At 37.5% G+C, this 71,870-nt stretch overlaps 5 protein-coding genes and 1 long non-coding RNA gene across 8 annotated transcripts; 3 read left to right on the plus strand and 3 right to left on the minus strand.

Moving 5' to 3' along the window:
- Nucleotides 1-1,086: 1,086 nt before the first annotated feature.
- On the plus strand, nucleotides 1,087-2,415 carry LOC138900400 (zinc finger BED domain-containing protein RICESLEEPER 2-like). Its single transcript, XM_070187139.1, has 2 exons — nucleotides 1,087-1,599; nucleotides 1,723-2,415. The coding sequence occupies exons 1-2, from the start codon at nucleotides 1,087-1,089 to the stop codon at nucleotides 2,413-2,415; spliced, it is 1,206 nt and encodes a 401-aa protein (XP_070043240.1).
- Nucleotides 2,416-12,596: 10,181 nt separating this feature from the next.
- Nucleotides 12,597-16,497, plus strand: LOC138900401 (uncharacterized). The gene is made up of 3 exons (XM_070187140.1): nucleotides 12,597-13,716; nucleotides 13,975-14,367; nucleotides 15,797-16,497. The coding sequence occupies exons 1-3, from the start codon at nucleotides 12,597-12,599 to the stop codon at nucleotides 16,495-16,497; spliced, it is 2,214 nt and encodes a 737-aa protein (XP_070043241.1).
- Nucleotides 16,498-36,037: 19,540 nt separating this feature from the next.
- On the minus strand, nucleotides 36,038-37,662 carry LOC104115253 (uncharacterized). Of its 2 annotated transcripts, none has more exons than XR_004511815.2 (2): nucleotides 36,904-37,662; nucleotides 36,038-36,448 (listed from the first exon to the last, which is right to left on the minus strand). It is a non-coding gene; the product is annotated as an uncharacterized lncRNA (long non-coding RNA). The 2 variants fall into 2 exon arrangements; XR_011411719.1 differs by having other exon boundaries at nucleotides 36,038-36,683.
- A 5,742-nt stretch (nucleotides 37,663-43,404) lies between these two features.
- On the plus strand, nucleotides 43,405-46,303 carry LOC104114240 (endonuclease 2-like). Of its 2 annotated transcripts, none has more exons than XM_070187319.1 (9): nucleotides 43,405-43,544; nucleotides 44,067-44,241; nucleotides 44,905-45,015; nucleotides 45,115-45,170; nucleotides 45,259-45,342; nucleotides 45,442-45,534; nucleotides 45,782-45,849; nucleotides 45,940-46,013; nucleotides 46,114-46,303. In XM_070187319.1, the coding sequence occupies exons 1-9, from the start codon at nucleotides 43,530-43,532 to the stop codon at nucleotides 46,206-46,208; spliced, it is 771 nt and encodes a 256-aa protein (XP_070043420.1). In that variant the 5' UTR covers nucleotides 43,405-43,529; the 3' UTR covers nucleotides 46,209-46,303. The 2 variants fall into 2 exon arrangements, with proteins under 2 accessions (XP_070043420.1, XP_009622928.2); XM_009624633.4 differs by lacking the exon at nucleotides 43,405-43,544 and adding an exon at nucleotides 43,629-43,820 and having other exon boundaries at nucleotides 46,114-46,302.
- A 743-nt stretch (nucleotides 46,304-47,046) lies between these two features.
- LOC104114232 (heavy metal-associated isoprenylated plant protein 8-like) lies at nucleotides 47,047-49,102 on the minus strand. The gene is made up of 5 exons (XM_070187141.1): nucleotides 49,094-49,102; nucleotides 48,812-48,998; nucleotides 48,262-48,452; nucleotides 48,011-48,098; nucleotides 47,047-47,342 (listed from the first exon to the last, which is right to left on the minus strand). Exons 1-5 carry the CDS (start codon nucleotides 49,100-49,102, stop codon nucleotides 47,047-47,049), a joined length of 771 nt encoding a protein of 256 aa, XP_070043242.1.
- Nucleotides 49,103-50,069: 967 nt separating this feature from the next.
- Nucleotides 50,070-52,114, minus strand: LOC104117592 (universal stress protein A-like protein). The gene is made up of 4 exons (XM_070187675.1): nucleotides 51,825-52,114; nucleotides 51,626-51,717; nucleotides 50,558-50,676; nucleotides 50,070-50,412 (listed from the first exon to the last, which is right to left on the minus strand). The coding sequence occupies exons 1-4, from the start codon at nucleotides 52,027-52,029 to the stop codon at nucleotides 50,334-50,336; spliced, it is 495 nt and encodes a 164-aa protein (XP_070043776.1). The 5' UTR covers nucleotides 52,030-52,114; the 3' UTR covers nucleotides 50,070-50,333.
- Nucleotides 52,115-71,870: the final 19,756 nt, after the last annotated feature.

Here is a 71,870-nt window from a genome sequence, read left to right on the forward strand (position 1 = left end):
TGTCCAATACCCTTCTTTATCAATACTCTATTAGGCATTCAGATTTGAGACATTAGAAAAAGAAACCCTAATATCTAAAAGTGCTAAATTCAGTATTACACCCAGGCCCCAGCAGCCAGAGCAGCATACTTACTGTCTCCCTCTCACTAACTCGACTCTCTATCTCGCCAACTCGTCGTCTCGCCTCTCCCTGTCGCCATAGCTAGAGCCCAGAGCAGCAGATGGTAAGTTTCTTTTCTTGTTGAAATTCCAGCAGTTGCCTTCTCTGCCTTGTGTTGTTTTGAGATCGATTTTGACAATTTCTGTTTAAATTTCTGTTAAGGAAATATTTATTTTCATTCATTTTCTTTTCTTGTTGTAGTGACTCATAGCATGGCTGAAAATATACAAAGTGATAAGATGATGGGTGAAAGTGGGGCTTCTAATTCAAATGCAATAAGCCAATCTGAAACAACAGACTCAAATATAACCAAAAAAAGGAAAAAAAGGTCTATTGTGTGGGATCATTTTACAGAAATTATTACTTCTGAAGGGAGTACAAAAGCAAAATGTGACTATTGCTTTATTGAGTATTGTTTTAAGACCAAAGACGGTACGTCGACACTTCTTTCTCATATGTTTAAATGTCCTAAACGCCCTGCTATTGTTGATAAAAAACAATCAAATTTAGGTTTTCAATCTGTTCCGGGAGGTAGTTAGGGTGACATAGTTGTTGTTACTTGGAAATTTGATCAAGAAGAGTGTAGGAAGGCGTTATGTCGTATGGTAATAGTTGATGAGCTTCCTTTCAGCTTTGTTGAGAAAGAAGGTTTTAGAGACTTTATGAAAGTTGCGCAACCTTATTTTCGGATCCCTTCCCGTAGTACTGTAACTAGGGATTGTTTTGATATTTTTAATGAAGAAAAGCAAAAGTTGAAGAGGTCTTTTATAGAAACGAAACAAAGAGTATGTATTACCACAGATACCTGGACTTCTATACAAAGAATTAATTATATGTGTATCACTGCCCATTGGATTGATAGTGAATGGAATATGCATAAAAGAATAATTAATTTTTGTCCTATTGTTAGTCATAAAGGAGAAGATATGGCAAATGGTATTGGTAGGTGCTTACGGGAGTGGGGGATAAATAAGATCTTCACTGTCACAGTTGATAATGCAAGCTCCAATGATGTGACAATAAAAGAATTGTCTAAGCAATTAACAAAAATGGGAACTAATTTGATGAACGGTAATCACCTTCACATAAGATGTATGGCTCACATCATGAATCTTGTGGTCCAGGATGGTTTAAAAGAATCTTCAGTGTCTATTGAACGTGTTAGGCATGCAGTGAGATATGTTAGGCAGTCTCCTGCGAGGTTGAAGAGGTTTCAAGAATGTTTTGATGATGAACAACTCAATTGTAAAAAAACTTTGTGCTTGGATGTTCCAACTAGGTGGAATTCCACCTACTTGATGTTGCATAGGGCTGTTGAATTTGAAAGTGCATTTTCACACTATGCATCCTATGAAATTGGCCTAAGACATTATCTTGAGCATTCTTATATTGAAGTTGGAATTCCTACAGGTGAATTTTTGAGTAGTGATTGGGAGAATGTAAAAAGAATTACAAAGTTTCTTGAAATCTTCTATCTTCTTACTTTGAAAATATCTTGATCACGTTATGTTACATCGAATATTTATTTTCTTGAAATTTGTGTGGTTGCTGTTTATTTGAAGCAATTGATAGCAAATGAAGATACAATTTTAAGTGAAATGGCAAAGAAGATGAAGGAAAAGTTTAATAAGTATTGGGGTGATCCAGGGAAAATGAACAAGATAATTTTCATCTCATGTATTTTGGATCCACGTTACAAGCTCGAATCAGTTGGTTATGCACTTGTAAAGATGTTTGGTGAAGATCCGGGGACAACTATACAAGCAGAAGTGAAGAAGTACATGACTTTATTATTTTGTGAGTATGTAAAGTCCAGCTCAAAAGGTGTCGTGCTTGCTTCATCTTCAGATTGTTCTTCATTGGACACTTCTACTTCCGGGCTTTCTGGCAATCAAGTAAGCACCCAAAATATAGGACTTTTAGAATCACTAATGCAAGATATAAAAAAATATAAAAGTGGGAGTGGAGGTGTGGATACTAAAACAGAGTTAGATAAATATTTTGGTGAAGAAACTGAGGATGACTCTAAAGAATTTGATGTTCTTCTCTGGTGGAAATTGAACTCAGCTAGATTTCATGTTCTTGCGGAGATGGCTCGTGATGTATTAGCGGTTCCGGTTTCAAGCGTGGCATCTGAATGTGCGTTTAGTATGGGAGGACGTCTTCTTGATTCATTTAGGAGTTCATTAACTCCTAAATTGGTGCAAACTCTAGTGTGTCTTCAAGATTGGCTTCGAAATGAAAAATTAAAATAACATGTTAGTGTTGAGGAAGATATTGATAAAATCGAGCACCTTGAACAAGGTAATAATATTGTTACTATATTTGTTGTATATAAGTGTTGTGGATATGCTTATATTTATCACATGACTCATTATTTTAATTTGTTTTCTTCAGATTTAGCTAACGATGGAAAAGACCCTTCCATAATTGACGTGTAGTATTAATATATCTGGTAAGAATTCAAATTGTAATGCAATGTTAATTAATATGTTAATATATTAACAACAAACATGAATTTTTAGATCAATAATTTATATAATTCTACTAATTAGCTCAAATTTTAAGGTGTATCTGCAAACTCATTGATCTCATTTTGTAAAGTCTTGTGCCCTCAAGTTGTCATATTTCAAGCCTGCTACTATTTGAGTTATATAGTGCTAGGTTGTTGGATGTTAGCAGTTTGTTATTTCTTGAATGCTATTAATAATGTAAATGGTTCTACCATTGCAGAGTGATTCCAAAGACTCTTAGGTTGTTGTTTGAACTTTGAAGCTGTAGAAATTGAAGCAATGTAAGGTGTTAGTTGCAGCAGTTGTATTTTGTGGATGTCTCCAATTGTTATAGATTTTATGTCTAAATTTTTATTTTATCTTTAGTTGTATTCTGGAATCATTTTGGCAGGTGGCTAATTGCCATGTTAGGAAGTGTTAAGTGTTAATAGAATCTTCATTCATCATTATTATAAAATAGTTAAGATTTCAAGTGGTTACTATTTATGGATAGTAAATTAGTGATTAATAAGCATGTGTAAATATGTGTATAAAGTTTTGTAGTCTTTGTTATTTCTGTATATGGATTAATCACGTACTAGCAAATAGTGATTTAAGCATGTGTAAATTAAATATTTTTACAACTTTGTCTTTAGATATTTTTTTATCTAGATCTTTACATATTAAATTAGTATTGATGTGATCTTTATGAAAATGGTATGTGCGTCATGTGCAATTGCATCAATTGCTCCAAATCCAATATTTGTAGTGACTGAAAGCAGCATCAGTGGGCACTAGCAGATTTCTCTATTGTTTAGAGGTGTCAATTTTGGTGTAACAACTAATAGGTTGTAACATGAAGGACCAAAATAGTCCTCTGTAATACAGATTGAATTAATCCGATAAACTTCCCGATAGCCGCCCGATAATAGCTAAACCGATACCAATCCGCCTGATATCTTATCGGGTGGCTAGCGGATTAATACATTTAAAACCGATAACCGATAAGCCGAACCGTTAAAAGTAAATAACCGCCTGATCCGCCCGATAAGCAGCCCTAATGCAAATACCCTTTGATCGAAACATTATCGTCACGACCAGTCCGTACGACTGACTCAATCGATTTTGACCGTATACAGATAGTCCTCTCGTTTCACGAAAAAGGATGTGGCGAGAAACGATATGATTTCCCAACAGCTCGATCAGATATATGTTGACGTTTACATCGATCCCGACCATGACATATGTGATAGTTATCCCATCGGTTTGGTTTCACCAAGGCATTTAATGTGTGTCAGACAGTGGTCGGCCATCGCTGATATTGAACCGTCATTATTTTAATCTATAAATAGCCTTTCCTTCCACCATTCATCACTTGTACGTCTTCAATCTTCCAAATTTTTTAAGTTCATTTTCGTCTTTTCTGAGTTTTCTGTCTCCAAATATGTGAGTTTTACGACAAACTCTTTCTTAAAACACTAAATACTCCCATCCTTTGTTAATGGAATTTTAAATGGTAAAAACGTCTAAAACTGTTCCGCAAAAAGAGACCGCTTATTCATCTCGACCTGCTGGTGGCGAGGATTTGGAAAAGCCCCGCCCTGAGGAATTCATTCTGGTAGGATGTTCGACTGTAGGTGATTTTAAAATTGAAAATCCTTCTCCGATACCGGGTCGGTGTGAGCCGATGTGGAGGTACCAATGTTCAATTACCGAAAAAGTTCTCGATAAAGTCATACAAGAATGCAACTAGGATAATAAACTTGTAGTAATCCCTTCGCCTAATGAATTAATTACTACCCACGTCGAAGGGTTCTTAAGTGTTTACACTTATCCTTTCACGTTGGGACCTCTAGACCCTATCATCCTTGCCTTTTGTAAGAGGTACGATGTGACCCTCGGCCAAATCCACCCTTCCTTTTGGAGGATAGTGATTCTTCTTCGATTTTTCTCGAGCAAGGTCGAGGGGCATATATTCACCCTCGATCATCATATGCGCCTTTACAGTCCCTGACTTTATCGATGAGGGTTGATCAAGCTTGCTTGCCGAGCAACCCAAGCACCATTCTCGAGCATAGACGAGACTCGGGATCGGGGTTGGATGGGCCGTTTTGTTCGAATCAAAACCTCGGACCTGATCCCTGCCGATGACTTGCCATTTCTCGAGAAATGGAATATGAGCCGTGAGTAAACATTTCTCTTTGCCCGTTTTGATTTTGTGATTGCCTTTTATTTTGTTGATCCATTTTTTTTTCTTATCACAGTCGTAGCTCGAATGCCGGAACCGATACCGGATCTTAAATAATGGGTCGAAAGTCTAGTGTTGCAGAGATTGTACTCCGAGCGTGCTTGGGTTGAATTATAAAAGGGTCGATGGGAGGCCCGCAATCATGGTAAATCTTTTTGTCGATCTGTCTCTTCTTCGGTTTGTATGGTAAATCTCTCTTTTCCCTTTCGTAGGACTCGGGAAAGATGTAGTCATGAGGCCCCCATCTGGTGGCGAAGAAGTTTATGCCCTGAAGCAGGTAAAAGAAAGTAAGAGAAAAAATGTATCGGGCTCCCCGATCTCGGAAAAGAAAAAACCGGCTAAGAGATCTCGAAAGCCGAAGGGGGGCTCTGGAGTTATGTCTTCGGAAGTGGCCCGCCATTTAAGGGACGAGCCAGAAGAAGGAGAGGAGAATTTAGCCTGCGTGTGAGACCCAGGTGTTTCTCTCTTCTCTTACGTAATATACGTAACGTGGCGTGATTATATTAGGTATATATGATTGGGTATAGCACATTGGAAGAATAAGAATGAAAATATGTGGTAATATCAAGGAACTAAACTAAAGCTTTAAGTCAAAGGAATCCCTTAAACAAAGGTTCATGGTTAAAGAAATGGCTCGGGTAGCACCCCGCGCGTTCGGAAGGTTTAAGTTAACTTGCACCTGTGGGATAAGACTAAGAGTGTATAATATGCTAAGAATAATGTGTTATGAGGTATTATAATATCACACTAGTCACATATTAAGTTTTGGAGTCAAGCAAGTTGCGAAATAAAGGTCGGCAAAAGTTATCGTAAATTTCTCTAATAAATTTTCTAAACTTTGGGTCAAATGTATCAGATCCTTTCTCCAAATATATAAAGAGTTATGGGATCCATAACCTACCAAATCGAAGGTCTATGAGTCTTGTTGGCAACCAAAGAAATCTCACATCAAACTGACATTGGAGTAAAATGTTATGACTGTTTTACCACGGGCTGTTACAATCGGGTCGCGAACCGGGTCGGGTCAAACAAGTGGTATAAGTCGGAAAATCCGATTTTAAGACCCCAAAACATTTCATCTTCGTCCCAAAATAGTGAAAAAGCTTAAGAGAGGGTTTCATGGTGTTCTTAAGTGATTAAGGTGCGTTTTAACGATTTTTATCGTTAAAGTTTACCCCCGTGCCTAGAAGCGCAATCTCTACGCTTTGCAATCGTTTCCCCCTTCTATTAGTTGTGTTTGGAGCTATTTTTGGAAGATAGAAAATTGTTGTTCTTGCTGGTTCTTCAGGATTTATACTTGGTTTGCCAAGGTAATCATCTTGGGACTCTTTTATGATCGTTTTTACAAAGTTCTACGGGCGTTTCGTCAAGTTAGGGTCATATGGCAAATCTGCCGATTTAAACTCATTTATGAACTATTTATAGGTGCGTATAAGCTGCATATATATAGTGGTTTCGAAGCTTAGGACGTAAGGAACAACTTTCGTGAAGGAACTACAGGCATTCAGACGTTCGTTGGAGAGGTATGTTAAGGCTAAGCTTCGTCTTTCCTTTTAGCACGAATTTTGGGAAAATCCTAAGACGCCAAATGTGATATTTTGCTATTCTGTTGCTAGAAAGACCTTCTGTGAAAGGCATTGGTATCGTAGCTGAAGTATTTTCATGATGCTATTAGGTTGATATTCCACTCGTTCAGTTAAAAAGGGTATTCGACATCTATATATGTCATTTTGTCGGCTTTCTTAAATATATGTCCATATATATGAATTCTTATTCGTCTTTGGGTTGTGTGACTTAAAAATAAAGGCATTTAGTATTTGTGATCAGTCCTTCTTCCTTGTTAAAGTATATTTTAAAATCTCTAAAGTGACACGTCGATTTCAAAATTCTCAAATATATTTTTTATGTTTAAACTACTAAAACATTTGATTTTTTTGAAATACTTTCTTTTACTAATTATCAAGAAATCAGGTATAAGGACTAAGTGAAGCACCTTAAGCTTTTTATGAACATATTCAGAGTTAAGTTATCTTTCTAAAAGTCGAGTTAAGTTTTCAAACTTATTAAAAAAGATATGAGGTTCCACGAGACATTTGTATGCGATACGAAGGTGATTATGAGATTATGAGAATAAGAGTACCAATGAGCCAAGGTTGGCTAAGTTCTTGTTATGGCCTATTATGTGCATTCAAAGTTCATATCATACATGACATATTATGCATGGACTTCGAGCTATAATCTGAGGTAAGGGGCCTATTTGCCCGAAAGACTATATATATTGTACAGATGGCCACAAGTTGGCAATATGATACCGGTTAGCTACCGGGAGAGACCGCCATTGCTAGCATTTGGTTGGGTATGTCATGAATTTACATCAATATATATGTATTCATGACATACGATTATGTCACGCCCCAAACCTGGGGAGGCGTGGCTGGCACCCGGTGCCGTGCTGGCCCGAGCAAACCAATCTGTAACTCATGATCGTTCGACCAAAACTAGAACATACATAGGTCGAGTTGGCTGAACGCATTCCTTTTTGTAACTATCACGGGCCAACATGGCCACAACTCATAATGTACAAGCGTAAGTGGGAAAACACTGTATCACAGAAATATTTTTTTCTTAAAACATAAATACATATGGGCCGTCAAGGCCTCTGACATACTGTACAAAATGAACCTCTGTCTACAAAGCCTCTAAGATTATTTGACATCAAATGAGATAGGGTACCGGCGTACCCATAAGTTTGTAGAAAAACTCTGACACGGTGACTCATAGACTCGGCTGCACTCCGAATGAGGTGGAGTCTTACTGATCCTTCGCTGAATGCCAATTTCGTCTACTATGAGGGCTCGTCAAACTGATTCTACCCGTCTATCAGGACGTGCAGCACGACATGCAGCGTCCACAAATAAAACGGACGTCAGTACGAATAATGTACCGAGTATGTAAGGCAGGAAAGCATAAGTAAGAACAGTAATGTAAACAGGGATAGCGAATATACAACCTGTGACATCTGGGTACCTCTAAGGGCTACTGACATGAAATACATGATACATACATATATATACATAAACTTTCAAAAATATGCCTTTGTGGGCATCACCATCACCATATCGTACCCGGCCGTAATAGGCTCGGTAAAATGTACCCGACCATCATAGGGCTCGGTAGAATCGTACTCGGCCACGTGGAGCTCGATAAAACCCAACTGATCAGTGGTTGCACAATAGGTGCCATACCCGGTCGACTATAGCGCGGCTCGGTAGAGTAAAATAGATACATATATATGATGCATGCTGGACTCATTGGAATCACATTTTGAACCTTTCGGAGTGACATAAGGTCGGTATCCTTCGTACACGTTATTAGGATTAACTATTCATCAAGAATCTTATAATAATCAGGAAGTACCAACAACATTGATAACATAAGAATAAGAGAAGTAACATCAACATCAATCGTTCCATAAGAAGGGCAGCAATGTAAGTACTGCTATCTTCTAAGAGTAGAGTATCTTTGGGAGCTCGTTCATTATATTATGTATAATCGGAGTCGTGCAAAAGAATGAAGGGGATAGCCTCACATACCTGAGCCGATTCTCTTGAAAGAGATTATACCAAGTCCTGAGGCAAACTTCCTTATATTAACGAGCTCTGTGTTCAATAAGCAGTTTAAACATGCGATGAACTCATGATACTCCTAGCTTCACCGCCCTTTTACCCAGATTAAGTAGATTTGCAAGAATAAACATCAATATCAACTTCCCCAACAGATTATGACAACTTCGTTAAAAACATAACGAAGATTCCGGACCATAAAACTACCCGTTCCCAGCATAGCTTAGTTCAACTTTCATTAAAAAAAGGTAAATACCAAGTAGCCAAGCACAAGCTTCCCAAAGAATGCAAAATGAGTTATGCAGCTTTAGTATTAGACATTGTAGGCTTCTAGAATATAGGATGAGTTGGAATTTGGAAAATGAAGCAACGACTTAAGCTCAAGACGGAACAGAAGAGAAAGTCCGACACATGGAAAAAAACTATTAGAAGAAGAAATGGGAGTGTGTGTATATTTTGTTGTATTCTCTAACAATGTTACACCTTGCTTCCTAGTGTATGAGTCACTTAATGGATCATATGGGGCTGCCACATTAAGGCATTCTTTTTTTGGCTTTATCCAAGACCCTAATTAATCATCCACTAATTATTAATTAACTAGTTAATTTCCCATTAATCAATTACCCATATAATTAAAAATTATCCCAAGCTACTTAAAAATATTACTCACTTTTAATATACATTATACATCTTACTATCATGGTCATGTGGTATAAAATAAATACATACACTATTATTTAATTAAAATATCCATATAAAAATACACATATTTTCTTAACTTTATAATTTTCCTAATCTCATATAAAGTGTAAAAATTCTCGTACTCTTAATTTTTAAATTGGTAAAAAGATAACTTTCTTTTCTTGTGAGAAAAGAATTTCTATATTTACAATAAAGAAAATCTCATAAACTTTCTCATATTATGTGTATAATTTAAAACATATTCGAAAGTAGTAAGACTAATAACTATATACAATCATATATTTTTTTAAAACTATTTTACAAAAAATATTCCACTCAAAATACCATATCAAATGTATATATATCGGTATCAAGGATGTTAAACTTACGGGGTGTAACATCTTTTGTCAAGCCCCGAACCTGGAGGGACGAGACTGTCACCCGGTGCCTCACCTAACCTTACGTACCAACTTGCGACTAAGGAACTCTGATCATGTGATGTCATACTTTGGCCATGGGCCACATTGCAAAACAAATGTGAATGCTAACTAAATATCAATATAAAGCTGGGTCGACAAGGCTGTCATAACTACTACAGCTGGCAAACCAACAAAATATACATAGAAAGCCTACTAGTCCAACATACTGCACTAACTGAGAGGATATTTCTACAAGCCTCTACTGGTGGATATACTGTGATCAGAACAGCTTCCCGACCTACTCATAACATATATACATTTATACACAATATGTACATAAAGCTCTAGACCCGGCAACTCCGAAAGGCATGGTGCTTACCGATCAAGCTGAACTCGGGAAACACTTAATGAGGAGGTATACCCATCTGTCTGTCTGAACCTGCATGCATGAAATGCAGCGCCCCCAGGAAAAGGGACGTCAGTACGAAATAATGTACCGAGTATGTAGGGCACTATACTGAAAGCTGAACTGATAATATAATAACTGAAAGCAACTGGAAGTCAAAGATAATCTGAAGATATGCTTACATGCTGATACTGACTCAACTCTCTCAATATAGTAAGTAAAATAGTTATCCGGCCTTATAAGACTCGGTATATATATAACTGCTCTGCCGTAGTAGGCTCGCTCATAGGCGCTTGGCCATACTAGGCTCTGTATCTCGGCCAACTAGGCTCGCTTAACTCATAAGCGCTCGGCCATAGTTGGCTCGGTATATAACTTACCATCTGATCAGAGATTGCCCAATAGGGGCCTGCCCATCGATTATAGCTCGATGGTAATGAAAATATTGTAATAATGTATATATAGATTCTCTCCTCTCATGACTGAAAAAAAAAAGAAAATACTCAATTGAATATGAAGTCCCGATAAGAAGAATATTGTAACTTACAAGATTAGGAAAATATACGTAATTTTCGGGATATGAATTTTTCTTTATGCCTCGTTATCAAACTCATATAATTACGAGATCATGCCAAAATGAAGAAAGGGCTTAGCCTTAACATACCTGGAGTTCGAAAAAATCCGTATAATATTCTTGGAAAAGATTGCACCGTACTCCTTTAGAACCGTAAAATTTTACGTTGTTACGGTTCTAACAATTCTCGTTGGAATTGTTTGGTTGCAAGAATTTCGTTGAAACCTTGTAGGAGAATTTGGTTGCAAGAATTTCGTTGGAAGCTTTGTTTTGGATGGAGTTTAGCGCCTGTTAGTGTCTTGAATTGTAACTGGAATTATTTGGTTTCATGTAGGAACTTGAATTGTAGGAAGTGCTAGCGTTCTTGTTATGAAGTGTTGTAAGAAGGTTTGTTGAATTCTTTCTTAAGATTCTAGGGAATGATTTTGATCTTTGTTGTAAGAAGGCTTGCTGAGTTCTTTCTTAAGATTGTAGGGAATGATTTTGATTTTCTTGAGATGTTATTCTTAACTTTAGGTGGCCCCACATAGCAAGCTTAGTGTCATTTAAGGTATGTCACCTTTCCATCTTCATGAATAGTCATTAGAGATTTTAGGAGGGCTTGCCACGTTGGGAGGGGGGTTAAGTCTTATCCTAAGCTTGTTTTATTAAGAATTATTTTTTACTTACTTAAAATACTACTCACTTTTCACATACCTTATACACCTTACTATCATGGCCATGTAGTACCTTGTGTGGTACTAGTCCATAAATACCGGGTATTATAGCTCGAGCCGTATTTTATCCCAAAATGTCAAATTTTGACGAAATTCATTTTCTTCGATTTGCTTACCCTCTCACCCTCACGAATTTACTCATCACTTATTTGAAATAGCATAATACTTATAATCTCACAATAATCTCATTCCCGAACTTACCTCGATTACCTTATGACAAAACTTTAATATACGAAAATACGGAATGTAACATCTCATTTTCGAGCTTATATCAATTTACTTATGGCGTATATCCACGTACGAAAATATGGGATGTAACAGATTACACGAGCATACCATGCATATTTTATTACTATGAGGTCGGATGTCAGCCATGAAGGCTATCAGAGTTTCAGTGTCAGGTGGTATCTTTATTACCTTTTTACATCAGCTATGTATGATTCTAATTTCTGCCTTACATACTAGTACATTTTTATTTGTACTGATGTCCCGTTGCCTGGGGACACTGCATTTTTGTTTCGTGCATGCAGGTCCAAGTAGGGACTTTGATCGACCCCTTCGCTAGGATTTCGGGGTTCAGCTGTGAGTTAGTAAGCTCCACCTCTTCCTGGAGCTTTCAAAGGATGGTTACTTTTGTTGTATAGTTTGGGTATAGTTGGGGCCTTATCCCGACAGTGCTTATGACACTCTTAGAGGCTATTGTGGACACAATATTCTAGGTTTCATTTTTTGCTGCTTTCAGTCTCCAGCCCATAGGCTTGGCATGTATATATATGTGTGTAGGCATGTATGTCTTCAGTCACGGCCTCGTCGACCAACTAGTATTTTATTATTTTGGCTTGTCTACCTATGTTTATATGGCTTATTGTTATTCATGTCATAACCTTACAGTCCAGGGTATTTCAGATGTTGTGCTGCCCGATCTATTGGGCTCCCAGTCTAGTTAGCTAGTATGTTTAGTGGCTAACTCGATCGAATACAGTATCGAGTGCCAGTCGTGCCTCCCCTAGTTTAGGGCGTGACAAACTTGGTATCAGAGCAGGTCGTATCCCAGGGAGTCCACAAGCCGTGTCTAGTAGAGTCTTGCTTATGGGTGTGTTGTGCACCGCACTTATAATCAGGAGGCTATGAGGCATTTATGAATTGTTACATTTCTTTCAATTAATAGATCGTGCTATAGATCGAAGTTATAAGAACATATGAAATCTAAATCGTGCTTTGTGTTTCCTATCTAACAGGCTACCTACGCTCAGGATATGGCAAAGTGAGAGATAGGTATGGATCCGGGAGAAGGTACTAGTCGTTCCCCACCGGGTCAGAGGGATAGATTTCCCTTAGAGGCTCACAGTGAGTCTCCAGTACCCCTAGTTTCAGCTTCCCCATCACTTGTTGGAGCCCAGGGAGATGCAGTACCCCCAGCCTCATCAGTTCCATTGGTACCTGAGGCAGTTAGAGACACAAGACCTCCAACACCTATTGTTCCCCCATCAGAGACTGGGGAGCAGGGGATGAGTGAGGCTGTTCAGTTGCTAACTAGGATGGTTTCTATTCATGAGCGACAACTAGAGTCAGGAGCAGATGCCAGGAGAGATCGGATAGAAAGCTCGACGTTACGAGAGTTTCTTCACTTGGCCCCTCCATTATTTACAGGATCCAGTTCCACTGAGGATCCCCAAGACTTTATAGACCATATGTATAGAGTATTGAGGGTGATGCATGCCTCCATCACCGAGGCTGTGGAGTTGGCTTCTTTTCGACTACGTGATGTCGTCGTCCTATGGTATGAGACATGGGAGAGATCTAGAGGACCTGATGCTCCGCCAGCAGAGTGGGAGGACTTCTCTGAGGCTTTTTTAGCCCATTATTTGCCACGGGAGGTTCGGGAGGCCCGTCTTGACCAGTTTCTTAGCCTAAAGCAGGGGGATATGAGTGTGGGGGGTTATAGCCATAAGTTTAATTCTTTGGCAAGGTATGCACCAGATATAGTACGTACCATGAAGGCTAGAGTTCATCATTATGTGGATGGTTTGGGGGATCATCTGATTAGAGATTGTAGGGTTGCATCCCTATCGGATGATGTAGATATTTCCCGTATACAGGCTTTCGCTCAGACTACAGAGGACCTTTCCCATCGGATTCTTGATACTCACAGGGATAGGGAGCAGAGTAAGAGGGCTCGTACTATAGGGTCTTATAGGGAGCCACGAGTTGATTTTAGGCCCCCACTCCATCGATATCCACCTCGGTCAGCAGGTAGTTTCCCACCACAGATGCAGGGCCAGCGGTTTGATCGTTATATTCAGTTAGGACCGGGGCAGAGCTCAGGCCAGCCTGAGGGCCGTCGACAGGAGCGTTCTGCACATATGAGACAATTTACTCCTCCATGTACTCAGTGCGGTAAGCTGCACACCGGGCAATGTAGACAGGGTTCGAGTGCATATTTTCATTATGGGCAGACATGACATTATATTAGCCGGTGCCCGGGGTTAGGCAAAGGTACACCAGCTCAGCCTTCAGGATTCATAGCAGCCTCTTCGCCCTCAGTCCGTGCTCCCCGACCAGGTCCACAGTCTACTCAGGGTCGTGGTTGGGGGAGAGGTGGAGGACACACCTCAGGTTCTAGTGGTGGCCAGAACCCCTTTTATGTACTCACAGGACGACAGGATTCAGAGGCATCCCCAGATATTATCACAGGTATATTGACAATACATTCTCATGCCATTTATGCATTGATGGATCCTGGCTCTACATTTTCATATATTACTCCATTTATTGCTGGTAAGCTTGACATGAGATCTGAGTTGTTGCCACAGCCAGTTGAGGTGTCTACACCAGTTGGCGACTCTATTGTAGCTAATCATGTCTATCGAGATTGTACAGTGTTAATTAATGACCGTCCAACCTCTGTTGATTTAGTTGAATTGGTTATGCTAGACTTTGATGTCATTATGGGTATGGATTGGTTGGCAGCTTGTTATGCTAATATTGATTGTCGTGCAAAGTTGGTCCGATTTCATTTTCCTGGTGAGCCTGTCCTTGAATGGAAAGGTAATGCAGCCACGCCCAAGGGTAAGTTTATTTCATACCTTAGGGCTCGAAAGTTTATTGCTAAAGGTTGTATATACCATCTGGTTCATGTTAGGGATATAGATAAGGAGCTAGCGACTCTTCAGTCGGTTCCTATTATGAATGAATTCCCGACGGTATTCCCTGACGAGCTTCCAGGAATTCCCCCCGAAAGGGAAATCGATTTTGCTATAGATTTGCTTCCTGATGCGCAGCCTATATCCATTCCTCCCTACAGAATGGCTCCTGCAGAGCTAAGGGAATTGAAGGAACAACTGAAGGACTTGCTCGATAAAGGCTTTATTAGGCCAAGTACATCCCCATGGGGTGCTCCGGTGCTCTTTGTTCGAAAGAAAGATGGGTCCTTGCGGATGTGCATTGACTACAGGCAACTAAATAAAGTCACTATCAAGAATAAGTATCCTCTTCCATGGATTGATGACTTGTTCGACCAGTTACAAGGTGCCAAATGCTTTTCGAAGATCGACTTGCGATCCGGTTATCATCAGTTACGAGTCAGGGATATTGATATCCCAAAAACAACATTTAGGACGAGGTATGGCCATTTTGAAATCCTTGTCATGTCTTTCGGGCTTACAAATGTCCCAGCATCCTTTATGGATCTTATGAACTGGGTATTCAAACCATTTTTGGATGAATTTATGATTGTGTTTATTGACGACATCCTGATATATTCACGATCAGAAGCCGAGCATGCGGACCACTGTATTGCAGACTCTCCAGAACTATAGGTTATATGCTAAATTCTCTAAATGTAAATTTTGGCTAACTTCTGTAGCTTTTCTTGGTCATGTTATTACCGGCGATGGTATCAAGGTTGATGGCCAAAAGATTGAAGTTGTGATGACTTGGCCGAGGCCCTTGAATCCGATAGAGGTTCGTAGCTTTTTAGGCTTGGCAGGGTATTACCGAAGGTTTGTGGAGGGATTTTCCTCTATCTCTGCACCATTGACGAAACTGACACATACGAGAGCTAAGTTTCAGTGGACTGAGGCATGTGAACAAAGTTTTCAGGAACTAAAGAAACAGCTTACTACGGCACCTGTCTTGACTCTTCCGGATGGCACCGAGGGTTATGTTGTATATTGTGATGCCTCGAGAATTGGCCTAGGTTGTGTTCTTATGCAGCATGGTAAGGTTATCGTGTACGCCTCTAGACAGTTGCGAAAACATGAACAGAACTATCCTACGCACGATCTTGAGTTAGCCGCAGTTGTATTTTCCCTAAAGATTTGGCAGCATTATCTATATGGGGTTCATATTGATGTTTTTACCGACCACCAGAGCCTTCAGTATTTATTTAAATAGAGGGAGCTGAACCTACGACAAAGAAGATGGCTAGAATTACTAAAGGACTACGATGTTGATATTTTATATCATCCCGGCAAAGCTAATATTGTTGCTGATGCCCTTAGCCGGAAGTCCATGGGCAGTCTAAGCCATGTTGAAGCTGATAAGGTCACGATGACCAAATATCTATGCCAGCTAGCTAGTTTGCAGGTGCGTTTGGTAGATGCAGAGGGTGGACGCATTCTCGTTCAGAATACGGCAAAATCTTCTTTTGTTACTGAAGTGAAAGAGCAACAACAGGAGGATCCTGAGCATATAAAACTGAGGGAAAGTATTCTACAGCAGCGACAACCTTTATTTGAGCTAACTGGAGATGGAGTCCTTAGATACCAGGGCCGCTTATGTGTACCGTCAGTAGGAGAGCTCCATGCCAAGATTCTTTCGGAGGCCCATTATTCTAGATATGCAGTTCATCCCGAAGCGACAAAGATGTATCGGGACCTTCGACAGATCTATTGGTGGAATGTAATGAAAAAAGATATCGCGGAGATGGTAGCCCAATCTCCCAACTGCCAGCAAGTTAAAGCCGAACATCAGAGGCCTGGAGGCCTAACTCAGTGTATTGAGCTTCCATTATGGAAATGGGACATGATAAATATGGACTTTATCACTGGTTTGCCTCGCACTCCACGGAGGTATGATTCTATTTGGGTAATTATTGATAGGCTTACAAAATCTGCTCATTTTCTTCCAGTCAGGACGACATATTCAGCCGAGGATTATGCCAAGCTTTACATTTAAGAGATTGTTCGCCTTCACGGAGTGCCATTATCTATTATCTCTGATCGAGGGGCTCAATTTACAGCATATTTTTGGAAATCTTTTCAGAAGGGTCTAGGCACGTAGGTAAATCTTAGCATCGCTTTTCATCCGCAAACTGATGGACAGGCAGAGCGTACTATTCAGACAGTTGAGGATATGTTACGTGCCTGCGTGCTAGATTTTAAAGGAAGTTGGGATGATCATCTACCTCTTATTGAGTTTGCTTATAATAACAACTTCCAAGCTAGTATTCAGATGGCTCCTTACGAAGCACTATACGGGCGGAAGTGTAGGTCGCCGATCGGTTTGTTCGAGGTCGGGGAAGCAGAGTTGCTAGGTCCTAACTTAGTCCAACAAGCAATGGAAAAGGTAAAACTTATTAGAGACCGGCTGCGTACAGCACAAAGTCGGCAAAAGTCTTATATAGATGTTCGACGACGAGACTTAGAGTTTGATGTAGAAGATTGGGTTTTTCTGAAAGTATCGCCTATGAAGGGCGTCATGTGATTTGGAAAGAAGGGGAAGCTCAGCCCCAGGTATGTTGGACCGTATAAGATTATTCGGAGGATTGGTAGGGTGGCGTACGAGCTTGATTTGCCTTTAGAATTGGAAGCAGTCCATCATGTGTTTCATGTATCTATGTTGCGGAAGTGCATTGGAGATCCTTCACGTATTACGCCCTTTGAGGATATTCACATTGCTTAAGACTTATCTTATGCAGAGGTACCAGTAGTTATTTTAGATCGGCAGGTAAGGAAGCTTCGAACTAAAGAAGTGGCTTCCGTGAAAGTGTTATGGCGAAATAACAACATCTAGGAAATGACCTGGGCAGCTGAGGAGGAAATGAGGAAGAAGTACCCCCACCTATTTACGACTTAAGGTGAGTCGCATTTAAATAATTGCCAATTATTTCTTTACAGCAACTTAATTGGATTTTAAATGACTTGAAAGTGCAAATTAAATTTCTTATTGCGGGATAGCTATACGAAGCCTAGTAGTTGGAATCTTCAGAATTTGATTTATGCTTTACAAATGTAACAAATATAGCCTCGCAAATAACGTATTAGCGGGCAAGAAATGAAACCAAATAATTGACTTGACCCATTCGCGGACGAATGTTCTTAAGGGGGGGAGACTGTGAGACCCCAGGTGTTTCTCTCTTCTCTTACGTAATATACGTAACGTGGCGTGATTATATTAGGTATATATGATTGGGTATAGAACATTGGGAGAATAAGACTGAAAATGTGTGGTAATATCAATGAACTAAACTAAAGCTTTAAGTCAAAGGAATCCCTTAAAACAAAGGTTCATGGTTAAAGAAATGGCTCGGGTAGCATCCCGCGCGTTCGGAAGGTTTAAGTTAACTTGCTCCTGTGGGATAAGACTAAGAGTGTATAATATGCTAAGAATAATGTGTTATGAGGTATTATAATATCACACTGGTCACATTTTAAGTTTTGGAGTCAAGCAAGTTGCGAAATAAAGGTCGGCAAAAGTTATCGTAAATTTCTCTAATAAATTTGCTAAACTTTGGGTCAAATATATCAGATCCTTTCTCCCAATATATAAAGGGTTATGGGACCCACAACCTACCAAATCGAAGGTCTACGAGTTTAGTTTGTAACCAAAGAAATCTCACATCAAACGGACATTGGAATAAAACGTTATGACTGTTTTACCGCGGACTGTCCGGGCTATAATCGGGTCGCGAACCGGGTCGGGTCAAACAAGTGGTATAAGTCGGAAAATCCGACTTTTAAGACCCCAAAACATTTCATCTTCGTCCCAAAATAGTGAGAAAGCTTAAGAGAGGGTTTCATGGTGTTCTTGAGTGATTAAGGTGCGTTTTTAACGATTTCTATCGTTAAAGTTTACCCCCGTGCCTAGAAGCGCAATCTCTACGCTTTGCAATCATTTTCCCCTTCTATTAGCTGTGTTTGGAGCTATTTTTGGAAGATAGGAAATTGCTGTTCTTGCTGGTTCTTCAGGATTTATACTTGGTTTTCCAAGGTAATCATCTTGGGACTGTTTTATGATCGTTTTTACAAAGTTCTACGGGCGTTTCGTCAAGTTAGGGTGATATGGAAAATCTGCCGATTTAAACTCATTTATGAACTATTTATAGGTACGTATAAACTGCATATATGTAGTGGTTTCGAAGCTAAGGATGTAAGGAACAACTTTTGTGAAGGAACTACAGGCATTCAGACGTTCGTTGGAGAGGTATGTTAAGGCTAAGCTTCGTCCTTCCTTTTAGCACGAATTTTGGGAAATTCCTAAGACGCCAAATGTGATATTTTACTATTCTGTTGCTAGAAAGACTTCCTGTGAAAGGCATTGGTATCGTATCTGAAGTATTTTCATGATGCTATTAGGTTGATATTCCACTCATTCGGTTAAAAAGGGTATTCGAAATCTATATATGTCATTTTGTCGGTTTTCTTAAATATATGTCCATATATATGAATTCTTATTCGTCTTCGGATTGTGTGACTTAAAAATAAAGGCATTTAGTATTTGCGATAAGTCTTTCTTCCTTGTTAAAGTGTGTTTTAAAATCTCTAAAGTGACACGTCAATTTCAAAATTCTCAAATATAATTTTTATGTTTAAACTACTAAAATATTTGTTTTTTTTTTTGAAATACTTTCTTTTACTAATTATCAAGAAATCAGGTATAAGGACTAAGTGAAGTACCTTAAGCTTTTTATGAACATATTCAGAGTTAAGTTATCTTTCTAAAAGTCGAGTTAAGTTTTCAAACTTGTTAAAAAGATATGAGGTTCCACGAGACATTTGTATGCGATACGAAGGTGATTATGAGAATAATAGTACCAATGAGCCAAGGTTGGCTAAGTTCTTGTTATGGCCTATTATGTGCATTCAAAGTTCATATCATACATGACATATTATGCATGGACTTCGAGCTATAATCGGAGGTAAGGGGCCTATTTTCCCGAAAGACTATATATATTGTACAGATGGCCATAGGTTGGCAATATGATACCGGTTAGCTATCGGGAGAGACCGCCATTGCTAGCATTTGGTTGGGTATGTCATGCATTTATATCAATATATATGTATTCACGACATACGATTACACGAGCATACCATGCATATTTTATTACTATGAGGTCGGATGTCGGTCATGGAGGCTAATAGAGTTTCAGTGTCACGTGGTATCTTTATTACCTTTTTACATCAGTTATGTATGATTCTACTTTCTGCCTTACATACCAGTACATTTTTATTCGTACTGATGTCCCGTTTCCTGGGGACACTGCATTTTTATTTCGTGCGTGCAGGTCCAGGTAGGGACTCTGATCGACCCCTCCGCTAGGATTTCGGGGTTCAGTTGTGAGTTGGTAAGCTCTACCTCTTCCTAGAGCTTTCAAAGGATGGTTACTTTTGTTGTACAGTTTGGGTATAGTTGGGGCCTTATCCCGACCGTACTTATGACACTCTTAGAGGCTATTATGGACACAATATTCTGGGTTTCCTTTTTTTGCTGCTATCAGTCTCCAGCCCATAGGCTTCGCATGTATATATAGGTGTGTAGGCATGTATGTATTCAGTCGCGGCCTTGTCGGCCAGCTAGTATTTTATTATATTTGCTTGTCTACCTATGTTTATATGGATTATTGTTATTCATGTCATAACCTTACGGTCCAGGCTTAGTATTTCAGATGTTGAGCTGCCCGATCTGTTAAGCCCCCAGTCTAGTTACCTAGTATGTTTAGTGGCTAACTCGATTGAATACAGTATTGAGTGCCAGTCGTGCCTCCCCTAGTTTGGGGCATGACACTGCGTACGGGCTAATGTTGTGATTCAACAATCTTCCAATTTGGTGGAAGCAAATCAGGGAACCTTGGCCATAATCCCAGAACAAGATGAAGCCGAGATTATCCCTTCTCGAGCTAAGATGACTGAAAGGGATACCGAGGGTGGATTTTCTCGGGCAGTAGAAGATATTTCAAGGCATGAGTTCGGGATAGTTGACATTGGCGGATCCCCTCAGATTTTAGATGCCATGATTCGAGAGGCCATCATGTTGGAGGATCGGTCCTATGAGGGTATTCAGGAGTCGGCCGATATCCATGGTTTTTTGGAGGGGCTCGAGTCAGGTGCCTCAGAGGTGGTTACCGATTTTGGTGGAATGTCGGTACCCAAAAAAGCGTCGTGGTCGGGTTCTACCGAGCCTTCATCAATTCATAGATTGGTGGACCGATTTCCGGCCCCGAGTATCGATCCCGACCGAAGGCGGAAGATAGTGCACTCCGTACCTGCGGATACCCGAATTGTTTCTTCCCCTGTGGGGATTTCCATGTACCTTCGGTCCTTGGTGACCGAAGAGGACCAATCAGTGATGAATGCGATGGGCCCCACCTATCTCTTCAACGAGGCCCAACATGCTTTGAATCAGGTAACTCTGATGGCGTTTTTGCCGCTTCTTTTACATAGAGTTGTAGGTAATTCTAATATTTCTCCTTTTGTTTGCAGGCTTCGGTGTTGCATCACGAGGCCTTTCTTCGAATACGGGAGTAGCATGATGCCGAGGTTCGGAGCCTAACTGAGAAGAGTGACTTGTACAATCTCTTTAGTGAAAAACTTCGAGCAGATTTAACAGCGGCTCGAGAAAAGCATGAGGAGATGGCTGAGCAGGTATTCCAAATGTTCCATGATAGTGAAGATGAAAAAGAGATAAACGCTAACGATCCGATTCTGCAGGTTCGGCAGAGGATCGAGTAGATTGGACGACTTAACTCACAGGTAGATGTGCCACTGGCCGAGGCAGAAGAATTTAAAAAGTGTATGGATATCCTTACCTCGAAAAAGGAAGCCGTCCAAGCTCAGTTTGAGCTGTCTGATGCACAACTTTGATCTACGAAAGAAAATGCTTTGGGGATGATCGAAAAGATGAAAGAGTTTCAACATCGATTGGATTTAGCCACTTTAGATAAAGCAGATTTAGCTAAAGAACTTGAATTGGCCAGATCTGAGGTGATCGAGGCCAATAAAAGAGATGATGCCAAAGTGGCTCAGTTTAGGATCGATGTCGAGGTTAACCAAGCCAAAGCTGAGAGCATGGTCAAACATGCAAAATGGAAAGCTCGGAGAGAAACTCTCGAGGAGGTCAGAGCTCAGGGCTTCGATATTGGGGCCGAGATTGAAGTCGCCAGGGCGGAGGAGAACAAAGCTCGAAGGTTGGCCTTTCCTGAGGAGGACTCCGATGACTCGGGGGAGTCTGAAGATGAGGACGATGCCGATAATATGGCCTCCGGTGAAGATTAAGTCATTTAGTGCCTTAGGTCGTTTGCTGCGTTCTTTTGATACCGCTTTAGGTTTTTGTATAAAGAAATTCCTTTTGGCAGAGTAGCCGCCTCTGTACAAAAAAATTGTAAATATAAATCTTTCTTCCTTTTGAAGCAAAATAGCCTTTTAAGCTAAATAGATAGTTTGAATTTTAATCTTTGTTGCCTTCGGGCCTTGTGGGTAGTCCCCTTTGCTTTATCGGGCTCGAACATTCTTCAGCCTTAAATAGTCAAGTGTTTGTTTGAATTCGAAGAAATGAGTAATTTTACTCAAAGTAATGTAGCCCGTAGGCATAATGGTCGAGTGAGTGCTTGCTCGAACTCAAAATAAAAGTAGCCCGTAGGCTTAGTAGTCGAGTGAATAATTTAAACTCGATGTAATGTAGCCCGTAGGCGAAATAGTCGAGTGAGTGCTTGCTCAAACTTGAAATAAAAGTAGCCCGTAGGCTTAGTAGTCGAGTGAATGATTCGAACTCGATGTAATGTAGCCCGTAGGCGAAATAGTCGAGTGAGTGCTTGCTCGAACTCGAAATAAAAGTAGCCCATAAGCTTAGTAGTCGAGTGAATGATTCGAACTCGATGTAATGTAGCCCGTATACATAATGATCGAGTGAGTGCTTGCTCGAACTCGAAATAAAAGTAGCCCGTAGGCTTAGTAGTCGAGTGAATGATTCGAACTCGATGCAATGTAGCACGTAGGCGTATGGTCGAGTGAGTGCTTGCTCGAACTCGAAATAAAAGTAGCCCGTAGGCTTAGTAGTCGAGTGAATGATTGTGGCCCGTATGCGTAATGGTCGAGTGAGTGCTTGCTTGAACTCGATCCTGTTTGCATAATAAATCTTGAACGTAGAATATCGGTAAAGAAAAGGGCTTTCTTTGCAAGTCTTTATACATGTGTTCATGTTTTGCGTCAGGGCTCGGGCCAACTACATAAGCATGGTTCGTTTTGACCATTTGGCTCTTACAACGTTTTCTGTCGAGACACTGTTTGTCATGAAATAATGAAGTAACTTCCTTTGCACCGAACTTGATAATCATCACAGACACGTTCAATGATAAAGCCCCCCAGTATACGAGGTTGATTTTAAAGAGGCCTCAGATACTCAGCAGTAGTATCGTTTTAGGCGTTACACATTCTAATTTCTTGGTAGTTGATTGCCATTTTATCAGATCGGGTTTGGAGGATTTCCGCTATATGGTCGGTATCGATCTCTGGTCGACCTTTGTTTGGTAGTTCTTTTAGTAACGGACCTAGAAATCAACTGGTCATCTTCGACTTTTATTTTGGATTGATATCAATTGTGCACATCGGTCCAAGTAATAGCTGGGTACTCGGTCAGATTTTACTTCAGCCGCCATGAAACCATCGAGCTCCGCTCGTTTAGACCTTGAGTGAAAGCTTGAACATCCCAATTGTCTATAACTGGTGGCAGATCCATTTGTTCCATATGAAAATGAGATACGAACGCCCTTAGCATCTCGTTATCCTTTTGTATTACCTTGAACATGTCTGACTTTCTAGTTTCGACCTTTGTGGCTCCAGTATGTGCTTTTACGAAACAATTTGCAAGCATAGAAAAAGAATGAATAGAGTTAGATGGTAAATTATGATACCATACCATTTCCCTCTTTGACACGGATTTACTAAATTTTTTCAATAATACAGATTCGAACTCATCATCTTCCAAATCATTGCCCCTGATGGAACACGTGTAAGAAGTGATGTGCTCGTTGGGGTCGGTCGTTCCGTTATATTTGGGTATTTCGGGCATACGAAATTTTTTGGGGATTGGTTTTGGGGCCGCGCTCGAGGGAAAAGGTTTTTGCACGAATATTTTGGAATCCAACCCTTTTATCATTGGTAGAGCTCCCGGGATCTGATCGACCCTAGAGTTATAAGTTTTTACTTTTTTATCATTGGCTTCGACCCGCTTTGTGAGTTCCTCGATCAATTTAGCAATTTCAGGAGTAGTCCCCGATTCTTGCTCATTTGACTTCACTATGGCTGGCTCCGTTATGTGGTTGATTTTTCGAGGTGGACTGAGCTCCGGCCTACTTTGTAGCTGGGTTTGGCTCTGCAACTGAGCTATTGTTGCATGTTGGGCTTGCAACATTTTGAAAATCATACGCAAGTTAACGTCGTTTTCCTCGACGTTATGGGTATCTCGAGCTGCAGACCGAGTGCGACCATGGATGCTATTCTCGGGTTCAACATGGAGGTTCGCCTCAATGGCTACATGCAAATTGATATCTATTGGCGCTCCGATTCGAGCTCCAACAACGTTTACAAGTGGCCTTTCGGTACTGGATGTCAAGTTATTGTTCTCATCTTGAATACCGGCTTCGTTATCGATTGGTGAAGCCATTTGATTGGTAGTTAGTCAATGCTAATCCGAAATCCAAGATATTTTCGAAACCGAGCGTAAAACACAACAGTGTGTTTCTTCAGATTCGTATCAAATAACCACTATTATCCTTAGTCCCACGGTGGGCGCCAAACTGTTTACCCAAAAAATCGGATAAAGTTAAATTTGTGTATGATTTTAAGGACACGTGATATAACTTGATACAAATTGTAGAGTGAAATGTAAAAATCTCTATATTTGGCAAATGGAATGAAATATAAGGCAAATAAAAAGGAAATGTTGATTAACAAGGCAACGTAATGCCCCTTAAATGTGTTAACATCCCCTTCTTATATTAGGGGGATCCTACTTTATCTATAATAATAAAAAAATATAGTGGAAGACCCACGATGAATTGTCTTTTTCTCGATTTCCGCCAAGATTTTCTCCCCTAGTGCGGTTGCAACGACTCTTGTGTGCGAGCTCGATACTGGCTCGAGCTCGGTATTGGATCGACCCCTCGGCCTTGGTTCGAGCTCGATTCTGACTTGGGGTGTCGATATTCGGGGTGAGTGTTGGTCGGTCTATGCATCTTCAATAATCTCCGCTTTGCCTCGTAGTTCTATTTGGATATGAGCTCGATAATGATCCCGAACTTGTCATTGATCGGTCTTAGAGTTCGAAGTTCGACGCCCTTACTTCTGACCTCGACCAAGCTTGTCATGCAGACACCCTTTGATCGAAACATTATCGTCTCGACCAGTACATACGACTGACTCAATCAGTTTTGACCGTACACAGATATATCAACAACTTGTCAACAAGATTTATATAGAATACTTTCTTGAAAGTGTCACATCTCCCTAAATCATCCCTCTAATCTCATAGTATTTCAATTCATTCTAAAAGAGTACGAAGAGTCATGCCATAGGTTCCACAAAGACTATCTTATCTCTTTGGAAAAATATATCTTTGTGGAGTAGGATAGTATTTGTGTGTTGCTTTTGCCGGCCACTCCTATCGAACTAATAATTACGTAATAGATTTTTTAAGTTTCTTATTCAGTGTTCGACATCTAAATTAGAGCTCCAAGCTAATTTAAATTTACGTTGCATAAGATTAGTAACCCATTAAAAAAGCGCTCCGTACCAAATGACTAATCAAATGGGTCACGTTTATTTATTACTTTCTAATTCCCTTTATTTTGTTTGGTACTTTTCACTTATTGATAGTTAGTTTGATTAATTAGTAGTAATTTTACCTTATATTGCAGTAAAAATCGGTAAATTTTCAGTTTCAACATTTTGTTTAAAATTGTTGTACAGGATATGAGGATAATTACGCTTTAATTTGAATAAATGGAAAACGATAGACACTCCCTTATCCAAGCACGGAACAAAATAGAGAAAGCACTGAAGCATGTAAAGTTACGAAACTTGTAACATGTGAAATATTTTTTCTGCCTAAAAAAGAATGAACTTATTTTCTTTTTAAATAGTTTAAAAAAGAATTTTTTTTTTAAATTTAAAAATAATTTAACTTTAAAATTCTTCTTTTGCACTTAATAAGATGATTTAAAGTCACTCAATATCTTTAGATTGTTTTAAATAGTAAATTTTAAAAGTTCTTTCTTTTTTTCTTTAACTCAGTATTCAGTCAAATATGTTAAAACAAATTGAAATGATGTAAATTGGAAGGAATTAGGTATACGTCAATGAGTATGACGGCACGTGAATAATGTTTAATGTCAAACCATTAATTTAACAAGTATTATAGTAGTCAATGCCCATTATTTCTTTGGTCCTGGCCGGTGACGTGAAATATTTTCGAACGTTAACAATGTACTAGTCCTTCTACCACATGTTTGGCACCTTTTATTTTATCAAACATGAGTTTTTCCAATTTGAGAAACTAAAAGTTGAATTACATTAGTTCGTATTTTGAATGAAATAAGGGTAGATTTTCAAAAACTAGTGATATAAAATGTACAATATGTCCTGTACCAACAGTATTAATATTATTTTTCATATTTTCTATTCTTATATTTTTATTGCTACATATTATTTTTTTCGGTTGGGTAATCGTATCATCTTATTTTTCTTCATTTTTTGAGCCAAGGATTGCTATTGAAAACAAGCTCTCTCTATTCACAAGGTAAGAGTAAGATCTGCATGCATGCGATATTTTCTAGACCTCATCTATGAGATTATTTTGGATTTTTTGATATTGTTGTTGTTAATATGTTTGAAAATTTTTACTATCAAAACAATGAAGAATATACTTATCATTGTCAGTCAAAATTTTACTTATTATATCCTCTGGTTCTTAATTATTGAAAAAGAGCTCAAGCAAAATTTTAAACCTCAATCCAACTAAAGGCGAAGTGAAGGACGGTGAGTGGTGGTGTAAAAGGACGGTGAGTGCCTGAGTGGTCCACTATGATCATGAAACCAACAAAATTAGCCGCACCATAATTTAAAAAAACAAGAGAAAAAAAGAAAACAAAAAAGGTCAATAAAGAAAAAGAAGAGAATGAAAAGATAGTGTTTTCTTATTGTTTGTCCGGAAAAAAGTACAGTTGAATTTGATCATAATTTCTAGATAGATGAATTAATTTGATCCCAAAAGATAATGAATTAATCAATTTTCGTACAAGATACTTAGCTCAAATGCAGATAAAACGATAGATTTGAAGAGCCCATGAATAGAGTTTTCGGCCACGATGATGATAAGAACAACAAACTAGAGAGAAATAGTATCGAGATCTATATTAGAATATGTTCTTTGATGCTCAAAGAATCATGCTTTACAATAATAGTTGAGCCTATTATTTATAGTTCAGTGGGCGTAATGGTTGGGCTCGCCTCTAATAACAATTATTAAAATATGATAATGAAAACCTAAAGGAAAACATAAATGCTTAAATTTCTTTAATGAGCCGTTACTTTTTAATACTGTGGAATATTCTTCATTAAATACCATCAGATACAGCATGTTTAATGCCCTTGCGAACTTGACTTTGTCGGTGACACACGAGATAGTTGTGCCCGATTTTCCATCCTCCCGATTTTTGATTCTACGTGAGCCCTTCTTATGTGGCCACGTACCGTGACATATTTTACATCATAGTAACCCTTCGTGTCTAAGGCTAAGTTCATCAGTTGAACTATTTCCCCCATTTCTGGTCCCTGAATTTCTGTTGATGAGCCCAGGTATGCTAACGCATCTGCTTCCACGTTTTCTTCCCTCGGGATGTGGGTTATGGACCACTCCCGGAATCGTGACAATAAGGCTTGAATCTTTACCACGTACTGTTGCATTCGCTCATCTTTGGTATCAAATATTTTGTAGACCTGATTTACCTCCAGTTGCGAGTCACATTTAATGTTGATTGCTACGGAGTAGAGCCCCCGGGCCAATTCGAGCCCTACAATCAAAGCTTTGTATTCCACTTCATTGTTAGTTAAAGTAACCGTCCCGATGGCTTGCCTTAAGGTTTCCCCGAAGACGTGACCAGGACTATTTCGAGCCCGGACCCTTTCACATTAGAAGCTTCGTCCGTAAATAAGGTCCAAACTCCCGATGTCGGCTCTGACACCATTATTGCCTCTTTGGAGGCCAGAGGCATCAACCCTGGGCTGAAATCGCAGTCCGACGCTTATACTCTATATCAAACTCGCTCAATTGGACGGACAATTTGGCCAATCTACCCGAGATCTCAGTTTTATGGAGGATATTCCTCAAAGGAAAAGTAGTCAACACCGCTATCGGGTGGCACTGGAAGTAGGACCTTAGCTTCTAGGCGGCTACCACGAGAGCTAAGGCCAGCTTTTCCAGATGTGGGTAGCATGTTTCCGCTCTCGACAAAATTTTGTTAACATAATACGTAAGGGATTGCGTACCTTTTTCCTACCGGACTAAAACTGCGCTTACCGCAACTTCCAAAACCACCAGGTAGACCAGCAATGTTTCCCCTTCTTTAGGTTTCGAGAGAAGAGGAGGACTTGACAAGTATTTCTTCATTTCCTTCAAGGCTTGTCGACACTCCGGCGTCTACTCGAAGTTATTCTTCTTTTTGAGCAGTGCGAAGAAGCGGTGACGCTTTTTCGATGATCGGGAAATGAATATTCTCAAAGCCGTCAATCTGCCTGTGAGTCTATGTACTTCTTTTACGTTGAGTAGTTGATCCGGGATATCCTCTATGGCCTTGATTTTGTCGGGATTCACCTCGATTCTTCTTTGTGGGTGTAGGAATCCTAAGAGTTTACCTGAACCAACCCTGAACGCGCACTTTTCGGGGTTAAAGCTTCATATTATGCTCCCTCAGTGTGCCAAACGTTTCTTGCAGGTGTCTACCTGCATCCACAGATTTAACGAGCATATCGTCTATATATACTTCTATAGTTTTCCCTATTTATTTTTCGAACATCTTATTTACGAGCTGTTGATAAGTGACTCCGACGTTTTTTAGTCCAAAGGGAATTACGTTGTAACAGTAAGTACCAAAATTTGTTATAAACGAAGTCTTTTCCTGGTCTTCCGGGTTCATCTTGATCTGATTGTACCCGAAATAGGCATCAAGGAAACTCATTAACTCGTGCCCAGTTGTAGCGTCGATCATTTAATCGATATTTGGCAATAGGAACGAGTCCTTGAGACATGCCTTATTAAGATCTTTATAATCTACGCACATGCGAAATTTATTATTCTTCTTAGGAACTACTACCATATTAACTAGCCAGTCCGGATATCATACCTCTTGGATTGGACCGATTTTAAGTAGAAGGGTTACCTCTTCTCTGACGAATTTATTCCTTGCTTCGGCAATATGGCGCTTTTTTTGCCTTACTGGAGGTATGCTTGGGTCCAAGATTAACTTGTGCACAACTATTTCTGTTGGTATCCCTCTCAAATCCTCGTGCGACCATGCAAAACAATCAACGTTAATTTTAAGGAACTTAATAAAATCTGACCTGAGCTTTGGGTGTAGTCCCGTTCCCAAATGGAATTTCCTTTATGGGAATTTTTCAAACAGTGCAACTGGCTCTAGTTCTTCTGCTGTGGATTTTGTTGCGTCTGTTTCTTCTGGTATTTGAAAATACCTTGGCATATGATACTACTCCGACTTTCCTTCCCCCGTGGAAACTTCCTCTGATTCGTGGTCGGAAGCCGGTTCCGATAACTGCTATGCCGCATGTTCCTTTCTCTTGCTATGAGAGACTGAGATCGCATTCATTTCTCTCGCAGCCGGCCGATCACCTCTTATCCGCTTGATCCCCTCGGGTGTCGGGAATTTCAGCAATTGGTGGTACGTTGAAGGCACAACTTTCATTTCGTGTAGCCATGGCCTTCCCAGGATGATATTATAGCCCATGTCCCCATATACTACTTCGAAGAGAGATGTCTTTGTTACGCCCTCGGCATCTGTGAGCAGTAAAATTTCCCCTCGGGTGGTCACGCTTGCTAGCTTAAATCCGGCAAGGAGATTTGTTGCAGGGATAATGTTCCCAGTGAGTTTAGCTAGATCTATAACTCTCCATTGTATGATATTGGCAGAACTTTCTGGATCCACTAAAACACATTTAATTTTAAAATTTAACACATTTAAAGAAATTACTAGTGCGTAGGTTCGCGGTAGTAGTAATCTGTCCACGTCTTCATCAGTGAACGTGATATCATCCTCCTAGAATCTCTTAATATAGGTTGTCGATACTTTATTCTTCTTTGCGGCCGAGAAAGTGACCCCATTAATCTCGTCCCCTCCGAAGATAATGTTGATCGTTTGACGTGGTTCTTCTCCTGCCTTTGAGGTTTGAGCGTCGCTCATGTCCCGACCATAATTATTTTTCGCTTAGTCATTCAATAGTTCTCTGAGGTGACTATTCTTCAACAGCGTTGCCACTTCTTCCTAGAGGTGCCGGCAGTCCCCAGTCCGATGGCCATTAGTGCCGTGATATTCACACCGTAGATTTGGGTCCCTCTGACTGGGATCGGACCTCATAGGTCTTGGGAATCATGTATCTTTGATATCTCTCATGGCTGACACTAACTCCACCACGTTGACGTTGAAATTATACTCTGATAACTTTGGATAAGAAGAACCTCATGGTCCCGAGATTTCTCTACCCTGCATCGATTTGTTGTTTCGCCTACGATCAGTCCTCCTGTCAACGGTAACCTGTCTGATGTCCGGAAGCTCCTGTCACGAACTTCCGTCCGCTCGTGGGGCAGAAATCGGCCCCTTAAAACTTGTCTATGTGAGCCGACATCGTCCTTTATTTTTTCTTTGTTCTTCTCCCATTCCTTTGCTGATGACGAGAAGCCAACCTGATCATCTTCGATCCTTATCTTTAACTCGTACCGGTTGTGGACACCCACCCAAGTTGTTGCTTGAAACTCGAGCAGAATTTCCTTCAACTTCCGGGAAGCATCTGAACTCTTCGGGTTTAAACCCTTAGTGCTTCAGTTGCCCATTCATCTGGGACGACCGGTAACAATATCCTTTCTTTTTGGAACCGACTAACGAACCTTCGTAATAGCTCAGATTCTCCCTATGCGATCCTGAATATATCGGCCTTTCAGGCTTGTACCTTTCCGGCGCCGGCATAGGCCTTGATGAATGAATCCACGAGCATTTACGAAAGAATCTATGGAATGCTCGGGCAATGATGAGTAGGTGGTGATGTGTTCCTATGGATATGAGGTCCCATCGTATTTTGGCACTTCAAGCTTTCTGAATCGCTTTGGGATAAATTCTGGGGCCGCACTCAGTTTGTACGGTAATTGAATGTACTTCTTCGAGCTTGGGCCTTTCAATACCGGGGGTGCTCCCGGGATCTGGTCCATACGGGTATTTACTTCCTTCATGAACCGGAAGAGTTCCTCCTTGAACGGATCACTATCGCTGTTGAGTCTAGATCTGCTCCCCCCAGCCCCGTCAGAGCCAACTTCGCCCCTATGAGTGTCTTTGTCGACTCTCTGCGTTGTTTGGTTTGTAGGAACAATGGGAGGAACTGGATCTCGTTTATTTGCATTATTTAAAACGCTCGATAGCGCATGTTTTAGATCCGTCATAACCGGATCCTGCCGCGTGAGGTGGCCTAAGATGATTGTTTGTTGCTCTTGCAGGACCCTCACCGCGTCTGCTACGTGCCCCTGGTCAGCATCTTCTGGAGGCATTTCACGTACTCGTCTGGGGTACCGCCCGTCGTACACCGACATGGCATTTTCCCCCTTATTGCGAGTGTCGCTGATTGAGTCCTCAAAACGGGGGTGTTCCTCTTGAACCTCAGGATTGTGGGTGTCGTTAATGGTATTTATTGCCATTCTTTGTGATTTTGCTATGACAAGAACGATCGCAGCTTGTGAGTGAAGGAGGTAAGGATCAACTTAACCACACGACTGTCTAGGTCCCATGGTGGGCGTCAAACTGTTTGCCCGGAAAAAAGGTACAGTTAAATTTATTCGTGGTTTCTAGACAGATGAATCAATTTAATCCCAAAAGATAATGAATTAATCAATTTTCGTGCAAGATACTTAGCTCAAATGCAGATAAAACGATAGATTTGAAGAGCCAGGAATAGGGTCTTCGGGCACGATGATGATAAGAACAACAAACTAGAGAGAAATAGTATCGAGATCTGTATTTGAATATGTTCTTTGATGCCTAGAGAATCGTGCTTTACAATGATAATTGAGCCTATTATTTATAGCTCAGTGGGCGTAATGGTTGGACCCACCATTAATAAAAATTATTAAAGTATGATAATGAAAACCTAACGGTAAACATAAATGCTCAAATTTCTATAATGAGCCGTTACTCTTTAATGTTGTGGAATATTCTTCATTAAATGCCATCAGACGCAGCATGCTTAATGCCCTTACAAACTTGCCTTTCTCGATGATACACGAGATAGTTGTGCCCGATTTTCTATCCTCCCGGTTTTTGATTCCACGTGTCCCCTTCTTAGGTGGCCATGTACCATGACATTTTACCCAATACGCCTATATGTGTTTACAGTAGCCCAATTGACAATCACCTTGGTTTCTAATTTATTTGCTAGTAATCTTTTCACTTGATAAGTTTGAATATTAACATTTTTAGTTTTGAATTCACGTTAAAATTAATGTTCAAATATGATATTCTTTAAAATGTTAGTGAATTAATTATTACATATAAATTTATATTCTATCTCAATCCGATGCATAAGGTTATTTTGCTTGTATAAGGGTGACCTAGACTTGAGCGGCTGTTTTTTTTCTTTTCCTTTGAATAATACTATGATCAACATTGTTTTGATAATACATATACCTTGCTGTGGAGTGTGGAGGGAATTCATACCAATCTTTTTCTTTTTCTTTGGTGTGTTCCAATCCTGTTGCAGTGGCCAAGGTTGAAAATCCAAGCTTGGTACGATAGGGGAGAATTTTCTTCGTGTTTCTTCGGGTTCGTTTGGTATGCGGGATAAGGTGAGATAATGTGTGAGATAAAATTTATACTATATTTTGTTGACGGTATAAAATTATTCCAGGATAAATTTATATCGTCAACCAAACATGGTATAAATGTAATCTCATTCTTAATACAGGATATCCCACCTTATCCCGTCAAACTTGGGATTATATTATCCCACCTCCCAATCGAAATAAATTAGTCCACGAAATATAATTTCAGGATAATTTAATCCGCGTATCAAAAGCAATTAATTGGTCTTCCAATCAAAATTTGAAAAGTCGTCTAATTATGCAGCCTAAGAAATTGTCCGGTCCATGTATATAGTAGAATATTAACAAGGGAAGAGGAATCCAATTGACCATAGGTTATGTCATTAATAGTAGCTACTTTGAAGAAAGAAAACAAAATTTGGAACAAATTAATTAATAATGCCTTTGAAATCAAAATTTGACAAGTTGTCTAGCATGTCACGACATTAACATCTTTGAAGAAAGGAAAAACAAATTCTGAAGACCTAATACATAAACTACCTAAACTTGTCAAAAGTTTCATCTAAACACTGAGGCTCATTTGATTTTTTATATGACAATTTTAGGTTTATATATAGTCCTAGTTGCTTGCAATCATTTTGCACCAATATGGTTGTACCATCATATTGTTTTTGCTTATCGAGATTAATTTGATCAAATTTGGAACTAGAGCAATCTGGTGCATAAGGTATCCCGCATTATACAGAGTCTGAGGAAAGATCACAACATAGGGGGAAGTATCGCAACACAAGGGGCGTCATGTAAACAGTCTACCCTAATGCAAGCAATAGTTCCTACTTTCACAGTTCGAATCCGTGATTTATAGGTCATATGAAAATAACTTTACCGTTGCTCTAAGTCTCCACTTCCAAAATTTGGAATTAAAAGATAATTTTTTGCTAGCTTATCAAGGAAAGGACTTTTTTCTAGAACAGATTGTTTTCTTTTTCCACTTTAAGGCATTCCGTATCCGAAACTCAGTAATTAGATTAATAAATAGGGTAAAGTATTCTCAAAACTCGAATGCGAGATTTCTGATTTAGGTTGGATAGATTTTAACCATTACCACCTTTGGTGATCTAGAATATATAATTAAAAACTTACTAGTTGTAGAAGGCTATTTAGTGTTAAATAATTGCTTCTTAGCTGTTTTTGTATATATATGTCTTCATTTCCGTCCTAATGAAGCAGACGGTGCTTGCACAATTTCTAGTCCTAATGGAGTCAGTGGATGAGATTGGTTTGATAATTAACACGTTAGCTACAACACCGCACATGTCGATATTCACAACGCCTAGTATTTATCGTTTACAGTTAGGACTACTAAGATATTTAATCCATTCACTCCCCTAGCTTAGTCACACTAAGTTCGGACATAGGTTCTTTAAATTTTTAAAATAAATTTATTATTTAAAATTATATAAAAAATACTATAAGTCACAATAGTTAACAATTCAAAAGATTTAAAAGCTTGCATAAAATAACATGATCAAACAAAACATTGTTTGATTTCCCAAATACTAGTAAAAGATTCATTCTTTTTCTTGAGACGAGAGGGAGACGTTATTATGAACATGGCCAAATGCAATGATACTTACTATGGTTTAACTAGGGCGGCCAAATTTGGCTCAAGCCCAAATGACCCGCCTAACCCGTTCAATGTTGGGCTAGTTATTAACCTGCTTGTTTATTAGATTCAACCTATTTTGATCCAATCCATCTCAACCCATTTAAAATTGGGCTAATGTTTTTGCCTAAACTGATCCATGAGTAACTTTGTCAAAATATCTTTAGAAATATTTTATTGGGAAACTACAAGCTATGTCCAATTATAAGTAGCTCATTTTAAAAATTGGCCAATTTATAAAATATTACTAATATTAGCCAATTAGCTATTTGTAGCAAACAAATGTCAAATTTTTGCTTTCTTTTGAGTGAGTATTATTAGAATAGATTGAGTACATCTTAAGGAGCTTGAATCTCAATTTTGGGATGATTTGGTGGATTTTTGAGCTGGTTTGAATTGAAAATTCGAAGTAAAAAATGAACATGAAAAAAATAATATGTGTATCATTTGTGTATCACATATGTATCATATTTGTATAAATTGTGTATCACATGTATATCCATGTATATATGTGTGTGAGATACATGCGTGATACATGTTTGATACATGTGTCGCGGAAGGATTTTTTGAACTCGATTTAATTACGAATTTTGATACCAAACCAATCCAAATCACCTCAAATCTTCCTCAAATTTTGTATATTGATTTTTGTATTTCATCACCTTATTTTCTACCTTATCCATGAAATTTCCTTTCCGTCTTGCATCTAATGTTGTTAATCACGCTTAAAATTATGGAAGGTGAATTTTGCGTGTAATTCTTTGAGAGAAAGAACCTTATTTATTTGGTTTTTTAATTTTTATATGTGTTTGGCTAATTTTGGTAAGTCTATGAGTAATGGCTAGAGGTTGGTAAGTTGAGACTTATTTGGGACATTTGTGTAAGTTTCTCTATTTTATTTTGTTTGATATGTTATACTTCTATATGACTATACAAAAGAAAAAAAAGTCTTATTTATAAATTATACAATTCATAAGAAAATAACACATAGTATTAATTAAAGCTTGGTAAGAGTTGGGCGGATTGGGTTATGGTCCAAATTTTAGCAATCCGCCCAACTCGACCTAGCCCATCTCAGCCCAAGTAACTTTTGGTCGGGTTATTTGACCCGCCCATTTATTGACTCAGCTTGTTTTGATCCGTCCAAAATAGGCCCAATCCCATTTGACACCCCTAGGTTTAACATATCGCCTCATTGTGATTTTGCTCCTCATGTCCAAATGCCAAATGCAGTGATAACATTGAGTTTGAAAGTTCAGGTGCAAAAACTTAAACAAATAAGCTAAACTCAGTTGTATTTGTTGCATTTTGCAACCCTATGTGTTTAAACAAATTCAACTGCTATAACACCAAAATAATGATCTCATTGGCCATTACTTGGGTCAGAAAGTTAGATCTATCATAGTATTTTCTCCAAGAGAATTGGGTATCCTGTGGCTTTTTTATAGATGTTGAGGTTTGAGCAAGCAGGACGGAGCTTAAAAGAGCAAAGCGAGTCACGCTAGCCTAGCAACATTTTTCAGCAGCAAGTTACGGTATAACGAGATACAAAATGAATGTTAAGAACAATTTCTGTAATAACTTCATGTCTATTTTAAGTTATTAATTCCAGTCACACCAGTATTCACAGTTCACACCAGTCACTTTTGGTTCTTTCATAGGTTTGGATTTTCAAAACAATAAGGTGAGTGGTGACTATAAAAAATTATTCTACACTATTCAAGCATAACAAGACAATAAAAAAGTGTATTCACAAACAGAAAGTGTTCCACAAGCATATTATAGTGTCACAAAGTTCCATAAATTTAATAGATACTAGTTGGGAAACACAATTAACATCTAAAGTATATTCCAGCTAAATAGCAAAATCAAAGAATTCCCATTTTTTTCCCATGACTTTGATCAACTCTCTAATTTGTCGACCTCTATCATTTTCATCCATACTTTTCTGTAACTATCACCTTCACAAAGTATACTAACAGTTGCGCTGTATAACGGTTCTTCCCATCCAAGTCCCTCTAATTTGTCCATTCATTCCTCGATGTCAAACCCGCTATTTTTTTTTAATCAATATCTCCAACGCAATACTCATCTTTTCATCAATTTCCAGTTGAGACGACAATAATTTTCTTTTCACTAAACTTTTCCTTTCTACTGGAACTGAAGACGTAGAATTATTAGAAGCTCCATCATTTTTGTCACCAAGTAGATCTTCAGCATCATCGAGTGTATCTATATCTTTATCAGTAGATACATAAGAGATATAAGGCCCGGGAATTGTACCGCTCGGACTCTGACCATGAACATCTGTTGCAGTAGAACCCTCAAAAAGTGTTGTACAAAGATCCGGAAAAGGTAGAGGTGAACTCTTCAAAGTCTTTGCTTTTGGATGAGCCTATATTCAAATATAGAAGATCATACTTTCAATCTATATTGTTTGGACTCTTCAAAAATACTGTCGGCTGTGTGTCAGATACTCCAAAAGCTATGCATTTTTGGAGGATACGACACGGGTGCAACAATATTTTGGAGGGTCCGAACAACATAGCTTTCAATATACACGTCAAACCAACTTTTTACCATAAAAAGAAGAATTTACTAGATAATGAACTTACCTTTATGTACTCGTCCCACTCTGCATTAGACATTCAAATGGTATTGGTTGTTGGATCATAAATATTGCTTTAGTTATCGGCAACCAAGCTTGATATTTTTCTTTTAGATAATCATAATGATTCTTCATCTGCTTCTGAGTGACTCTTAAACCATGAGAAGTCTCCAGAGCTAGCTTAACCTTGTTCCATGAATCCGGCTTCAAACTGTTTCTAAGTCTCCCGTTTAAGGATACTTCTTCAATACAAGTCTCTAAAAAGGTTTTCACTACATTGACATTTCTCCAACTCAGTCTTTGGTTTTCATCAGATTGTACCATATGTGAAATATAAAATTATACCGATTATAGCATATCGACTAATGCAAATTAAAGTAAGAAAACAGAGACAATAAAAAAGGAAAAAAATAAAAACCCACAAACAGAAGACCTGGTATCCGTATGAAGAGTACAAAAGGGGGAATGGTTTGGTTTAGAACACAAACAGGGGAACAAATGAAACAGTACAGAAATGCTAAGAAAACATGGTTCAATTATAAAACACGTACATAAAACGAATAAATCAAGAGGAACGGCACGCGAATGTACAAATAGAACTACTGATCATCACAAGCAGCTTTATATACAGAAAGTAGTGAGATATACATATAAATAAGAAAGATATGAACATTTCCTTTCAAAATTTTTGCTCTAATGACAAGAATTCAAGCCTATAAATTCAGTGCTGGCTCAGGGATGGAGTTATGTAGAGTCGAGGGGTTCAGTTGAACCAACTTCAGCAAAAATTTATACTGCACAAAGAAGACAAAAATGACATTTTGAATCATATATTAAATGTTGAATACAAAATTGAAGATTCTTGGTGGCAAAGGGGGACCAAAAATTACTTAAGTCACACCTAATAAACACAAGCTTACATTCTAATATTTTGTTTTGAATACCTCTAGCATACATTCTTGATTCTACCACTGGCTATTGAATTTGCCAGCTACTACCATTTTAAGAAACCATACTGAAGAATATTTTGTTTTAGAAGGTAAAAGTACAAAATATTTTATCTGCATAACATTGACATGTAAAGATTCCACCACTCCTCGTTTTACAAAATTTGAACAAACTTAATGATAAAAAATCATATTTATAAAAAGGTGATGTTTTGAGCACTCAAGGGTACAACCTAGGGTCGATGAGATGAGTTGAGAACCATGAGGTCTCAGCTCAAACCTCAACAGAGGCAACAACAACAATAACAACCTAGTAAAATCCCACAAGTGGAGTCTGGGGAGGTTGAGTACCCTGAGGGAGTAGAGAGAATGTTTTCGAAAGACCCTCGGTTCAAGAAAACGAAAAGTTTCTTCCTATCTGTCCAAGTCTCAAAGTTGCCCGACCCCTGTGTGCTGGTGAAAATTAACATATAACCCATAAAATTAGTCTAGTGCGCACAAGTTGCCCCGATACCACAGTTAAAAAAAGGCGACATTTTGATTTTATTTAAAAAAGGTGACATTTTGATCATCTTTTTGGCGTCTTCTAGAAAATGCCTTTATCCCATCCAACACAACAACACGAGAGAAAAAGAGAAAGGTAAAACGAGCAAAAGGGAATGAAGCCAAGGTTAATATTTCTAATTATTGTAAGTGATTTTGCCAAAATTGAATTAGCCACACCAGCAAAAAACCATACATTAATACTTTCAAATCTTTCATTAGAGTTTCTTACCGTAAATTTTCATTGTTATACTATTCCAAATAATGACATAAGACCCCGTAAATCTGGTTTAACTTTATGCGTCTGTTATAAAATCATAATCAAAAGGGGTCTTCTTAACCCTAATTTCAAAACTGAAAATTAAATCAAGATGCAGAATCCAAATTCCAAATTACGCAGTAAACATTCTGAAATCTTACCGATTCAAGAGGAAAAACATTGACTTGGGAGAGAGAGATGATTAAAGCCTGCAGTTGTTTTGCCGAAAGAAGTGATTTTGAGAGCGAAGAAAGCAGTTATTTTTTTAATCTGAATGGTGTTAAGACTTTGCTACAGAATATCCCCTCAAACTTGTCCCATATTTTTACATAGATACTTAAACTAAAGCTTGTACGTACTGGACACTTAATCTCTATTAAAACTGTCTTATTAGGCATAATTTGCTGAGGTGACACAGTATGTGCATAACACAGATTTTTGGAGCGTGGAATGCCATAACTTTTAAATTTTTAATTTTTTTTCTTTTCACCTCTCCTTTCGCCACCAACTTCACCACCGCCATCATCACATACCATTAGCACCACTAACTTCACACCATATCAAACACTACCCTAACCCTTCTACCTTTTCTATCCTCTCTGTCTTAGTAGACGACTGCACTGGCAGCACTAAAGCACTACAGGAGAACCTTTACCGGAGCCATCGCCAAATACCGACAATAGCTGACTGCAGGTGGATATGGACAATGAAATTTTTCCGAATATATAGGTCCCCAAGCCTTCCAAAATCAGCACATATCTCGATTTCCAGACAAGAAAAAACTCCAATCAATTTTTCCAGCTTCAATTTAATTTCTGAATGAATTTTCACCATTTGAATCTTCAACTCAAATTCCCAACACTGAAGGTTTTTTTTCCTTGAAAATTTTCACCTCCAAATTCGTAACCACAGTGTTACAAATCGAAATTCTATCTCAGTAACGTTTCAGATCAATTTTCTAGTCAACCGGTAATCAGAGGCTTAAAATCAAACTTGGAACCATGACTTAAACAAGATTAACGGAAGGAAAGCTACCAAAAATAATCGTGTACTCTTTTTTGTTATGATATTTGAAAATGGAAGACAGAGAAATTTGATGTGTTGTGTGGATTTTGAAGGTGGAGTTCAGTGGCGCGAAGAAGGAGACGGTGGTCTCCATGTTTTTTTTTTTTTTTTTTTTACTTCTGATGTGTCCTTCTGTGATTGGTGATTTTCTCCACATCCACAGCGTGTAATCCACACATTTTATGTCTCCAGTTTATTGTTTGTAAGGAGATTAATATGTACAGTTTTAACAAAGATCAAGTGCCTAATAGGTACAAGTCTCACGGTAAGTGTCTAGGTAAAAATATGAGACAAGTTTAAGAGGCCTTAGTATGTATTCAAACTTTTAAATAAAATAATAAATCTACTTAATAGTTAACAACTTGAATGATTTAGATTCAGATCTATCTTCGTTAAGCAACATTTTCGTTGTAAAGTTTTCAATTTTCTAAGATAAGTAGAGAACTAGTATTGGAACGCGTGCATACGCTGATAACATTAAAGAATATATTAATCTTTTCAAATTATGATATGATTTGTTTGAATATATTAATCTTTTCAAATTATGATATGATTTGTTTGAGCACATTAATAGTCTGTTTGGCCAAGCTTCTAAAATCAGCTTATTTTAAGAAGTATTTTTCTCAAAAATGCTTTTCAAAAAAGTGCTTTTGGTTAGAAGTAGTTTGTGTTTGACTAATTAATTTGAAAATCACTTTTGAGCAGTAATTAGTGTTTGATCAAGTTTTTGAAAACTACTTCTAAATGTATTTTTCTTAAAAGTGCTTATCAGAAATGTGTTTTTGGAGAGAAACCACTTTTTTCTGTTTCTCAAAAATTGTTTATGCTTCTCCTCAAAAGCATTTTTTTTCATCTAAAAGCTTGGCTAAACACCTTAATTTTTGGGGCCAAAGACACTTTTAGCCCAAAACAAAGCTTGGCCAAACATGCTATAATTCATATTGATTTAACAAATCCAATTTGTCATCTTTTTTTTCATGTTGTGCGGAATAACAAAATCTCTTTGAAATTAAAACATACGAATTATACGGACCAGTGTTTTAAAAGGCGTGAGCGTAAGGCGAGGCATTTTACATATGCCTTAGTGAGGGCGTAAGTCCCATAGGTATTTAATTTTTAATATTTTATAAAATAATATAATGACAGTAAATATTTATAAACAGGTAAAATTACATAAAAATTAAAGAAAAGTATATATATGTGTGTTCCATCCCCACAAAAAGCTAATCAAAACAATCTACAAAAAACTAATCAAAACAATCTATTATACGCTACTTACAAGCACGAGTAACTTGAGTCTAAAAGAATAAAGTTTTCTATATGGAGGAACAAAAAGGATGATTAACCTGCAATTTGAACTTTGAACTTTGAACTTGCTGCTATGAAGGAGAATGGAGTTCTCTTTGTATTTGTAAAAAAAAAAATATATATTTGTTGCTTTTGCGAGATATTAGTAGACTAGCGGACAAGATAAAAAATTAAGAAAGACCATGAATTAAGACTTCAATCAAATAAAAAAAGGTCTTGACTTTTAAATTTAATACTTTTGAGTTTCTTTTTAAATCTTTTGAGTAATTACCAAACTGACTTTTGAAAATTTGGGTATTATATGAAGGGTTTTTTCAATAAATTTTGTTTTAATTTGAAAAAGTCTTTGGGGCTTACTACTCACTAAAAAAATGCGCCACGAACACCCGGGCGTACGCCTCTTGAGACTTTCGCCCTACACCATCGCCCCGAGGCGTTTTTGGTACGCCTCACCCCGGGGCTCGCCCCAAAAATGCCTTTTAAAACACTGATACAGACAATCAAATAACTTGTTTATTCTTTTATAGCTGATATCTGAGCAATTTAGATTCAGACCTCCGTTAAGCCTTAACAAATAAAAATTCCTACGGGAATTGATCAGCATGTTTGGTGTTCATTTTCCTGGAAAGACAATATGAAATTTACATTACTAATTGGGTGGAGTTTGATTATTTTGTGAGTATAAAAGCTGGTTTACTTTCTGAAAAGTGGAGGGCTCAAAATGCAAAAGTAAATAATTCCTGTTACAACTTCATATCCTTCCCATATTAAACTCCAAGATCGGCCATGTCACCATTATCCTTCTTTTAGGTTCTGTTTTTTCCCTTTAGAAATAGGTTTTCGTTAAGTGCAAACAAATACATTGTGTCACATCTTCATTATAAAGTTTTTAAAAAGGAAGTAGAGGACTAGTATTGGAACTCGTTCATATACGGATAATATTAAAGAATATATTAATCTTTTTAAATTACGACTTGATTTGTTTGAGCACATTAATTCATATTGATCTAGCAAATTCAATTTGTTATCTTGTTTTTTAATGCATGAGTGAAATAACAAAATCGCTATGAAATTAAAATATATGAATCATATGAATATCTTTTTTTTTTCCGGTAAAATTAACATTCTATTTAACCAAAAAAGTTCAATACAAAACAAGAACTGCTGACCAGTTCCTTTACTATGCTTGACAACTAATTACTCTATTATAACCTATACTAGGTTTTGATGACAACTATAACCTATACACATCCTAATGCCTATACAATCTGCAATATAGACAAAATAGACATTACATTTGACAGAACATATAAGCTAAACTTGTCTATGGAATTTAGTTCAATGCCTCCAAATGCTTCTGCCGGATGAGATATGAGTTGCCTCTGATGTGTATATGGATTGTAATTTCTCTACACATTCTATTCGGGGACGAGCTGCCACTCTGAAATCTGATCTTGTTTCTATCTCGCCATATAAGATATACCATAAATTCCAAAGACAGCTGAGACAATTGTTCCAAATCCTTTCTTTTTCCTAGCACAAGTTGTCATCCATTTCACCTCTTCCTGCCATGTATTTATCTGCCTAGGACAACCAAGACAATTCAGTAGCCTTTGCCAGATTTTCTTAGTATAGCCACAACCAAAGAATAAATGTTCAAAGTGTTCATCAGCCAGGCCACATAATACACAGGCGAGGAACTTGAATACCAATTTTCTGTACCTCTCAACAGTAGGTAGCCTACCCTCTCAGGTCACCTTGCATGGTAGGCAGATCAAGGATAAGCTTCCTGAGCTCAAGAATTTTCCTCACTACCCAGGCTACATTCTTGGGTATGGACATAATATCATATGAATATCGAATAATTTATTTATTTTTTAATGATTGACATCTAAACGATTCAAATTCAGATCCCATAAATAAATAGAGATTCGTGTGGGACTTCATGAGCATATTTGATGTTCGTTTTCCTAGAAAGAAAAACTATTAAATTTACATTACTAATTGGGTGGAGTTTGCTTAATTTGTGAGTATAAAAACTTGTTTACTTTCTGAAAAATGGAGGACTCAAAATGCAAAGGGAAATAATTCCTGTTACAACTTCATATCCTTCCCATATTAAACTCCAAGATTGAACATGTCACCATTATCCTTCTTTTAGATTCTGTTTTCCCCCCTTATTATAATAATAAAAAATAAAATCAATTAAATGAGCAAAATCAGAAAAAGTCCAAAGAATCCATTTGAGCCGTTACGCTATATATGTCTCATGACTCTCATTAAATTGCTTTCCTTTACAAACACGATTACTAAATCATGCAACCTTTTCATTCTTTTCTTTCTTTTAAGTGTTTTTAAAAAAAATATCTTTAAACTTTTAAAACCAAAAGAATATTCAATATAATGATACTAAAAAGTTGACAAAACAAGTAACCAAATGTGAACCAAGATTTCATCAAATCATTAGCCTTTATTGATCTTTAATTCCTAAAATCAAGCTTGTCCTTTAGCATGCATGAAATAAATGTCAATATCTAACTTTATTGCCACATTAAATTTTTCTTGATTTTTTTTCATGTATTCATACAGTTCACACCAGCCACTTTTGGTTCTTTCCCTATTTTATTTATATATAGGACTAAAAAGTAGCTTGTGAATTTGGTATTTTTCAGTTTGAGAGTAGCAAAAATGGAATACTTTAAACTTAATGTGTTCTTGCCCATTGTAGCTTTCTTGTTTCTTTTTCCAGTAGTCCATGGATGGGGATTGGATGGTCACTACACTGTTTGCAAAATTGCTCAGGTTCTAATGTTTTACATATCCCCTTATCGGATTTAAACCAATGACTTATCCGTCGATGTATCTTATATATGAATCCAAATATGTCGAATCACTCATGTTATGATCTTTTACATCATGTGTCATCCCGTTCCACGTGTTACTCGGTTAAAAGGGCCTTAAATTAACTCTTGATTTTTTCCTTGTATTTCTTGGGATGGGGTTAAGGTAGCATTTGTGACTTAATCTGATTTTGTTTATTTGTGACAGTCAAGATTGAGTCAAGCTGCAGCAGATGCAGTTGAGAAGTTATTGCCAGAATCTGCAAATGGTGATTTGGCAAGTGTGTGTATATGGGCTGACCATGTCAAGTTTCGTTATCATTGGTCATCAGCTCTTCATTATATTGATACCCCTGATAATCTCTGCACTTACCAGTACAACAGTAAGTATTTGATACTTAATTCCTCTTCTTTTTCTAGTACTAATAGCATGTAGTGATGGACTACTTATTTTGTATAACTTGTATATATATGTCAGTAGAAAATATAGCGAATTTCTAGTACTTTTTATTTTTATTTTCATATGGTACAATATTGGTAATGGGAGCCTTATCACAAGGGTAAAAATTGTCACCGTGTGACTAGGAGGTCATGAGTTCAAGACACGGAAACAACCATCCGCATAAATACAAAGTAAGACTGCGTAAGGTTGTGTACATAAGACCCCAATGTGGTCGGACCCTTTTCCGAACCCTGCTATAGCGTGAGTTTAGTGCATCGAGCTGCCATTTTATTTCAAAATAATGGCCCGAGATGATTTTAGTTGGAGAAATATGAAAAGGGCAGCCTGGTGCACAAAACATCCCTCGTTCACGCAGGGTCCGAGTAAGGGCCGCACTCCAAGGGATGTGATACAAATAGCCTACCCTAATGCTTAGCATTAGTGGCTGCTTCCACTGCTCGAATCCGTGACTTAAAGGTCACATGGAGACAACTTTACAGTTGCTCCAAGGCTCTGCTTCTAATTGGAGAAACATGGTCAGTGAGAATTCATATATTCGATCCTTACTTATTTGGAACTAAGGCACAGTCGTTGTTATATACAGGGGACTGTAAAGATGAAAATGGAGTTCCAGATAGATGTGTAGCAGGAGCAATCAACAATTACACTGACCAGCTACTCAGTTATAACAGCGCCAATGAAAATGCTATAACATGTAATGTTTTTATGCTAAATCTTGCTTGTTTCATTCTTGTATTGCAAGCAGGTTGATACTAACTGCATTTTGACTATATATTTTTTGTGTAATTATCAGACAATTTGACAGAATCACTTCTCTTTCTTTCTCACTTTATGGGGGACATTCATCAGGTAAAATGTTGAATAAATAAGTTTTTTTCCAAAATATATTACTAATAGTTTTTGCAATTTGAGGCCATAGTTTTATCTTCATATGCAGCCTCTGCATGTGGGATTTACATCAGACAGGGGAGCCAATACAATAGATGTTCATTGGTACACTAGAAAAACAGTTTTACATCATGTAAGCCTTTTCTTGCCTTTTTGCCTTGGCTAAATTGCCTTAACATACAATTTAATTTCCTCCACATTTCTCATTTTCTCAAACTAATTCTTATAACAGGTCTGGGATTCAAACATAATTGAAACTGCAGAAGAACGATATGATGATTCTAACGTAGATGAACTAGTCAATGCACTTCAGAAGAACATCTCGGTATAACACTTGCTCCTAACCTATGCTGCTCGAATCCTCCAATAATACCGCCAGGTGTGTGTCTAGTGTTCGACACAGGTGTAGTGGTATTTTTGGAGGATTCGAGCAACATAGCTCCTAACTTACAGGAAATAAAACTATAGAACCATCAATTCTTGTCCTCTACATTCACTAGAAAGAGCAAAGGGAAATAAAATTGAATACCTTATGAGTTGTCAGTATTTGTGACGAATTTCGTCTTAAACAGATTGGATGGGCAGATCAAGTAAAATCATGGGAGAGCTGCAGTGGTAACAAGAAAGCCTGCCCTGATATGTATGTTTAACTCTAATAACAGATAGAAAAAACATTTTCAATTTTCAAGAATTCTATCGTAAAGTAATACTAAGAATTTGCTTCCTGCAGATATGCAACTGAAGGTATCAAAGCTGCTTGTGCCTGGGCATATAAAGGAGTCAGTGAAGGTTCAACATTGGAAGGTAAATTTCGCCAAAATTGCCTGATCATTTCTTCTAGTAGCACATAATTCTTTTCAAGCGCCGTCTTTTAACTGTTGAAACGCTTATCTGTGGAATGCAGATGACTATTTCCTCACGCGTTTCCCCATTGTCCAACAACGCCTAGCTCAAGGTGGAGTTCGCTTAGCTGCTACACTAAACCGCATATTCACATGACAATAAATTGTAAACATCTACTACATTGTTACTTGAATTAAGACATCATTGTATTGTAGTAATCTTTTTCGTGCTATAGCAGTAGTTTTTCGTTAACTTTGATAATTCATATCTTGTCTCCAGCCAGATAGATACTCTCCTTGCCTACACATTTCCTTTTCTCAACTAACATTGAGATATTTAATCGACCATATAAGTCAATTACACGATGATTCTTATTAGCACGCCTTATGTCATGCTCCTCAAGTAGGGCATGCTATGAATCTGTTGCTTAGTTTTGACTGCAATGTAGCACCTCTGATATAGTTTTCGTCCTTGCATTATTTTTCTGATAAAGCTAACAGCAGCTCACCTTAGAGCATTGAGGTTAAAAAATGAACATAGTGTGCAGAGTTCAGTCTTATAGAACTTGAAAATGTGGAAAATTTCTAGTATTATTTTGTAATATTGGACTGAGTTTAAATTGAGCAATATAGATGGTGAAGATTCATTTAACCAATCCCAGCTCCCCTGGCATAAATACATAATAGCTGTAGTAAGTATCCCACTCTTATGAAAGATTACTCGTAAATACCATTTGAACGACATGACATCTGTCGGTATATCCAATCAGACCTCTTTATAACAACATCTCTTTATAACAACCATTCACTATAAAAGCCAAGGTGTTTTTGGAACCGATTTTTATGTTATGTTATAATATATGTCTTCTATAACAACATTTCACTATAACAACTAGCCATAAAATAGAACAAACGAGGATGTTATAGAGATATTTACTGTATAAGTTAAACTCAGTGTAAAATGGTGTGAAACTTCATCACAAGTTCATACAAGATCACAAGATGGAGCAAGAATTAGGATTCTCATCACTAAAAAGCTGAGGGGCATAAACAAGCTGAGGTGGATAAGGATATCCATGCTTACAGGAGCAATCTTTTTTAATATAAGAAGCCTTATTTTTATCAGATTCTGACTTTTCACTTTTCTGTTCTTTGTCAATTTTACTGGACTTGACAATCTCAGCATGTTTCCCTGCTCTTTTGCTGATGAATTCTACCAATTTTTGAGGATCCATTGATCCTTTAACTTTCACAAGGTTGTTCTTCATATCTGGATCCACAGTTTGAACTCCTACTCATTCATCATCCACAGCAAATAACAAGATTTTAAGTCGAACTTAACGACATGGTGTAAAAGATATTCACACAGCCAAGCCATGCATAGATAATTACAGGTAACTCCCTCCACGGAAATGATAAAATTTTATGTCAAACGTAACGACACGGTGTAAAAGATATTCACACGACCAAGCTGCTCATATGATAATTACATGTAAATCTCTATAATAAGCATTAATTTGTAACTTCATATAATAGCAAATTTGCTATAATAAGTTAAACTATGTTGAATCTTTATACTGTCAGTGTATGTTTCATAAATCTAATGATCAATTGCTTTGCTTTAAAAATTAAGAGTGGGAGTTTCTCTTCTCATGTTGCAAGCTACTTTTTTTAAGATTCATAATTTTCCATCTAAATAACTAGGATACTAGTGACACTCAAAAAGGCCTTGTCATAAACTAGTATGGTAAAAAATTATTTAGAAAAGTGGAGTATTTTGGTTCAATTTTCACTTCTAAAAAAATTGGGAAACAATGCTAATTCAATGGAAATAATGGACAAAAAGGAAAAGAGGAAGAATTAATTTAAACAACTATCTTTTCTACAACAACTACGACTCACTCCAAACAAGTTGTAATCTGCTATATTAGCAACTATAATTATGAGGGAATAATATACCTGGCATTTTGTGAATGCACTGCTTGACATCTTTGGCACATCCTTCACAGTGTAAGTATAATTTCAGAATTACTTCAACCACCTTAGGCTGCATTCCAAAAAAAAGGGACAAAACATAAATTAGTAAATGAAAAAAGATGATAAAGATTTTAGTTATTAGAATTGAAAAATGAAAATACCTTATTATTAAGTATTAATAAATAAGGAATAAGAGAATGGCTTGAAAAAATCTGTTTAATTAAAAAAATTACAGAGTTAAATTCCACCTCTTGTTTTATTTCCTTCTTCTCTTTTTTCTTCTTAGGTGGAATTATTGGAGATATTAATTCCACATGTTTACCACTCTTCTTTCTCAGTCTCTCTGCCACCTTCAAAGGATCTGCCCTTTTCCCTTTCACCACCACCTTATGGTTCTTTTCATCAACCTCAATATCCTCCACACCTAAATTTGAGATATAAAAAAAATTATCACCTAAATTTGAGAGAGAAAAATATTATATTATACTCCAAAAGATTGAATATATAATAAAAAAATTCAAGATATAATAAAACATGAATTATGGACTTTAAGGGTGTTGTTATCATAAAATGTCAGAGTTTAAATTTCAATAGAGACAAAAAAATTCTACGTGATTCTCTCAAACTGCTTAAATATATCTTTCTTTCTAAGTATTAGTGGATAGAGTTACTCAATATCTATACTGCTAAGAGGTAACAGATAGACTAATATAGGTGCGCACAAACTGAATCAAACACTATAAAAGAAATGTTCTAAAATAAAATGGTTTGGAAAAACTATACCATCAAAGCCTCTAAGGGATTTAAGCACTTCTTGTTTACAACCTTGACAATGAATATAAACACCCAATATGATAATAACCCCTTTTGAATTATTCTTATTTTCTTCATTTGTGCTCTTCTTCTCTTCCATTTTATTGCCATTGTTGCATTCTTTGTTGTTTTCTTGTTGATTCATTTGCTGTTTTCCCTGCAATTTTCATTTTTCTTTAATTAGTACCAAAGAAATTGCATATAAGATTCAGATAAATATTATATATGTCTCTAAAATTGCCCAGAAAATACCTTTCCCATTTCTCTGTCTTTTGATGAGAAAAAAAAACCAGTTTAAGTCCTGTGCATGTAAATTCAGTTATTTATAGCTACAAATCACCTTCTTATAGAAAGTTTATAGTGTACAAGCCAAATCCAAATTTTGTTGCTTCTGATATAGACACTAGTGATTTATTTTTATTTTTATTAAATCATGGATTGAACTGAAATAGAATGAATGATAATACGTGGTACTTTCCTAAATAGAATTATGATAATCATTGGAGTAATAAAAGTAACGGTTATTACATAAAAGGATATTGAATGAGTATAGGAGATTATTATATGCTTTATTTGGTTTATAAATATTGTTTAAGAAAAATATTAGGGCAATCAAGGCAAGAAATAATATCTAAATGGAAATTTTATGGTTAAATGTTTTATGCCAGCTTTCTTTGCATAATGAACAAGTGTTACAAAGCTTATTAATTTTGCTTTTGGAATTAGATGTACCTACAAAAGAGGAAAATAAAAAGGAAAATATTCATGATTCATTTTTATGCCTTTTTTACTTGATATCCATAGTTAATCATATTTGCTCAAGTTAACAGCATTTGCAAAACACACAATTAAGACACAAGAGTTGATAATGTTATACGAGTTTTGGAGGAGATTGAGCAGTGACATTTCTATATTCTCTATATCTATTTTATAACGGTGGTGTCCGAACCAGTTTACTCACATTTTAATAAAATAGTTACCACCAACACACATATCGAATAATTTTATTCGTCAAAACTTATTTCTTATATCCTATTATTATGAAAAAAATATTAATATTAGCTTTTTAGGCATCCTTTAAACACACATTTTAATAATAGAAGTTATTAATAATAAGAGTAGTTATTTGAATCCATCCATCAGAACATAATTCAAAACTTTATGGTCTCGAATCTATTTCTATTTACCTTTTGAAGTGAAACTTCAAATGTTAGATTGATTTTTCTAATTGAGACAAAAGTTTTTCAATCTAATGATTTATTTTTTACAAGATCACATAATAACAGATGGTCCTTCACAAGATCAAACATATAAGACATTACACAACCTTCTTAAAGCCACAAATTTAAACTTTATGGATTCTAACTTCTATAATAACTACTTAAAAGAGCTAAAAACTAATCTCTAAATTTAAAATTTATACATATTTAGTTAGGATTTCGGACAAATCTAATAGTAATTTCCTTCTAGCTCCGCTCCTGCCTCCTTTCTTTCACGACGTCCTCCTCACAACAAGAACCGGACACTTGGCATTGTGAACACAGTAGTTGCTAACACTTCCCAGAAATGCCCTGTTTTACATATGTTTAAAAAGAAAAACAACATTATTTCTCAATTTACAAAATAAAATAAATATTTTGTCAAGCTCAATAAAGCTAAATCTTATACATTTTAAAGATGTCCAGAGTCTGAAATGCAGCAAATTCAAAAACTGACCTTTGTATAGCACCCTTGTTATGGCTACCTAACACAAGCAAATTTACATGAAGCTTCTCAGCTGCTTCACATATAGTTTCCTTTGGATCTCCCACTTGTGTCATTGTCTCTGCAACTATCTGCACATATCAATTTTGCAATACTTAAGCTTGTGTATATACTTGATTACTTGAATAACAAGCATCGCTATCAGGATTTCGTATTAAAAAATCTATTAAATTGCATTAATATATAATTGCGAACCCAGTAACTAAAATATATTATGGGTTCGATGTCTAAGTTCAGAAACTACAAATTTCAAATCCTAGCTCGCCTATGACCACTCTAGTCTTTTCCCCTTTTCTCCCTATTTCTTCTTCTAGTGGTCATGTTGTAGTATACAAGTTCTTATCGTGAAGTTTAACTTCAAGGCTACTTAAAATAATAACTAAAGTAAAACTTTTGTACAACAATAAAGGGCAGTCCGCAGTCCGATACATAAAGCATCGGCAGTCCGATACATAAAATATCTTGTATTCATGCAGGATTAGAGGAAGAGCCACCGCCCCAAGAGTATCATGTAGATAACATATCATAATGCAGACATTAATGACTGCTTCTGTGATTCAAAGCCGTTATCTACGGGTCACATGGAGACAAGTTAAGATAACTTTACCGTTGCTCCAAGACTCCCCTTCAAACTTCTCTACAACAACATTTCACTATAACTGTCAATCGTTTTTTGGAGCCAATTTTTTATGTTATGTTGTTATGTTATAATATATATATATATATATATATATATATATATATATATATATATATATATATATATATATATTCTCTATATCAGCAGTACGGTATAACAACCCAAAAAATATCCGAAACAAGCCAAAAAATATCCGAAACAAATAAGACTGTTACAGAGAGGTTCGACGGTGCATGTAACTATCTAGAAAAAGTTGGGATTAGTAAGGTAAATCTGCTGCAATAAGTTAATCAAAGTTTAAAAGTTACACCATTAGTGTGTATAAGTTAAATATTCTACTCTTACTTATAGTCTGAACAATGCAAGTAAAATTCAAATACCCCATGTTGACCACAAACATCCTTAGCTTTCTTCAGCAGAGCATTGGTTACTTTCCTTTGATTTTCTTGTATACTTGTTATTAGTTCTGGCGCTGCAAACAACCATATGCAAAATCAAAATCAAACGACAACGAGGAAAAGAGCATAAAATTAATCATCTTAATAAAGAAAAAAAAGAAAATTTAATTAATAAACTTACAGGTAACACCAAAAGAAGAAGCATAGATATAGCTATAATCAGCAATAGGTTGGCCAGTGAATAACAGAATCTCTGAATTCAGCAAAGAATTGTAAAGATGGTTAAGTGCCCATTCTAATGCATAGAAACTGCACTCACTTTCGTCAATTGCTACCATCACTTTCTTCTTTTTCTCCTCTCTAACAGTACTTCCACCTTCTTCCATTACTATTATTTACTCAATACCACCTCAACAAAATCTCCTCCTTATAATTATTTACTTAAATATAGTATATGTATTCTTCTCAAACCATCTATCTTATTTATATGCAAAAAGAAGTATATCATATTTCATTGCCACGTGGTGGTCAGAGCTGTGTTCCTTGTCTTGTCATTTGCCACGTAGGGATGAGCAATAATATTATGCAGATATGGCCCTTGTCCTTTTCCAATAATACAGCAGCTTCTTGAAACTTGATTAAGATTTTAGGATATTTTTCAGTAATGTGTTCTACGGGAGATTGTTGTTGCCACGTTGATTCTTATCTTCAGTTTTTTTTTTTTCCTTCTCTCTTTTTGTAATTATCTTCAGATTCTTTGGTAGGTCTTGTATGTACACATCTGTTCGGCTGCACAGTGATATTGTCCGCTCTATGTCTAGGCTTTTACGGGTTTATTTGATATCCTAAGCGAATCTCATATCGACAAAATACGGGAAAGATGTTGGGTATACAAGTAGACATGTCTTAGATTCTAGTGACGCGTTTTAAACCCGTGAGAGCCTAGCTAGGCCCAGAACGAATAATATCACTAGCGGACTGAAATATTACAGATGATATCAGTAATCTTACCGCAATTTGTATTTTCATAACCTACATGGTTTATACATTATTTTAAAAATAAAATGTGTTACCGAATATTTGAAATTGCATGTGGGACAAATCATTTACTTGATATAGTACTGAATAATTTACTTGAGATGTTTACATTTATTAAAAATGTTCTCACTATTACTAGACTTGAGATATGACTACCTAGAATTGGATTACATGATTTGATTAGAACTGAAATGCCCTCTACTATTTTGAAAATGCTTTCATGTGAATATTTACTATTTACAAAGAAAAGTATAAATGAGAAGAGACCTTGAAGGATCTCGTAGCTAACGGCGGGTTCGTTAGACCTGGTGCACCTTGTATTTATAGATTACCGATTACAGTTATAACCCTCGCTAGTGGGAAGATAGAACTAGCATACAATTATAGTTTTCCCTCGAGTAAGGACCTACAGTTATATTTGACTCCTTTTACGAAGGGGTCCATATAGTGATACAGATTACATGATCATTTCTTGGAAACCTCCCAAACATAAAGATTTGCTATGAGACAGTGTTTACCGTGTTTATTACCGATTTGTTAAATTGATTTCTGTTACAGAAAGCACATGAATAGACTGATTATATTTACCGTTTTCGAGATGACATTTTATTTTTATGATAGTTTCTGATTATTATTATAAAGACATGTTTTCTGATTTGTCCCCATTAAAAATGGTTGTGGTTAAGTGTTATTACTCACTGAGTTAGCGACTCACTCCCCGTTATTTTTTTGTTACAGAGACAACAGTTGACGCGATCGAGGATTTTGTTAATTAGAGTACACGAGTTGATAGCTCCTGGTGAGCCCCATAATCGTTCGTATGGGCAAAGAATTTTATTTATTTGCTATAGTCTTTTCTTTTGAACTCTTAGAGTTGCTCCATAGTTATCTTATTAGTGTCGTGAGTATTCATTTGTTAATATGGACTAGTTACTAGTATTGCACTTTCTTTCCGTATTTTTTTAGTTGGCTTTGGTTTTATTATGTTGAAGAGGTTGGTAATATTGGTGAAAACACGTTTGTGGTTAGTTGATGAAGATTATGACTGATTTAGGTGGATATTGTCTGGTTGTTATTTGTTTATGAGACAATAAATATTTTGGATAATCCAATAACAGGGGAAACTCTGTTCGGTTTTCTATAAAATACCGATAAGGCATACTTGGGAGCACTTGCTCCTATTCACCAGTCACGGTCCTAAATTGGGGACGTGATAAAGATGCTATCAGAGCCACTCCACGTGCAACTTTGAATGGTGGTGGGACAAACCTCAACGAGGCTAAGTCCCTAAGAGGGTGTCATGATCCAAAATCCAACTAGTCGTGATGACACCTAACCTCACCTGCTAGGTAAGCCAAATAACAACAATCCGATTCAAAGGAGATTTAACTGAGAACTAAAGATAATATAACTGACTTTATTACACTTTCCAGGGAATGGTAGTACAAATCATGAGCTTATAAGATTTAGAATTTACAAAGATGGTATGAAATAAAATACATCATCTGTTTGAAATATACATGAACAGAATAATAAATCTAAAACTACCAAGAACAAGAGGCAGCTATGACCGAATCGTAGGTACATCTTCAATGACAGCTCCCGTCATACACAACAACATCAACATTCGAAATCTGCATGCAAGGTGCACAAGTGTAGTATGAGTACGACCGATCACATGTACTCAATAAGTAACAAACCTAACATTAGATTGAAAGTAAGGACAACAACAGAGTCCAACATTAACAACCAGGAAAACAACTCAAAGCAATATAAATAAAAAAATACAATTAATAATTCAAGATGATGCTCCGCTCATTAAAATTCCGGAAAAATAGGCATGTTTTTCAAAAATGACAGTAAAACTCATTTATTTTCACCAAAGCACCAAAATATGAGTGAATTTGAAAACTATGATTTTTCCCAAAACTTTCTTCCACAATAAAAAAATTCATTATCAAATGGCATGAGAAAAGTACATCTTTATGCCTACATGTCAATGTGCATGCAAATGCAATGCAACATAGTGATAAAATCATATGCATGCTCTTTGAGTAGAAATTTCACTCAGCATGCTCAGTCACTCAGTCCTCCCAATCACTCATTCCTCACAGTCACTCAATCCTCTCAATCACTTGGCACTCGCACTCAGTAGGTACCTGCGCTTACTATGGGTGTGCAGACTCCGGAGGGGCGGATCCAGCCCAAGCGCTATAAAAAGCCAATCATGGCATGAATCAATAAAACATGCTGCGACGTACATCCCGATCCCATAAATATTCTCACAATCAGGCCCTCGACCTCACTCAGTCATCAATCTCTCCAATCTCTCGGGCTAAAATATATCATGAAAATAAGCCTAAAAATGATAATATAATGTGTCAATGAATAGAAATAGAGACTAAGTTATGATATGAAATGAATGAATATGACTGAGTATGAAATTACAATTTAAACATATAACTCAACATCATATATGACCTCAGTGGGTCCCAACAAGATAAACATATGTAACGACCTGACCGGTCATTTTGAGAGTACTAGCCCCAAACCCTTATTTATTCCTCTCTCTATTTCATTTTGTGGTTACGTAACTTGCAGGGAGGATTTATTTTTTAGTTTCAGAGTGAAATGAGACACATAATCCCTAAAATAGAAGTTTAAGTCGTATGGATTGACCATAGTTTAAATTGTGGGAAGACGACTCCAGAATGGAGTTTTGACTGTTCCTATGGCTCCGTAGGGTGGTTTTGGTCTTAGGAGTGTGTTCAGATATTGAATTGGAGGTCCGTAGGTCATTTTAGCGTCTATTGGCGAAAGTTAAAAAATTGGGTAATTTTTGGGAAGTTTGACCGGGAGTGAACTTTTTGATATCGGGGCCAGATTCTGATTTCGGAAGTTGGAGTAGGTCCGTAATGTCAATTATGACTTGTGTGCAAAATTTAAGGCCAATCGCACTTGATTTGATAGGTTTCAACGTCGGATGTAGAAGTTTGAAGGTTTAAAGTTCATTAGGCTTGAATCGATGTGCAATTCGTATTTTTAGCGTTGTTTGATGTGATCTAAAGGCTCGACTAAGTCCGTATGATATTTTAGGACTTGTTGGTAAGTTTGGTTGAGGTCCCGGGGGCCTCGGGTGGATTCTGGATGGTTAACGAATCAAAATTGGATTTGTGAGAATAGCTAAAGGCACCAATTCTGGTGTAATCACACCTGCGCAAGATTGACCGCATGTGCGAGCTCGTAGAAGCGAGCATTTGGGTACAGAAGCAGAACTGGGGGAGATGGCCTGTGGTCGCAGGTGCGGTATGAAGGCCGCAGAAGCGGAGTCGCTTCTGCGGAAGAGTGATCGAAGAAGCGGACGAGTGCTTGGGAGGCCTGTTCGCAGAAGCGGACGAGTTTGTGTAGATGCGCACCCGCAGAAGCGGGCTTTGAACCGCAGAAGCGAAAATTAGCAAGGAAGCTGGGACCGTAGAAGTGGCTGGGAGTCCCGCAGAAGCGAGTCCGCAGGAGCGGACGGGGAGACCACAGGAGCAAGGGAAACCGTAGAAGCGGATAAGTTGTCGCTTTTGCGACGCCGCAGATGCGGCTAAGTTTCCACAGAAGCATAAATGCTGGACAGAACACTTAAATACAAGGGTTCTCGATTTTGCTTCATTTTAAACATTTTGAGCTCTGGTCTTGGAGATTTTTGAGAGCATTTTCGAGGTATTTCTTGAGGTAAGTCTCTTGTACTCATTTTTGATCAATAACCTTATTTCCCCATTGATTTTTCCACCTAGTTTGTGTGTATTTAAGGTAGAATTTGGGAGTTTGAGGCTAGGGATTTGGTGAGTTTGATTTGAGGATTTGAGGGTCGAGTTGATATCGGAATTTGGTAAAATTGATATGGTTGGACTCGTGGTCGAATGTGTATTCGTATTTTGTGACTTTTACCCAATTCCGAGATGTGGGCCCGAGTCGACTTTTTGGAGCAATTTTTCGATTCTTTGCGAAAGTCATAGATTTAATAATTAAATTAGTTTCTTGTAGTTGTATTCATGGTATGTAATTTTGTTTTGGCTAGATTTGGGCCATTTGGAGTCGGAAAATCGAGGGAAAGACATCCTTATCGATTGATTGAACGAGCTTTGAGGTAAGTGACTTGTCTAACCTTGTGTCGGGGAAATCCCCTTAGGATTTGGTATTGTTGTAACAATTCGTTATATGTGAGCGCCGTGTACGCGAGGTGACGAATGCGTACACGGGCTAATTGTGGAAATCCCGATTCTTGCTGAGTAGACTTCTTTTAAATTCCTTAACTGGGTTGCCTTAGCATGTGCAGCTGTCATGTTTAGCCTAGTATCACATGTCTACGTGTCTTAACCTTTACTTGAAATTCATGTAACATGCTTAGTTGAATTACCTGTTTCCTTGATTATTGTATTCGGTCTTTAACTATAGTATTCCTTGCCGTAAATTCGTTGTTCCATAATTTATGAGTTGCATATTTACTTTTGGGACTACGAGGCGGTACCTCAGGAGATCCCCCTGTTTGCATATTTACTTTTGGGACTACGAGGCGGTACCTCAGGAGATCCCCCTGTTTGCATATTTACTTTTGGGATTACGAGGCGGTACCTTTATTTGTTGTGCTGTTACCTTTCTGAAATTTCTCGTTGTTCATTTCTTAGTCATTTCATTATATTATTATATTTTCTTCCTTGTTTCCTTTATTTCTAGTAGGGCCCTGACCTGACCTCGTCACTACTCTATCGAGGTTAGGCTTGTCACTTACTAGGTACCGTTGTGGTGTATTCATACTACATTTCTGCACATCTTTTTGTGCAGATCCAGGTTCTTCCTACCAGGCCAGATACTAGTGAGATGGACCGTATGCGGAGACTTCAAGGTATATTTACCAACGTTCGTAGACCTCGGAGTCCCCCTCTATCTTTATTATGTAGTTTTCCTCATTCTTTTTGGACTCTGATGTATAGGGACACTTAGTATTTTCTCTTAGAAGCTTATGACTTATTCCTACCGGGTTTTGGGAGTTGTAGTTATTTAAATCGTTCTTGTTTATATTTCATATGTTGAGATTTGAGTTCAGTTTTATATTCAGTTATCCCGCAAGTTATTAGGATTACCTAATCTTAGAGACTATGTTCCATCACGTCATCCTACAGAGGGAAACTGGGGTCGTGACGGCATATAGCCTAAACATGATTTCTAACATGAGTCATCGCTCAGTTTGTTTAACACATGAAAATACATGGATAATGACAAGATTATTTGACTGTACAACTCTACAGAATCGATCGAGTCACAATTTTTACGGTGCACGCCCACACGCCGGTCACCTAACATGTGCGTCACCCCCAAACCAATCACATAACACGTATAATCAGGGGTTCATACCCTCATCTCCAAGTTTAAAAGTGTTACTTACCTCGAACAAGCCGAATCCCATGGCTAGCAAGCTAAAAAATACTCCGGAAATTCCATTATGCGTGTATCAACCTTCGAACGCCTTCCTATCTCCTCAGTTCAAAGCCAAACGATCCGAAACTAGTCAAACAATGTGCAAATTAATAAAAATATACTCCAATGCTTAATATTTAACAATCTATAAAAATTTCCAACTCCGCTCGAAAAGTCAACCAAAAGTCAACAGGGGGCACACACCTCAGAATCCCACGAAAGTTACAAAATCCGAAAACCCATTCAATTACACGTCCATCCATACTAATTTACTAAAATTCGACTCCAAATCGATGTTCAAAATTCAAAAATTTATTTTATGGAATTATAGAAAATTCCTCCGATTTCTCTTGAAAAATCAATAATCATATGTCGAAAATGAAGAATACTTTATGAAATATAATCATAAACGAGTCAAGAATACTTAACCCAATCCATGTGGTGAAACGCATCTCCAAAGTCGTCCAAATCGAGCTCCAAAATCCAAAAAATGCGAATAAAACGACCAAAACCCCGAAATATAGCTTCTGCCCAGGTATTTACTCTTCGCGATCGCGGAAAATGCTTCATGATCGCTAAGCACAAATTTTTCTCAGCTCAAAATTGCCCTTCGCGATAGCGTGAAACCAATCGCGAACGCGAAGAACAAGCTGCCCAACTCTTCCACACAAACTCTAGTATAATGGTCATAACCTTTTGTACAAAACCCCAAATGATAAATGGTTTGACATTTTGAAGACTAGACACCAATGGCTACAACTTTCATGTTTGGATCATCTCCAAATTTGTAACGATCCGACATGTCATTTTGAACATTTATGCTCCTTTCAACTATTTGAAGTCTTGAATAGCTTCCTATGATGTGTTATGACATGTGTGAATCATCGGTTTTAGTTTTCAGCTATTTCAGAATTTTGTTGGAAGGATGAAGTTCATGTTTGAAGCTTTAAGTTGGAAGAGTTGATCAAGTTTGGCTTTTCAGTATTCGACCTCGGATCGGAGTTTTGATGATTCCGTTAGGTTCGAATGGTAATTTTGGACTCGGGCGTATGCCCGAAATTTCATTTGGATATTTCTAGAAGGTTTCGGCTCTAATCGATGAAAGTTGAAAATTTGAAGGTTTGAAATGTTCATAAGTTTGACCTGAAGTTGACTTTGATGATATCGAGTTCGAATTTTGGTTCCAAAAATTTTAGTAGCTTCGTTATGTCATTTGTGATTTGTACGCAAAATTTGGGTTCGTACCTGGTTGATTTGATATGTTTCGGCACGAGATTTGGAAGTTGAAAATTTAAAGTTCATTAAGTTTGAATTGTGGTACGATTTGTCGTTTTGATATTATTATGTGTGATTTGAGGCCTCGAGTAAGTCCGTATTATGTTATGGGACTTGTTGGTATATTCGGACGGGGTCCCAAGTGGCTCGGATGAGTTTCGGACGAGGTTCAGATCATTTCGTCGCATGTTGCAATTGGCTAAGGCTGCTAGTTCTGGTGTGGTCACACCTTCGAACCACCGGGTGCAAGTGCGATGGTAGCAGGTGCAAGGAATGATGCACAGAAACGGAACTGGAGGCTTCCACTGGGGTCGCAGAAGGGAGAAAAATGGCGCACCTGCGTCATCGCAGGTGCGATGATCTGGAGCACAGGCGCGGAGAGCTTCGCAGAAGCGGACCTTGGTCTCTCACTTGAGATTGCGCAGAAGCGGAAATTCTTCTGCAGGTGCGAGGAGTACTGGACCAGCCGTTTCCGCAGAAGCGGGCTTCACGTCGCAGAAGCAGCTCAGTTATTCACAGAAACGAAAAGGCCTCAGCAGAAGATAAAATCGTGGGTCATGAGGTTTTTCCTCATTTTTGGATTTTGGAGCTCGGTTTGGGCGACCTTGGAGAGGGTATTTTCTGCAGGACTTGGGGTAAGTATTCTTGACTCACTTGTGATTATATTTTCTGAATTAATGTTCGTTTTCGGCGTTGGATTATTGATTTTTAAAGAGAAATTGGAGGAATTTTCTATAATTCCATAAAATGAAATTTTGAGCTTTGAACATCAATTCAGAGTCGGATTTGAGTGAAATTAGTATGGCTGGACTTGAAATTGAATGGCTTGTCGGATTTTATGAGTTTTGTTGGGTTACGAGAAGTGAGCCCCACTATTGACTTTTGGTTGACAGTTCGAGCAAAGTTAGGAAATTTTTATAAATTGTTAAATTGTATGCATTGGAGTATATTTTGATTAATTTGCATATTGTTTGACTAGTTTCGGATCGTTGGCTTTGAATTGAGGAGATATGAAGGCATTTGGAGGTTGATACGCGCAAAGTGGAATTCATGGAGCATTGTTTAGCGTGCTCGATATTGGATGTGGCTTGTTCGAGGTAAGTAACACTTCAAAACATGGAGCTGAGGGTATGAACCTTGATTATACATGTTATGTGATTTGTTTGGAGGTGACGCACATGTTAGGTGACGGGCGTATGGGCGTGCACCGTAGAAATTGTGACGTAATTGATTATGTAGAATTGTGTAGTCAAATAACCTTGGCATTATCCATGTACTTTTATGTGTTAAAGAAATTGAGCCGAGAATCATGTTAAAAATCATGTTGAGGCTATATGCAAGTATTATTGAGACCTAGAGAGGTCGTATTGCTGTTGAATTATTTGTTTAAATTATAATTTCATACTCAATCATGTTCATTCATTTCATATCATATCTCAGTCTCTGTTGCTATTTATTGATACATCACATCATCATTTTTGGCGTGATTTTCATGACATTTTTGAGCCCCAGAAACTAAAGAGATTGATGACTCAGTGAGGCCGAGGGCCTGATTGTGAGGATATTTATGGGATCAGGTTGCACGCCGCAGCAAACCATATTGACTTTATATATAGATCGGGCTGCATGCCGCAGTAGGCCTTATAGGCTTTATTATTGGGATCGGACTGCACGCCACAGCAGGCCAGATTGGCTTATTATAGCGCTTGGGTTGAAGGAGCCCCTTCAGAGTCTGCACACCCCCAATGAGCGCAAGTACCTACTGAGTGCGAGTGCTGAGTGATTTGGGAGGATTGAGTGACTGAGGCATGAGTGACTGTGAGTATTGAGTGACTGGGAGGATTGAGTGAATTGATACTCTGAGAGTATGCATATAGTTTTATCAATATGTTGTATTGCATTTGACATGCACACTTGACATAGATGCATCGAGATGCATTTTTTCTCATGCCATTTGATAATGAAATTTCTTATTGTGGAAGAAATGTTTTGGGAACAATTACAGTTTTCAAAAATTCTCATATTTTGGTGATTTTGACAAAAGATTTGAGTTTTACTGTTATACTTGAAAAGCAAATGTCTATTTTCTGGAACTGTGAACGAGATGAGCACTTTATTGTTGAGTTACTACTTGTGTTACTTTCATTATATGGTTATGAACTATTGCTTGTTATTGGTGTTGGACTCTGACCTTTGTCCCAGCTCGTCACTACTTTTAACCTAAGGTTAGGTTTGCTACTTATTGAGTAAATGGGGTAGGTTGTACTCATAGTACACTTCTGCACCTTGCGTGCAAATTTTGGGATGCTGATGTTGTTTTGTATGGCGGGAGCTAGCATTGAGGATGTACCTGCGATCCTGTCACAACTGCCTCTTGTTCTAGGTAGCTTTAGTATTATTAATCTGTTCATATATATTTCAAATAGATGATGTATTTTTATTTCACACCAGCTTTGTAAATTCTGAATCTTACAAGCTCATGATTTGTACTACTAGTCCTTGGAAAGTTTATAAAGGTTTAGTTATTTTATTATTTATTTGTCACATTCAATTGGATTGTTGTTAATGGGCTTACATAACGGGTTGGGTTAGATTCCATCACGACTAGTTGGATTTTAGGTCATGACAAATTGGTATCAGATCTCTAGGTTCATACGTTATACGAGTCATGAGCAAGAGCCTAGTAGAGTCTTGCGGATCAGTATGATGACGTCTATACTTATCTTTGAGAGGTTACAAGGCATTTAGGATAAAACGTCTCATCTTTTCTTTCCTTATCGTGCGACATTGATTAAGATTGAAGCGTATATCTTTGAATTTCATTCCACTCACTCATATGCGTATGTGAGCACTTGGTATCAATTTTGCATCGACGAATTGTGATTCTATAAATGAGGTATGAGATGTGTTTTCTATGTTTTAGTGATGGGCCGTCTGGAGGACTTGAGGCTAGGTTCAGACCGCAGCTGAGGCTCGGTAGTTTCATTGGTGTGAGTATATGCATTTGGACTTATATGTCCGATAGTGTCCCTATGAGTGGAATATGTGGCTCGATGAGCGGTTGAATGGCTATATGATGAGTATGATGTGACTGCGGGATGTGTTTAGATGGTTTGAATGTGAAAGAGTTTGCTTGAAATGTAAAAAGGGCTATTGGGTGCTTGATGTATGCCTCAATTTGACGTATAGTCTCAAGTTATGGGTGTGTTGACGGATCTTTCATGTTGTTTAATTGTGGAGCTAGGTAGATTTTTCATGTCTTTTTGATGAATTCAAACATAGGAAGGTTAAGTGATTACATAGTAGTTGTGGCTGTAACATGTATAGAAAGATGCCTGTTTGAGGCTAGGTAGGCGGGTTATTACCTGCGGGGTAATTTACGGATGTGTGATCCCTATAATGTTGTGTGGAGGGTTTCTTTTCTACCAGCAGGGTATATGTGTTGAGATTTGAGTTTGGACTGTTGAGAAAGTTGACCTGACCGTCAAGAGAATGAAGGCGAGCTTAGCAGATGATTTGTGGTACTATATTGTTTGTGTTGCATGAGCTTGTAAAGAATTTGGTTGACTATCACTGTGGTAGTACGCGAATAATAGAGTATGGGTATTGAGAGTCACCGAATGTTTATTCTATGGCTTTGAGCCAAGTGGGGGAGCCTGCAACTAACGATTTGACTTCCTGGTTATGTGTTAAATTCTAGTTTTGGGTCTGAGGCATAATTCACTACTAGAAATTCGGCAAAAACCGATCGCGGTCTACCGCCCAATTTTGGTCGGTCAAAAAACCAGCCAAAAAGGTTTTTCAAAATATTTTATTTTTAATTTGTTTTTACGAAACCAACCAACTTTGGTCGGTTTTCTTTGGCGCAAAAATGTAGGAAACTATTTTTGAGTCCCGTGAAATTAATTTTTCAAGAAACCGCTTTGGTCGGTTTTTTATTTAAAATAAATTAAAATTAAAATTAAAAAAACCGACCGCAATCAGTCGGTTAATTCGGCCGATTATTTTAAAAAACCGACCTAATTCGGTCGATAATTTTCTTTTTTTAATAAAACCGATCGACATTGGTCGGTTATTTTCATGCAAAAATACAATTAAAGAGTATAAATGAAATAAAAGACAGTCTTAAAATAAAATGCACCAATGGTCTAGTGGTAGAATAGTATCCTGCCATAGTACAAACCCCGGTTTCATTCCCAGATAGTGCAATTTTTAATTACTTAATTAAAATACCGACCGATTTTGGTCGGAAAAAACTAACCAACTTTGGTAAGTTTTTTCGACAATTGTTTTTTTTGAATTTAATTGACCGACCAAAGTTGGTCGATAGTTTCTGACCAACTTTGGTCGATATGCCCTTCTAACCTTAAAAATACCTACCACACGTTAATGGTCGCATTTTGGACGGTTATTTGCCATTACTAACCTACTTTGGTCGGTTTATTTGGACGATTTTTACCTAATTTCTAGTAGTGATTGTGGATCCGTTATGACTTTCGGAGGTTGAGATCGAGGATGACTCGAGTAAGAAAATTCTTGGATACGGGTTATATTGCACTTTATGAGTATATGAAAATCATAGGGATGAGTGAGTTGTTATTTGTGAAAGATGTAGTACGCACGGAGTATGTATTTGATCGGTGGTGTTAAGGCATGGTTACTTCTTTGAGTGTAGTTCTGCTAATGGGTCACGTGTATTTCGGCCTGTTTGGGCGGTGCAATTTAGATTTGAGCAGAGCGGATGACTCTCGAGAGGGTTCTAATGGATTCAAAATGTATATGTGGTAATTCTGTATGACTATGGATTCTATATTTCAGTATAAGAAAGGAAAATGGAACAATTTTAAATTCACGGAAAGTCTCTTCAAAGTGGGTGTCTCGGTTGTGGTACTTATGAGGATGCTTAAGAAGAATACAACGGCTTATGGGCCTTAGGGCGGTGTAGTTTTATGTTAGGATGTCTTGTAGTGAGCTTTGGGTAAGGATCGTGAGGTTCTGACAAAGAGAAGTATCAACTTGAAGGCAATTCGAAAGAAACTCGGAGGAAATGGGATGATTGGGTAGTAGGATGGCTTAATACTGTAATGGTATGCTAGGTTCCTTTGGTTCTTATGATGAGGTAAGGCTTTACGGGTGTTTTGTCGCAATACTCTTGGGTTTGGCGAACTTCGTGGATTAGTTGAGTTAGAGGAACTTCAAGCCTGGTTTCTACCACGGATTGAGATGGATATTTCCTACCGGTGTGAGGCGCATGTTGTGTATTGTGATTTCTACTGGATGGGATCATGTGAAAGGTTCCTGGCCAATTGAGTATGTAGTGTGCTTGTGACTTAGAGTTAGTAATGAGATTCTCGTGTTTTCATGTAATGGCCTAATAGAGGCGGCGCGTGGAGTGAGATTGGGATTTGCATGTGCAAGTATATGATTCAGTTTTGAAGGGATGGTCATGAATTCTTAAACAACATGGGCAGTTTTAGATGACTAGATGAATACTATTACTACTTGGTATTTCCAGAGATAGGTGCGCATTTCAGAAGGCTCATTATGTTTTGACTTGCAGATGTTTCGTTGGTATTGCGGTACCCACCTGGTTGATAGATTGCCGATATTCAAATATTTGCTATGTGACACGAAAGAATTATAGAAGTATTCCTCGTGGGATGATCGTGCATGCGAGATGTATTAGACATTCGAGTGATGGAGTTGGGATCTGTTATGGTGATTCATGTGTCCTATGAATTTGGAGACTGGGAGTTATCATAATCATATTGTTTCGGGGTTGCGACCTGTTTGAGATTAGTATTTTATTTAAACTCGGTGGAGGCGCTAGTTGCATGAGTTATTTGCGATAGCTACGTGCTATAAGTGTGCATATGTGTGGGGTTTGAGCTCATGTGCGAGCACCGGGGCAATTATTCATGCTCGGGAAAATGCTTAGGCTATGATATGCCTAGAGTTGACTGTTAAGCTTACAGTTATAACATTTCCCGTATTCGTACCTTTATTGAGAACTATCTAGGCTATACTTGAGGATACAAAGAGGCTAATTCCCTAAATAAACTTGGTAGTTACTATTTCTGTGATAACTTGCCGATTTGACCCGTGATCTCACAATTTGCACTTGCGCGTGGTATTTATAACTGTCCAGGATCATAAGAATCTTATTTCATTTATCATATTCATGTGTACTTGTTTGATTTCTCTTGTATGATATGCTTGGACTGGAGTCCTGTGACCATGCCAGGCGGATTATATTATTGGCACGTTAGTTTTCCGTGCCGATCCATACACTGATATTATTGACACTTGAGTTGTCCGTGTGGGTCTAGATATTGATGCTATAACATGTGAGTTTTCTGTGCGGTTGATGTTAATGTTATCTCTAGGAGAGCTGGTTACCGTTATTAGATTCATTTGTTTTGGTTCTACTATGTATGATGAGCTCATAGCATTGTGGTTGTGGTGGTACTTGTTGAACTTGCGAAACGATTCTCTTCTTTGAGATATTTTCCATTTTTGGGTGCACGGATTGCGCAGTTTGTGGCTTAAGTTACATTGGTGTGATGTGTCTGCAATATAGTTGTGTTTGATAATATAAGGTCATTGGGCCTAAAATGGGTACTATCGGATTTGATCACGGTATATTTGGGAGGATAATATCGAAAGTTAGATTAGAAAGTGATTATGGTTCTGGTTGGGGCGAGAGAGCTCCATGACTTGTAGATCTGATGAGTGGTTATGAGTTTCTGTAGGTTTCTTTTATTATCGGCAGTATACGAAGATTTTGGAATGAGGTTTTATTTGGTATGGGGTTTAATACTGGTACTAGGTTTGTTTTGAGTAGTTACTGTGACCGGGAATTATTGTTAAGAGTATGCAAGTTGCGTGGTATATCATGTAATTACATCATGGGTTTTGGCTATGGCTTGACACAACTTGTTAAGACTCATACAACGTGTAGATGTGAGATTCGGGTCTTGAAAAGATATTTTGGATGTTGGAAATTGGATTCCAAGGTTTATGGGATAAGGTTGAATTAATGATCTTCAATTATGTTGTGTTGTCAGGCCTATATGGAAAAGGGTGACGTGGTATCACCCCCGGGTGTTGATACCCAATTTTTTCCTCATATTTTTTCAAATAGTATATATACTTTCAAATATCATTTTGCATCATTACTTTATTTACAAGAGTTATACAAATATTTTCTATAATATTTCATAATTTTTAAAGCTTTCAAATTGATTTTTCTTTCATTTAACTTACTTGAATATGTATTAATTACTACTTAAATTATTTTGGGATGATTTAATCATCAAAATTTATTATTTATATCTACATATATATTTTATAATATTTTACTTCATTTCATATAATTATATTTGTATCTTTTGAGCCATTCATATAATTTTGCAATAATAAACTATATTTTATACATAATTATATTTATTACATTATTCATGCTAAAATAATATTTTTATATTGTTAAGTTATTATTTTCAACCATTTTATTGCACAAGTAATATTTTATTATCTATTTATTATTTTTATAAACTATATTTTAAACAATTGTTGTGTATTTAATTATTAGCCCAATATAGGGCTAATTTTTGGACCAAAAACCTTTGGCCAATACCCTTTAACCCAGCACCAGCAGCCCACTATCCTATACCCATCTCCTGACCCACCCCACTTCCCTTTAATCATGGTCGTTGATCTCAGATGATCAACGACCCACAATAACCTTCCCCCTTTCCTTATATCCCCTTAACCTAAACCCTAGGGACATTCCCACCTAAACAACCACCTATGAAGCCTCTCCATTCCACTCCTCTTTGAGAAACCCTAGCCGCCATACCCTCAAATCCTCTCAGAATCCGGCCCCGATATGGAATCTTTTCCTCCAGTGCAAGCACTGCTCGGGATCCGTTTCGAGGCTCTTATGAACTCTGAAGCACTGGAGGTATGGGATTTTTCATTACTCTCCTGCAATTGCTGCTATTCCTGAGATTTTGACTTTCTCGTTCTTTATTCATTTTCTTGCAAACTGGTAAGTACTGAAGCTCCCTCAGTTATGTTTCCTCCCAACTTGTGTTCATGCTTCTGAATATCCCTGTTATGTGTGCTTTTAAAGCCAATATGATGCTATGTCAACTTTGTTTGATCTTCCTCTTGTAATTCTTCATCGGGATTCGAGTAGGTTATCTTGATTAGAAGGTTCTCTGGATCATGACACCTATTTGAAGTTGTTATGTTGATAAATGCATGCTGCCTCATATTGACTGTTTAATACTTTCTCAATTTGAATGTTTTCCTTGAAACTACAGGGGATTATTGTCTGCCTAAACTTTGTCTTAATTGGTTTCTGAATCCTTTGTATAGGCTTTACTGTTGTCCTTATTTACATAAATCTTTGATTTAATCAAACACGTGACTTTAAGAATTGTAATGTGGTGTTTAGCAAACTCTGTGCTCTTTAGTATTGCCTAAGTTCCCAGTTGAATTCTAATACACTTGATTTTTTCTGTATTATGCCTAGTCGACTGATTTATGTTTTGAAAGCTGACTGCTCTGCTTGACCCTAAGTTGGCAATCTCTTCTACCATGATAATTTTGAACTTGGGAATCTCTGTGTTGTACTTAACACAATTAAGATTCTTATTAGCTGCTATAGATTATGCATGTCTACTTGCTTACTATGTGTAACTGTGCTCCTCTGACTATGGCTCTATCAGACCTTCCTAACTTAGATTCATAGTTTTAAAATCCCTTTGGACTAATTTTGAACTATGCTCTACCCTAGACCCACTTTGGACAGCTTAATATGTACATCTTGTGTATGCTTACCTTGTTAACTCTAAGTGGCGTGTTTCCTCAACTCTCATGATGTTATTCCTATATTTAGCATGTCCTAACCTACTTAATGATTTAACCCATACCATTAATTTTCCATGTCAAATTTACCATGTTGAAATTGAATCTATTGATTCTCCTAGTTCATGTTCCTTACTTAATCAAATCTGTCACTCTTGCTTCTAAATGACCATGTGTTCATGAATTTTGCTAAATGTCACACAATCATGTCTCTATAAGGTGTTGCTTTAAAACTATTTAGTTGATTTCCATGTGTGGTCCATTAATTGTTTTAGTAGAGTGGTCAATATTGTCATTATTGGGATGGAAATGAGTCTATGTGCGGCTTTTGGTTATGCAAATGGACATACTCTCCTATTTTGAGAAGTGTTTGGATTTGCGCCTACTAGTCGAATAAAAGAGAGTCTGTTGAAGGCCCATGCAGTGTTGGGTTAGCTCCTCTTGAGTCTGCTCTATTTATTGGGCCTGTAATCCTCTCGATTCTATAATATTATGTCTGGTTCTTCTCTTGTCATTTAACATGTAATAATTGGTAATAACGAATAATGGGGAGATTAATGAAAAGGTGCTGGGGTATCCTAATATTTGCATGAACGTGTGGAAAACATGCCTATAGGGTCTCTGTTGTAATATTTACTATTTCGTTCAACATGCCTTGTTTGTTATTCCGTTTGGTATGTTGCACACTAATCGAAATCATGCCTATAGGAATCATGCACACCTCACTTGTACACTGTTCATACACGTTAGTCTAAGTATCTACCATACTCATTTCAATGTTACTACTGTACATTTAGACAACATGCCTATATGATGTATATTATATGCTTTTGTTAACGTAGATATCATGTCCATAGGACTTCAAACAATCAATTGGTCAATTGCTTCTACTACTTCTAGTGTAATGCTCATCTAGATATCATGACTATAGGTTTCTAATCTTTAATCGACTATTTCTATTGTTTTAATTACACTTCCCCGCCTAAATGATATGTCTATAGGAATAAAGTATTATAAAATCAAGCCTAATTGTCAATTGTTAGAAATTCTGCCTATATGATGTTGTCCCACGCATAAGAACTGTTTATGAAAACAACGTTGTTAGTACTAGACTCTCACAATTGTCTCACTGCCTAATTATGCAACTGTTAGAAACCATGCCTATAGGACATTAACGTCTGCCTAAGGTGCACGCTTATAAAATTAACATTAGTAATCTGGTAACTCATGCCTATAGGACTTGCGATGTTTTAACCAGCCTATACGCTGCTTGTACAATGCTGGAAATAGAATCTCCTAGAAATTATGCCTATAGGATCTAACAACTCTAATGTGTCTAACTCCCTAGAATATGTACTGCCTAAACGGACTGCGTGCATTTATTATTTATGTGTGGAGGCTAACTTGGGCCTTTAATTGTCTTTAGGTGAAGTCCTATCTGTTTCGAATGTCGCCTAGTTTTATCATTTTGAGCAACCTAAGCTGAGTCTAGAACCAGCTAATAGTAGGTTCAAAGCCTCCTGGACCACCGGTATGGGACGGGTAGTGCACGTATAAGGTATGATTTAGAATTGAATTAGAGCGCCTTTAAGTAACAACCTCAACATAGTAATTGGGTAGTAGGAGATGATAGTCTGTGCTTGTTGAATAATATGAGAAACCCCTACCTTAAGGGAGTTGTGAAATATTATTTATATTGCATGAGGTGATCCTTTAGGCTAAAAAACTTAGGACCCCCTTGCTGCTATCTTCAGGTAAGAACATCAATACAAATATTCAATATCAAGTTTCCATTGTTAAACCTAATATGAAAGAAGGAGTTGTCATTAGGCAACTCCCAATGAGAGTTGCAAAACAAAAAGTGGCTGTCGCAACCACGTCTACGAGTTCCAACCGTTCCAAAAAGAAATCATGAATTTTGAATACATATTGAAGAGTTTGAAAAAGAATCCAAGGATCTACAAATTGAAGAGTACACAAGGTTGAAGAAAGAGAGGCAATGTATCGTCATTTGTAATATCATCACAGAGTATGTTATAAGCTCTGTGATTATCATAAACTCTGTGTTATAAACCCTCCTTACTTGTACTCTTCCGTTGTGATTTTTTTTCTTTTATTATTAATAATATTGCTACTAGGGAACTCGCCTAGTAGTATAAATTGCTAAAAACAAAACACCCATTTCCTTGAGACCGCCGCCCTAAAATCCTCTCGTCCTCTCTTCTCTAAACGAAACCCTAGCCTCCCTTACTCAAATCTCAGTCCCAATCCGATATCACATGGAAATCTTCCATGATTCTTTTTCTTTCTTGCACACACGAAGATTCTTACTATCTCCTAAACATTACAAATATTTGGTACTCGATTATTTATGGAAGTTGAGTCATTGGTGTTCGTTCAACTCCGATTCTGTACTATCTTCATGTTTCTGACCCAATACACTCACTACCAAGACATATGGGTCCGATTCAGTGAGATATTTTACTATTTTTGAACTAAGGTTTGCCTGATTCCTCCTAAATTGATTCTGAATCGATTTTGCATGTTATTCTTTCCTTTTTATGTTTAAATGACTGTTTTTCCTTGTTTGTGTGTTAAATTTTGCCACTATATAAACCCCTCCCCTAATTCTCTGAAGGAGTCCTTAAGGATTGAAAACATTACTACTACGTTCTTATCCTTACTCATCTTGTACTACTCTGAGGCTCAATTTCTTGGCCGCCTGAAAGCCATGGCCACCGAAATTCGATTATCGAATCTTTCTCAGTGTGAGCACTTCCCGGGGTTCATTCGAAACCCTTGGGAACGCTGACACACTGAGATTCCTGGGTTTTACTATTTCATTTTTCTATTGACAATGGAGTATTACTGAAATTATTCCTCATGTTTACTTGTTCATTAATCTATAACTGGTAAGTGCCTATAACCTTTGCAATCTCATTCTCTTTCATTTGAGTTCTTGTTTTGCATATCTATGTCTCTGAGATTCTTATGAATCAACATGCTATTATATATTCTGAAGCTCTTCTTGAGGCTCTATACCTTCTAGTAATCGAATTTGCCTATTTGTTGCCTTGATTGTGTTTTTTTAAGCATGTTTGCTCTAGTGTGTGTGTTCGACTGCTTATTACTGTTGCTTGTTCTGAGTTTAGCTTCTTGCCTTGTTCTTTACTCTTGTGAAGAGTCGAGTCATGCCCAAAACCTGTTCTGATTCTTGTTGAATCATTAATATCTAACTTAATACTTTTCTAGAGTTAACTCTTGATCATATTATTAGCCTAAACATGCTTTCCTGCTACTTGTATACTAATGTGTGTTCCCTGCCTTGTCTTGTATCTTTACGATAAATCAATTTGTTGAGTCATTCTTGTCCAACCTGCTAAGTTCATGAGATTGCATTGATTAGCTAAGGCTTGTTTCGATACCATTTAAGTTCTAATATATGCTTTGACTTATGAAATCATGTGCTCTTTAGTACTGTTTGAGACCTTAGGGTAAACCTCATGCCTGGGCTTTCTCATATGTGTGGCCAACTTGTACAAAGTTTGATACTTGCTTGCCCTGTTAATCTGAAATT

This window comes from Nicotiana tomentosiformis, chromosome 10 (assembly GCF_000390325.3).
Source record: "Nicotiana tomentosiformis chromosome 10, ASM39032v3, whole genome shotgun sequence".
NCBI classification, from domain to species: domain Eukaryota; kingdom Viridiplantae; phylum Streptophyta; class Magnoliopsida; order Solanales; family Solanaceae; genus Nicotiana; species Nicotiana tomentosiformis.

Coding starts and splice junctions, on each gene's coding strand:
- LOC138900400 (XM_070187139.1), top strand. CDS start 1,087: ATGGCAAATGGTATTGGTAGGTGCTTACGGGAGTGGGGGATAAATAAG. Junction 1,600..1,722: donor TGAGTAGTGATTGGGAGAAT/GTAAAAAGAATT, acceptor GTTTATTTGAAG/CAATTGATAGCAAATGAAGA.
- LOC138900401 (XM_070187140.1), top strand. CDS start 12,597: ATGGATCCGGGAGAAGGTACTAGTCGTTCCCCACCGGGTCAGAGGGAT. Junction 13,717..13,974: donor TCCTCCATGTACTCAGTGCG/GTAAGCTGCACA, acceptor ATGTACTCACAG/GACGACAGGATTCAGAGGCA. Junction 14,368..15,796: donor GCCTGTCCTTGAATGGAAAG/GTAATGCAGCCA, acceptor ATCCCGGCAAAG/CTAATATTGTTGCTGATGCC.
- LOC104114240 (XM_009624633.4), top strand. CDS start 43,707: ATGGAATACTTTAAACTTAATGTGTTCTTGCCCATTGTAGCTTTCTTG. Junction 43,821..44,066: donor CTGTTTGCAAAATTGCTCAG/GTTCTAATGTTT, acceptor TATTTGTGACAG/TCAAGATTGAGTCAAGCTGC. Junction 45,016..45,114: donor CAATGAAAATGCTATAACAT/GTAATGTTTTTA, acceptor TGTAATTATCAG/ACAATTTGACAGAATCACTT.
- LOC104114232 (XM_070187141.1), bottom strand. Junction 48,453..48,811: donor ATCCCTTAGAGGCTTTGATG/GTATAGTTTTTC, acceptor TCTCAAATTTAG/GTGTGGAGGATATTGAGGTT. Junction 48,099..48,261: donor AAGAGGTGGAATTTAACTCT/GTAATTTTTTTA, acceptor TTTGGAATGCAG/CCTAAGGTGGTTGAAGTAAT.
- LOC104117592 (XM_070187675.1), bottom strand. CDS start 52,029: ATGGAAGAAGGTGGAAGTACTGTTAGAGAGGAGAAAAAGAAGAAAGTG. Junction 51,718..51,824: donor TTCTTCTTTTGGTGTTACCT/GTAAGTTTATTA, acceptor GGTTGTTTGCAG/CGCCAGAACTAATAACAAGT. Junction 50,413..50,557: donor AACAAGGGTGCTATACAAAG/GTCAGTTTTTGA, acceptor TATGTAAAACAG/GGCATTTCTGGGAAGTGTTA.